At 47.0% G+C, this 72,089-nt stretch overlaps 1 protein-coding gene across 1 annotated transcript; it reads right to left on the reverse strand.

The window, feature by feature from the left end:
- Positions 1-213: 213 nt before the first annotated feature.
- LOC142304335 (nicotinamide N-methyltransferase-like) lies at positions 214-30,865 on the reverse strand. Its single transcript, XM_075346632.1, has 4 exons — positions 30,774-30,865; positions 17,677-17,852; positions 14,334-14,544; positions 214-8,527 (listed from the first exon to the last, which is right to left on the reverse strand). The coding sequence occupies exons 2-4, from the start codon at positions 17,834-17,836 to the stop codon at positions 8,107-8,109; spliced, it is 792 nt and encodes a 263-aa protein (XP_075202747.1). The 5' UTR covers positions 17,837-17,852; positions 30,774-30,865; the 3' UTR covers positions 214-8,106.
- Between the last annotated feature and the right edge of the window lie 41,224 nt (positions 30,866-72,089).

A 72,089-nucleotide genomic window follows, 5' to 3' on the forward strand; every position in this document is an offset into this window, starting at 1 on the left:
GTTGTAGTTCTCCTTTTCTACTTTTCCCACTTAGTATAATCCTTCCTTTGATTGTCTGACCTGTAGAGTCTCCCTTTTATTCACACCTGGTAAATTTCATGGGTAAAGTTGTATAACTTTGGAGCATTAGGTCTATACTGACTGTGGTCTATTTATACTAAGAAACAAAAAAGGGAAAAAAAAAAGCCTTACACCAATGAGTATATAACGCTCATATTGTTTATTATATCAGGTGAAAAAGAATAAGAAATGGTGTACAATACAAACACTAGAGTAGAACGTACAAAGCCAGTGTTATAGTGATTTGATGGGGACACGACTACTAAATCACACATTTTATACAAGGTGACTTATACATATATAGTATGTGTTTATACAATGTGCACTCACCAGGGTCAGACATGTGGTAATGGTGTCCAACTGGTACATACCAATATAAAATAAGGAAAATATTCTTGTATAGAGTATAATGTGACACTTAATAGTTGTATAATTGGAAATAAATCAAGCTTACATGTAGAATGGGTCTAGTGTGCATCCTCCTTGCCCCAACGCACGTTTCGCCACCTGGAGCTCAAAAATATTTCCAGAAATGTTCTGTTCCTGAACCCTGAATCTAGTAAAATATTCATGCCTTCATCATCTTGCACCTCCACTACTGCAATATCATTGTCTGTGGTCTCCCCGCTAACCCTCTTGCACTTCTCAAGTCCATCCTTATAACTGCTGCATGATGAAACCACTTCATCCATGCTGACTCCTCCAATTCACCGCTATACAAATTTCTTCATTGGTTTCCAATTTTTTTTAACTACTAACACTGACCTTAAAAGCCGTCCTTAACCGGTCTCCTTCATATATCTCTGAACTAATATCCTGATATCTTCCCACACTTAAAGAGGTGGTACACCCGTTTTCATTACTGGACACATCAATATTATGTTGAGAAACAAGGTTTCTCTCAAATACCTTGTGTTGCCAATAGTGCCTCTCAGCGGCGCTATTGCAGACCGCTCATCCCCATCGCGTGACTCCCCGGGCTCCATGACCTCTGATGTCCGGTAATATCACAGCAACTTCCCGTTGACCCGACATCACCGCAGCCGGCCCCAGTCTCTGTGAGTCAATGGGTGTTTTACTGCTCGTCACAACCCAGCATTGCTCCTGCTTGTGCACTTTGCAAGGGAACAGGGAGATGATGGGCTGTGACAAGCAGTGAAATGCCACCCACAGCCCAGTCTCTCAGAAAAACTGCGGCCTGCCTCAGTTGACGTGACATCACCACACATCAGAGGTAACAGAGGCTGGGGGTCACACGAAGGAGGTTAGTGGACCACAATAGCGCCGCTCATAGGCACTAATGGTAACACAAGGTATTTGAGAGAAACCTTGTGTCTCAATATAATATTGATGTGGCGAGTATTGAAAAGGTGTGAACCCCCTTTAGTTTCTGGACCTCACAAGACTTTATTCTCTCCCCAACTCTTGTATGTTCCCCATGCAATTACCTTCAAGACTTCTCTCGAGCATCCCACTTTCTCTGTAGTTCTGTTACCCAACAAGTCCGATTGTCTCCAACATTCAGAATCAGAACCTTCAGAAAAAAACTAAAAACCCATCACTTCAAGAAAACTACAGTCTGCAAAGACCCCCGCTGTCATTTAACCACCACTTAGCTTTTTCAAACCCCCACTCTAATATTTCCTCCCTTTTACCATGTAAGCTCAAGAGTGCAGGATCCCCTCCCCTGTATATCAGTTTTTCATTATTATTTTGTTCATTATTTTGCATGTAAGCTCTTTCCACATGTACAGCCTCATGGAATTGTGGCACCCTGGACAAGCCAGGACATCACAGGTACTGCAACAACACACCCCACACCACGGTCGGTTAGGCACATCAGTCACACACACAAATCCTTGTTGCCTCCCTCCAGGGGCTGATGTCCACACCAGGTGGGGCGGAGCCAGGTGGTTGGCCCCACCCACCGAGGAGTTCACAGTCCTGGAGGCGGGAAAGGAAGTGAGAGGAGTTGAGGAGTTGAATTTGGAGAGTTGGAGGGAGTGGCAGTGAAGCAGACTGGCCGTGTCCGGGTACGTGGCACGGGCACAAACAGCAAGGTTGGCAGACGGTGGTGACCGTCTGCAGGCAAGGCCGATTGACGCACAACCGTAAAGACTGGGGACGGGCGGTGGCCCACCGGTACCGGACCGGGGAGCGAAAAGAAGCCAGCACCATTCGGCAGGGCTTACGGACCCCGACAAGGCTTGGAGTCGCCGTTAAACCAGTCAAGTCCATCAGCGACGGGAACCTCCGGGGTTTCCGAGCAGCAAAGACCCGACTGAAGGCAACCGCTCAACCGTGAAGGGAAATACAGCTACCGCCACAGCTAGAGTTCCCAGGGTCAGAGCGTGCGGGCAAAAGGGGCTTCTCTGGCAAATACACCGCTGGGGAGCGGGTGACCAGTGGGAAGCCATCGGGGCCGAAAACACATCAAAGGTGCAGGGAGAGACAGTCACCGCCAACCTACCGGGAATGACCACTGCAGCCGTCTGTGGAACCCGTCCATCCAGCCGTTTGTTTTACCAGAGACTCCGTGTACGTTACTGGCTGAGTGAGTACCATTGTGCCGTCTGGCACCGTGCTGCCCTCCCACGACCCTGCACCTCACCAAACCCCGCCATCCACCTTCCAGTCACCATCACCGGGCCCCGGGACCACCAAACCCCCTACCCATGGAGGTGAGAGGAACATCTCAGCTGCTCCCTGTCATCGCTCCCGGGATCCCCGTCCAGAGCAGCGGTGGTGTCCCATTATCACCACAAACCGTGGGTGGCGTCACGGACTACATCCCCAAACCAAACCACCCCTTTCACTCACGGGCGAGGAGCATCTCTCGAGTCCCCGGATCCGGCCCACCGCTCGAGCCACCGAGCAGCAGCAGCAGCGCCGGACCCGAGCGTGGTGAGCGCAGAGCCCTCCCCGCCCGCGACAACTTGGCGTCACGAACAGGATCTTACCGTTCTACCGCCTGGTAGAAGTGCGCCTTGTGTCCCGCCGGAGGTGTCCGGCCGAAAATTTTCAGAAGCCGCCATCTTCGGCGCGAAAAGTTCCCTGCTCGAGCGTCTTCCCGAGCAGTGGAGGCGCGAAAGCCAAAGCTCTGCCCCTGAAGAGGAGGTACCGGAAAGAAACCAAGGGGGGACGGATGGCGTCTGGCCGCATGTAGACCGCGGCTATAAAAGCACGGACGCCAGGACTCTGCGGCCATCTTTTGGTTCCTGGAAGAGGCCGCCGCAGCAATGCACCGTCCGACCAGCAACACCGTAGCCCCCGCGCCCGGCACCGCGGCGTGGGTGGAGGTCCGGACCGTCCAGCTGAGTATCCGGCTGCAGGTCCGCGTGCAGCTCCTCTTGGAGGAGTGGGAGGCCAACATGGTGGATGTGGTGGCGGCCATACGGAGACGCGAGGTGGAGGAAGTTTTGGAAGAACGGGTAAGCAACCCACGCCCCTGTATCCCTATTGGGTCGGCCATCGCAGCTGAGGAGCCCGGTCTGCACCCGTTCGCCCTGCTGCCTCCCCCGCCGCCTGTGTTGGCTGCTGCTGCCCCGCCACTAGGCCCGCTACCACCGCAACCGGTAGCGGTACCCTGCCGATCCGCCCAAGCAGACCGACCTGCAGCTGAGGCCCGTGACCGTCCTGAACCGCTCCCATGGAAGATACTGAAGGCCGAGCCCGTCGGCGGAGATATAGAGGAGGCACATGTGACCGTGCCTGATCCCGTACCGACCCCGGCCGCCCGTCTCGTGCAGGAGGAGGCGGAGGTCAAGCGGGAGAGGACCCCTGTACCCGTCCCACACGCCTCGGCTGAGGCTGCGCCGGGTCATCGCTGTGAGGCAGCACCCCAGGCCATGACACCGCGGGACCTTCCGCCCAGAATGCCAGTAATGGGCAGCAAAAAGGAGGTCTCGCGGGGCCCGACCCACGCGCAGGGACTTGCAGCAGCCCCTTACTGGGACAGGGAGCCGACCCCGCTAGGCCAGGAGATTGCGGAGAGGGAGAAGAGGAAGGCGGAGCTGGTAGCCCGCACTATTAGAGAAAAGGAGAGCCTCCGCAGAGCCACATTCCGAGTACGGGGCCCGAGATATGAGGGACAAGTGAGGAGATTCAATGTCCGTAGAGGATACGGCTTCATCTTTGAACCGGGCTTGGAGGCCGAAGTTTTTGTGGCCCTAAGGGACGTGAATGACCACCTGCCGGAGGACCACCCGGGCCGCAATCTGCTCCCCGGTGACCTCGTCACCTATACCCGGCACTGCGGGGAGAGGGGCTGGTTTGCCCTGGACGCTAGGCTGAGAGAAGGCCAGGGGCCCCAAGCACTAGCCCAGCCCCCACCCCCGGTCGGTGGGGTGGACCTGAAGTGATGGCAGCAGTCCCCAGCCACAAGTTGTCCCCGTTGGGACCACCAGTACCGTTGATCAGTTGTATGTACGAATAAGAGTCTGAATGATAAGAAAAATAATCAGCCGAACTGTTTTCTGATTTTCACCGTGATTTAACCGGCCGTTGCCGGCAACTAGTCCCCATTGGGGCTTTCTGCACCATTTGCGTAAGAAACTGCTTACGGACAAGCCCGAGAACTTGCAGGGCAACCACAAACTAGGGGCATGTAAATAAAAATGTTGGCTTATACCGTTACCGCCTCTAGAGAGGCTGGTTTGGAGGATGGGCCTGGAGGAACTGGATGGCCCAGGTCCACCAGTACCGTAACCGGTAGCGATCCTCTGGGGGTCAGGGGTCCCCCATGGATGTGGGTCCCCTGAAAGAGACCGTACCAGCTCGGGCAATTTGGTTCTGGACTGCGGCAAGGGGTGCTGCCCACTTCTTAGGGGCAGCATCAGGGCCAGGTTGTTTGGGCGGGGGGAGAGCGGAAGCCATTTGTTTAATAAAATTGACTGCCGTTTAGTAATGTTAAAAGTATCGTGCCTCCCGTTATGGGAAGTTTACAGTAATGCTTGTGTTTGATGTTTTTATATGTTTTTACTTTTTCAGTTGTGAAAATAAAACCGGTGATGGACGGGCAGCCCGCGGACGGTCTGCATTTAACCAAGGGGGAATGTGGCGCCCTGGACAAGCCAGGACGTTACAGGTACTGAAACAACACACCCCACACCCCGGTTAGGCACATCAGTCACACACACAAATCCTTGTTGCCTCCCTCCAGGGGCTGATGTCCACACCAGGTGGGGCAGAGCCAGGCGGTTTGCCCCACCCACCGAGGAGTTCACAGTCCTGGAGGCGGGAAAGGAAGTGAGAGGAGTTGAGGAGTTGAGTTTGGAGAGTTGGAGGAAGTGGCAGTGGAGCAGACTGGCCATGTCCGGGTACGTGGCCCGGGCACAAACAGCAAGGTTGGCAGACGGTGGTGACCGTCTGCAGGCGAGGCCGATTGACGCACAACCGTAAGGACCGGGGACGGGCGGTGGCCCACCGGTACCGGACCGGGGAGCTAAGAGAAGCCAGCACCATTCGGCAGGGCTTACTGACCCCGACCAGACTTGGAGTCGCCGTTAAACCGGTCAAATCTGTCAGCGACGGGAACCTCCGGGGTTTCCCAGCAGCAAAGACCCGACTGAAGGCAACCGCTCAACCGTGAAGGGAAATACAGCTACCACCACAGCTAGAGTTCCCAGGGCCAGAGCCTGCGGGCAAAAGGGGCTCCTCTGGCAAATACACCGCTGGGGAGCCGGTCACCGGTGGGAAGCCATCGGGGCCGAAAACACATCAAAGGTGCAGGGAGAGACAGTCACCGCCAACCTACCGGGAGTGACCACCGCAGCCGTCTGTGGGACCCGTCCATCCAGCCGTTTGTTTTACCAGAGACTCTGTGTACGTTACTGGCTGAGTGAGTACTATCGTGCCGTCTGGCACCGTGCTGCCCTCACGCAACCCTGCACCTCACCAAGCCCCGCCATCCACCTTCCAGTCACCATCACCGGGCCCCGGGACCACCAAACCCCCTACCCATGGAGGGGAGAGGAACATCTCAGCTGCTCCCTGTCATCGCTCCCGGGATCCCCATCCAGAGCAGCGGTGGTGTCCCATTATCACCAAAAACCGTGGGTGGCGTCACGGACTACATCCCCAAACCAAACCACCCCTTTCACTCACGGGCGAGGAGCGCCGCTCGAGTCCCCGGATCCGGCCCACCGCTCGAGCCACCGAGCAGCAGCAGCATCGCAGGACCCGAGTGTGGTGAGCGCAGCGCCCTTCCCGCCCGCGACAGAATCATCGGTGTCCTATAAATAAATATGTATACCATCTAATGCTCTGGCTCATTCTTTTGGGGATTTTTTGGTGGCTGAAGTAAAGCATCGCTTGATACTGTGTCCTCTGCTGGAATCAAAATCTGGCAGAGTCTTGGAGTCCAAAAAGGAATATTATTTACAGACGGAATAAAAAACCCACAGCCAGAAAGGTCACCTGACGACACGCTGCTGGATGCTTATACCATAGACCAGGGGGTGATGTAGTAGTGATCGGCAGACCCTATGTGGGAGGTGAGCATATACCGTATGTACACGCTACGATATCGTTAATGTTTTGTCGTCGGGGTCAAGTTGTTAGTGACGCACATCCGGCGTCATTAACGATATTGCAGCGTGTGACACTTACCAGCGACCTTACGCAACCTCAAAAATGGTGAAAATCATTCACCATGGAGAGGTCGTCCCAAACTCAAAAATCGGTAAGGGTTGTTTATCCAGGTGGTTCATCGCTCATGCGGCAGCACACATCGCTATGTGTGACACCGCAGGAGCGAGGACCCTCTCCTTACCTGCCGCCGGCCACAATGCGGAAGGAAGGAGGTGGGCGGGATGTTACGTCTGCTCATCTCCGCCCCTCCGCTTTGATTGGCCGGCCGCTTAGTGACGTCGCTGTGATGCCGAACGTCCCTCTCCCTTGAAGGAAGGATTGTTCGGCAGTCACAGCGCCGACGCCGACCAGGTAAGTACGTGTGACGCTGCCGTAGCGATAATGTTCGCTACGGCAGCGATCACAAACAATCGCATCCGCAACGGGGGCGGGTGCTTACACGCTCGCTATCGCTACAAATTGCTAGTGATATCGCTACCGTGTAAAGCCCCCTTAACTTGTAAAATAGGGGATATCCCCTTTAAATGCAAGTACAGTGGAAAGTATTAAAGAGGTTGTCCAGGACATTTACATTGTTTGCCTATTCTTGGATAAGCATCGACTTCTGATCCGTGGGGCTGCGACACCAGCCAGTGCAGCAGATCAGCTATTCTTGATGCCAGCGGAACCTGAAAAGTGTTTAATTGCGGAGTTGTACTTTAGCTGTGACTATGGCGGAGTACTGCACTTTTGCCCCCTATTAATTCAAATAGGGGGCAGATGTGGAGAACCCAGTAACGGCCATGCTATGGTCACCGGAGCTGTGCAGCTTTGCAATGGAGCACTTCTCTCCGACACCAGGCACAGCTGGACTTCCGGGAGTTGCACCCCCACAGATCAAATATTGATAGGCCATCAATGGAAAACGTCTTGAAATTAATACTATCCAACATATTGTAAATTTTTTTACTACCCATATGTCATCTTTATCATGCAAATGATGAAATCTACCATGGCCGAGCTCTTCAGAATATTCTCTGCTGTAGTATACTTTTGCAGTATAACAGTATAATAAGTACCACATACTTTAGTAGATTTTGCATAAAGACTTGCGACCTTCACGTTAGATGTCCAGCACCTCCTTTACACTGCAGTCCCCAATATAACAAAGATAGAATAGAAGTAAAGTAATGTCACCTAAAGCTCTAACAAGATGATTAATGGATGATGTCTTTGGTTACACAAGTTTTGCCTTTTGGGAGAGTCTTGAGGATCAAGTTCTTGGATTGAAGCACAAATTCTTGGTGTTGAGTAATTGCACCTAGTAAATGGGTTAATGTACATAAAGAATTGTGTACCATTTCTTGGATGAAGCACATTTTGTATAATTATTACCATGGATTAGATCATAGTTTATAGCAGAAGCAGCAGATCCCGGTATAAGAGATACCTTCATGGCTATGATGTTCCCCAGGTCTAGGCCTCTTTGACTTTCTGGGCAATGATAAACACCACTCTGTCATGGTCTACATCGTCACAGATCATTGTTTTCTCCAGATCCTCATAATGCTTTATCTCAAACCCTTCCTCACTTATCACCTCTCTGTAGAAACTTTCATCACAGTGTAATAGGTGAAACTTTTCTTTTCCTATTTTAAAATAGGAGGAATTAATATTTGCATACATTAACAGATATCCCCCAATGTTGATTAAATTGTTGAGTTTCTTTAATTTTCTTCGGTAATCCTCGTGGTCCTTACTGATCATGTCCAGACCCCATATACTCGTGGCACAGTCAAATTTTGGCAGTGAATTCTGGTCATCTTTATTGAAGTCCCATTTTTCAATTCTCTTCATTTTTCCTCTTAGAATTTCTTCTACTTCTTCCCACCCATCGCTGTAAAATACAAATGTTTCACGACAATTCAATTACACCTGGAATCTTATGGAACAAACTCTCTTGTGAGAGCAGTGATTTGTGCAAGAGGGTAACAATGTTTTGAACTTATGAATTTAAGGCTCTATATCTCACCATCTGCTACAGCTTTGAGCGTGAAGCTACCTTCATTTTATAGATGATCATCCTGACTGTCTCATACATAAATTTGACTTTCAACTGTTCAGCACATGATTAGTTGTATTTTTGGCATGTCACTGCATTGTTACTGTTTTGCTTCTTGTGGTCGAACAATATTTTTCTTCCTCTATGCTGCAAATTACATCCTATTCTCTCATGCCCTAATAGCTCAGCGGGTTATTAGGTTGATTCCCAAGTGAACGGTAACTAGTTTGAGTAAAGGAGTAGCCATAAAGGTTTCTCAAGAAAAGAGAAACAACATCCTCCAACTCATTGATAGTGGTCTGTTGGCCAAGATCATTTCCAAACTGCATGACGTGAGCGCCATGAAAGTTGGAAGAATACGAAATGAAGACCATCCATTCATTCAAAAGCCAAGAGGAGGATGTCTAGGCAAATTATCGGAGTCAACAAATTGCTCATCACAAGGTCTATCAGTTCTGGTGCGACAAACACGGTGACTCGTATGCTTTGTAATAGTGAGATCACAGATGTCCATGCAAGCACTATGCGATGCACATTACACAAGTCTGGGATGGTGGCCCAAAAAGAGGTGAAGAAGCCTCAGTGGTCTCAGTTCGGTGCTTCCTCTCTTCCTCCCATTGCTGTCCTCCATTCCCGCCTCTGTGTGGGTGACATGTCCTACATCATCTACATGAAGGCTTCCATTGCGCTCCTGGACATGCACACTTTTCAGCAAAATACTGTCATGTGCAAGCTCGGGGAAAGGTCAAAAACCGCCCATGCCTGCATACTACAATACATTGATCTGCCCTCAGTGGAGTAGAGAGAAGTGCGTGTGCGTGTGCAGCACCCTGGGGTCAAGGGGTTAACCTTACTCGTCACCAGGCCGGTGATGCAGGCCTTCTCTGTCATCATGGGGTGGCCTTGCCTGGTTACGTGGCCCCAAGGCGTACTGGGATGGGAAGGTGGAGGGTGGTAGGAAGGATGGAGGTGGTGGAGGATGTGGTGATGGTGAGGAAAGTCTGTTTTCCTGTGCACAGGTGTAGGTCACTGTGGCCTGAAGCTGCACAGCGTCCCTTGTTGTGAATGTCATCCGAGGGGGTGATGGTTTGGAGCTCCCTCTGGTGGTCAAGACTGGGGTTGAAGCTGACTGTGACTCAACAGGTGTGGGAGTTAATTGGGAGTTTGGGAAGCCCAATTGCAGATCAGCCTGGGTTATATAGAAGAGCAGTGTCTGCTGGCTGGGGCCAGTGATAGATGTTTTTTCCTCAGTCTCTGAATTGGCTTGGAATCTTTCCTTCCATTTATCCAGCACCTGCTCCATTCCAGATAAAGTTGCAAGTTCTTTGCTTTATTGCCTGATCCATACTGAGCATGGGGGTTCCCCCTCTGAATGTCCTACTGCAAGAAAAGGGAGATTCTCCCTGTTCTACTTGATTATTTGTACTTTTGTATTTCTTGTGGTATTTTTGGGGGTATTTTGTTTCTCCCATTATTTACAAGAGTACCTGATATAGTGGGGTAGAGACCGTTTGGTCTCAGGGTTTTATATATCAGGAGATTGGTATTTTTCTGCAGGGTTTTGCACTGACCACAATCAGTTTTCTTTCTTTTTCTGTTGTATTTAGGAAGTCGGGCCTCGTCTTTGCTAATCTATATTTCCTATCTGTGTATTGTGTTTTCTTACATCACCTTTGCCTTTATATGTTGGGGGTTTGGGAGCTTGCTATTCCTTTGGGGACTACTCTGAGGCAAGATAGGTTTCCTCATTTCTATCTGTGAGGTGTAGTAAGTTTCGCCTGTGATGAGGCGTCTAGGTGTGTTAGGAACACTCCATGGCTACTTCTAGTGTGGTCTGATAGATAGGGGATTGCGGTCAGCTCAAGTTCCAACTACTCTTGTGCTTTTCTGCTGATGGGATTTTTTGTGATCATCCACGGTGACCAGATCATAACAGTCCCTCTTTCTATGTGTGTTTGTATCTTCCGTCTGACGGGTATCGCAAGCCGGTACTGAGGCTCACTCTGTAGCAGCGACCCCGGGCTCTTTCTTGCAATTTAACCTCTGGAATTCAGATGGGCCAAAAGAGGAAGAATCTTCTGCCCTTCGGCATTACTACTGGGCCACTAGCATCCAGTAGTCTGGGATGCCGGTATCCCGCTCTATGCTCTCGGTCCTGGAGAGCTGCATAGCAGCTCTCAGACAGCGACCATTCTCTTTGCTTCATACTACTGTTCTGAGGTCTGGCTTCCTGTTCCTCCCTAATCCCTCTTCTAAGTCAGTATGTCCAGAGAGGCTTACTTCAACACAAGTTATAAGCTCCCCCTACTGGTCCGGAGGAGGATGTGGTGTTGCATGTGAGTGTACATGGCAGAGATTTCCCCACTGTTTCTAAGCATGGCATTGCTCCCAGTGATGAAAACAATGCCACTGTGGCTCTCAGGACCATTGGGTTGCCACACGCTGGAGTGCAATGGAAGCCTTTGTGTGGATGACGTAGGACCCGTCATCTTCACGGTGCTGGGATGGAGGACAGCAATGAAAGAAAGATAGAAGGTGCCAGACCAAGATCAGTGATGCCCTTTAGACCCAACCACCCTGCAGTTGAGTATAATAAGCTATGATTTTTTTTCCATTCTACATAGTGGCCTGGGCTTCTATACACAGTATTCTATAATGCTGTATATATGGGCTTACTGGTGGTGGCCGACGCTTATAAGGGATAAATCTGGTGACAGGTTCCCTTTAGAATAATGTCATCAACATTGCTAAAAATGTGCAGGTTTTTTATTACAACTTTGGAAAATCATATCAAGTGCAATTTGGAAATATCGCTGCAAAAACGGTGCCATAGTTGCATTTCTTAATGTGGCTGCAGAATTTTTGTAATGAAGGCTGTAATTAAACATTTTTTGTTGCAGGTTTTAATGCAGATGACCAAACGTACTTTGAAAATACAGTCATATGAAAAAGTTTGGGCACCCCTATTAATGTTAACCTTTTTTCTTCATAACAATTTGGGTTTTTGCAACAGCTATTTCAGTTTCATATATCTAATAACTGATGAACTCAGTAATATTTCTGGATTGAAATGAGGTTTATTGTACTAACAGAAAATGTGCAATCCGCATTTAAACAAAATTTGTCCGGTGCAAAAGTATGGGCACCTCAACATAAAAGTGACATTAATATTTTGTAGATCCTCCTTTTGCAAAAATCACAGCCTCTAGTCGCTTTCTGTAGCTTTTAATGAGTTCCTGGATCCTGGATGAAGGTATATTTGACCATTCCTGTTTACAAAACAATTCCAGTTTAGTTAAGTTTGATGGTTGCCGAGCAAGAACAACATGCTTCAAATCATCCCACAGATTTTCAATGATATTCAGGTCTGGGGACTGGGATGGCCATTCCAGAACATTGTAATTGTTCCTCTGCATGAATGCCTGAGTAGATTTGGACCGGTGTTTTGGATCATTGTCTTTCTGAAATATCCATCCCCTGCGTAACTTCAACTTCGTCACTGATTCTTGTACATTATTGTCAAGAATCTGCTGATACTGAGTTGAATCCATGCGACCCTTAACTTTAACAAGATTCCCGATGCCGGCATTGGCCACACAGCCCCAAAGCATGATGGAACCTCCACCAAATTTTACTGTGGGTAGCAAGTGCTTTTCTTGGAATGCCGTGTTTTTTTGCCTCCACGCATAATGCCTTTATGTATGACCAAACAACTCAATCTTTGTTTCATCAGTCCAGATGACCTTCTTCCAAAATGTAACTGGATTGTCCAAATGTGCTTTTGCATACCTCAGGCGACTCTGTTTGTGGCGTGCTTGCAGAAACTGCTTGTTTCGCATCACTCTCCCATACAGCTTCTCCTTGTGCAAAGTGCGCTCTATTGTTGACCGATGCACATTGACACCATCTGCAGCAAGATGATGCTGCAGGTCTTTGGAGGTGGTCTGTGGATTGTCCTTGACTGTTCTCACCATTCTTCTTCTCTGCCTTTCTGATATTTTTCTTGGCCTTCCACTTCTGGGCTTAACAAGAACTTTACCTGTGTTCTTCCATTTCCTTACTATGTTCCTCACAGTGGAAACTGACAGTTTAAATCTCTGAGACAACTTTTTGTATCCTTCCCCTGAACAACTATGTTGAATAATATTTGTTTTCAGATAATATGAGAGTTGTTTTGTGGAGCCCATAATGCCACACTTCATAGGAGATTCAAATAGGAGAACAACTTGCAAGTGGCCACCTTAAATACCTTTTCTCATGATTGGATACACCTGCCTATGAAGTTCAAAGCTCAATGAGGTTACAAAACCAATTTAGTGCTTTAGCAAGGGTACCTTCACACTTTAGCGATGCAGCAGCGATCCGACCAGCGATCTGACCTGGTCAGGATCGCTGCTGCATTGCTACATGGTCGCTGGTGAGCTGTCAAACAGACAGATCTCACCAGCGACCAGTGACCAGCCCCCAGCCAGCAGCGACGTGCAAGCGACGCTGCGCTTGCACGGAGCCGGCGTCTGGAAGCTGCGGACACTGGTAACTAAGGTAAACATTGGGTATGGTTACCCGATGTTTACCTTAGTTACCAGCTCACACCGCTTAACTTAGCGTGTGCAGGGAGCAGGAGCCGGCACTGGCAGCGTGAGAGCTGCAGAGGCTGGTAACGAAGGTAAATATCGGGTAACCACCTTGGTTACCCGATGTTTACCTTGGTTACAGCTTACCGCAGGCTGTCAGACGCCGGCTCCTGCTCCCTTCACATTCAGGATTGTTGCTCTCTCGCTGTCACACACAGCGATGTGTGCTTATCAGCGGGAGAGCAACAATAAAAAAACGAACCAGCACTGTGTGTAATGAGCAGCGATCTCACAGCAGGGGCCAGATCGCTGCTCAGTGTCACACAGAGCGAGATTGCTAATGAGGTCACAAAAAACGTGACTCAGCAGCGATCTCAGTAGCGATCTCGCTGTGTGTGAAGTACCCCTTAGTCAGTAAAAAGTAGTTAGGAGTGTTCAAATCAAGAAATTGATAAGGGTGCCCATACTTTTGCACCGGTCAAATTTTGTTTAAATGCGGATTGCACATTTTCTGTTAGTACAATAAACCTCATTACAATCCAGAAATATTACTCAGTCCATCAGTTATTAGATATATGAAACTGAAATAGCTGTTGCAAAAACCCAAGTTGTTATAAAGAAAAAAGGTTAACATTAATAGGGGTGCCCAAACGTTTTCATATGACTGTAAATAGAAAACATATAGTAGGGAAAACGCACCAGTGGATGAAACAGTGAATGACTATGCAATGCATGAATTTAAATTTTCCTTTTGTGTCCAACATGAATTATGCACCAGTGACAGCTTATACAGTTGCACATGTTGGAGCTTTTTATCAGAAGTACGGATTAAACAATATTGGAGCTGCATTTCCTTTCTTCGTAGTTGCGAAACGTTTTTTGTACTTGATCTAAATGATAAATGATAGATGTTAAAGAATCCACCTTGCTCTCTCCCCCCGAGAAGCAAACCCAATATCGTGCTGAATGCTTCAAACTCCAGAACACCATCAGTAACCTAATCATCATCCATCATAAACTTGTCAAATATAAAACAACAGAGAAGGAAATTATATTTCATACTGAACCTGTTTAACTGTTTTATCTCCATAAAGATTTTTGAAGTCTGAGTCCAATCAAAAGCCTCTGGATCTTTGTTTCTCCACAGTTCAAGCTCTTTAATGGTGACCTCATTGAATTTGTAAATTGATATTTCTTCTAAGAACTCACAGACTGAAATAAGGTGCATGATAATGGGACCAATACTGATGTCTATGAGAGTTTTTCCACAAACCAAACCTGTGAAAATAAAATTCAAATATAAAATGTCACCAATTTTCTACTTTATTGTATAAAATCTCATCTATCTTAAGTAGTATATCTGTGATCAATTAATATCTTTGAATTTGTATTTCTTCATATTACCACTTTGGAGAGAAAAAAAAATTCATATTATCTGAAAACGTACAATGGTGATCAAAGTTACCTTTAAAGGTGGTGTCACACATAGTGACGCAGCAGTGATCACGACCAGCGATCTGACCTTATCAGGATCGCTGCTGCGTCGTTACATGGTCGCTGGTGAGTTGTCAAACAGGCAGATCTCACCAGCGACCAGTGACCAGCCCCCAGCTAGCAGCGACACGTGGAAGTGTAACTAAGGTAAATATTGGGTAACCAAGGAAAGCACTTCTCTTGGTTACCCGATATTTACCTTAGTTACTAGCGTCCGCCGCTCTCATGCTACCAGTGCCGGCTCCCTGTTCCCTGCACTCCTAGCCAGAGTACACATCGGGTTAATTACCCGATGTGTACTCCAGCTACGTATGCAGGGAGCAGGGAGCCAGCACTGGCAGCGTGAGAGCGGCGGACGCTAGTAACTAAGGTAAATATCGGGTAACCAAGGAAAAGGCTTCTTGGTTACCCGATGTTTACCGTGGTTACAGCTTACTGCAGGCTGCCAGACGCCGGCTCCCTGCTCCCTGCTCGCTTCAGTTTGTCGCTCTCTCGTTATCACACACAGCGATCTGTGCTTCACAGCGGGAGAGCAACGTCCAAAAAATGAAGCAGGACATTCAGCAACGACCGGCGACCTCACAGCAGGGGCCAGGTCGTTGCTGAATGTCACATACAGCGACAACGACGGGACGTCGCTGCTACGTCACAGAAAATGGTGACTTAGCAGCGACGTCGTTGTCGTCGTCGCTATGTGTGACACCACCTTTAGGCTTTGACTGTTATCAATGAAACTATAAAAGGTCTAACTATAGTGGAGCTTGTATCTAAACTGCTGCATATCAATTACAATTACACATTTTTTTCCTCATTCTTAAAGAACTAGAAAGCAGAAGTAAGACAGCACAATCGTTTTTAACAGAAATCTAAAATATCAAATGGCGTGCTTGTTTGTTACAAGTGATTGTACTGTTTTTTTTCTTATTTTCTTGTGTTACTTTTTTGTGAAAGGGGAATAATTGTTTTTTTCTTGTTAAGAAAATGCAAAAAAATCTTTAAAATCCAGACATTTAACTGTGAATGTCTATCTCACAAAGTACGCATGTTGCAAACAATCATTTTTTGCATATCTATTTTACTAGTCAAATTTTTAATCCGTAGACACCACAACAGTACAGCACTGTGTCACATAGCTACTTAAAGGGAACCTGTCAGGTCCAATATGCACCCAGAATCATGAGCAGTTCTGGGTGTATATTGCTAATCCCTACCTAACCGTCCCTGTATACACTAGCATAGATAAAGAGATCTTTAGAAAAGTATTTCTAAAGATCTTATATCGTATGCTAATGGACGAGGGGACTAGTTCCCTGGGCGTTAGTTCCCCTGGCTAGTTGGCTCCATTAGCATGTCCCAGTGGGTGTGCTAACATCCTAATGAATATGCAGCGTCAGAGGATGATCTCACTCACCTCTTTGCTGCCATCGCGCCAGACGCTGGATTTGGGCTCAGTATGTATGACCCCAGAGTTTTGGCTATACGCACTATGAAGCCATGTGTACACATCCCGGCTTCAAACTGAAGTAGTGCGCATCACCGAAACTCCGGGGTCATGCGCACTGAGCCAACTAGCCAGCGGAACTAACGTCCAAGCGGACTAGTCCCCTCGCTCATTAGCATACGATATAAGATCTTTAGAAATACGTTTTCTAAAGATCCCTTTATCTATGCTAATGTATACAGGGACCATTAGGCAGGGATTAGCAATATACACCCAGAAGCGCTAGTGGTTCTAAGTGCATATTGGACCTGACAGGTTTCGTTAACATTTCTTATTTTATAATTCTGGGAAAGACTGTTTTTGAAAAAAAAAAGGTAACAAATATGCAGACTTTAAGCTGCGCATGTCTGTTTTGCACATCTGATTTTTTTACTAATCTTATATGAAAACCTTTGTTTGTGATACCAAAACTGAGGACTGCTGCATGTTTTTGCTTATGAAACATGTAATTACAGGTTTAGCATTTCTTACTTCCATTTTGGTAAACATTAAGTAATTGGGGTTGAAAAGTTTGTCTAAAGTCATTTATAGTGTTGCACAAAATGTGTTGTAAAGGAAAAGGTGGCAAAGACAATGGGTGGGTTAGTGTTAAAGAAAAAACATACCACGGCTAGGAATGTGGAAGCCGTGAGCAGCAGAAGCTTCACCGCTGGCACCAGCCTTCCGGGCAGCAGTACTACCTACCAAAGGCCAGAATCGATTTCCTTTACCTCCAGCAAGTGCATTACTGGGGAGGAAGAGGAAGATATAGTGGAATATATGAGACATCGTTCATCTCAGTCACACCATGATGATGAAAACATACAAAAAGCAGCACCATGTAATCCCATCCAAACAATGGCAGTTAGGCAGTTAATGATCTGAAATGATGAGTGCATGCAAAATCTGGCTTAGACCCAAAAGCCCCAAACTCATGCATAGAAAAAAAGTGTATTCAGCACTCCAGTTGGCAAATAAATATTTTATTACATTTTAAAAAACAGCAGCGTTTGGACTCTAGAGGAGTCTCGAGCAGGATGATGTTCCCTCTGACAGTGACACCTTCAGTTTGAGTCGGTGTTCTGCAAAGAACAATGTTTATAACCACATATGACTAAGATAATTTTGGCCTTTTTTTTAATTTAAAAAATATGAAAAGTCCGTCATTACACTGTGTTACTAAATAAGCTGATAATTAATCCTGGTTACCATCCATTTGGACACTGTCATGACTAAGACTGTGTTGGCATTAAAGAGATTGAAGGGGGCTGGATACAGTCCTAGGCAACATGAGACTGTTATGCACATAATTTAGAGCAACTGGAATACCTACAGCTAAAACGCGTGGTAAAACCAAACCTGTCGAATTGAAATTTAAAATAACATGATCACATCCATTATATACATTTATATGTGAGATAGTTTTCTTCACCTACCTGATTTAAATGCTTTATAGAAACATCTCTGCATGTTAATCGTAGATTCCTTAAAGGTGGAATATGGAACATGTTTGGAGAAGTATTCTTCCAGGTACATCTTGGTATTGATCTCATGTGTAGGATAATACAGTACCAGGGCAGGATCCATTGTACTCATCTTCTTTGCAGATTTTCTAGAATAAAATACATTATGTTATTAGTACATGATGATAACTTCCCCATGATTAATACTCAAATTGTATAGATGGTTGCGTAGAAGTTATGAAGAATTGCAGACGAAGTAAAGCACAGTTTGGCACTCACTATAATAGATCACCAAGTGTTATTGTGACGCCCTGGACTAGCCAGGTAGTCAAAGATAGCCCCATGCACAACACCTTCCCCAAATAAGGTGTCATCAGCCACCCATTAAAACCCTGGTTACCTCCCTCTGGGTTTGATGTCCACACCATGGGGGCGGAACCTGGCTGTCGGCACGCCCCCCCAGGAGTTCACATGCCCAGAGGCAGGAAGTTCAAGAGCAGATCTGTTTAGGAGGAGGAGAGGAGTAGTTGAGAGAGGAGTCTGTCTGTGCCCTGGGTAGGAGCCCGGGCACTGTGACCAGGAGGCAGACGGTGGTGGCCATCTGCAGGAGCCGGGAAGACAGTCCTGGTGGAACCGTAGGTAGCCGGGACAGGGTAGTGGCCCGCTGGAACCGAACCGGGGAACCAGCTGGAAACCAGAGCACAAGTTGGGGGTACTCATACCCTGAAACGCGGTACCGAATCTACTGGACCCCATTAATTAACTGATTGAGGTCTGGACTTTAGGTCCTTTCCCACCCAAAGTCCCGAAAGAAGGCAACAGCCCACCGATTCTGGATAACGGCCACTGCCAAGGGCCAAACATCCACCGGGCCAGCGCCTGCAAGCAAAGGGCTCTCCCGACGTACACGCCGGGGAGCGGGACTCCCGTCGCTGAAGCGCGGTTGTCCAATCTTACAAAAAGGTGCAGGAGAAGACGGACACCACCAACCATTTGGGGACCAAAGCGACCGCCTGCGGGCACCGACTATCCACCATTTGGTTTTACCAGAGACTCCCATGTGTTTGTCCGAGTGAGTACTACTGGGCCCGTGGGCAGCGCACCGACACTGAACCACACCATCCGGGTTCCGGGGCCACCATCCCCTGCCCACAGAGGGGTTAACATCACAAGCTGCCCCCAACATCTCCCCCGGGGTGCCCGCCAACCGGCAGCGGTGGTGCCTACATTCACCACAACCCGTGGGTGGCGTCACGAACTCTAAATCTAATCCAAAAACCCCACTCGACACACCAGCCCCCTTTACAGAGCGACGTGACCCCCTGGTCTGGAGACACTTGAACCACCGACACTCAAGCCACCGAGACACGAGCCCGGATATGAGTGGCTCGGCTTCAGCCGAGCGCGTGGTGGTACATTATCTGTAGAGATGACTGAAAAGTAAATATATATACAGCGGGAATAAAAAGTATTTAGTCAGTCACCAATTATGCAAGTTCTCCCACTTAAAAAAATTAGATTTGCCTGTAATTCACATCATAGGTAGACCACAACTATGAGAGACAAAATGAGTAAACAAATGCAGAAAATCACCGCGTCTGATTTGGCAAAATGAAAAAATTATGGTGGAAAATAAGTATTTAGTCTCCTAAAAACATGCAAGATTTCTGGCTCTCACAGACCTGTAACTTCTTCTTTAAGAGGCTCCTTTGTCCTCCACTCATTACCTGTAGTAATGGCACCTGTTTGAACTTATCAGTAAAAAAGACACCTATCTACAACCTCAAACAGTCACAATCCAAACTCCACTATGGTGAAGACCAAAGAGCTGTTGAAGGACACCAGAAACAAAATAGTGCCCTGCACCTGACTGGGAAGACTGAATCTGTGATAGGCAAGCAGCTTGGTGTGATGAAATCAACTGTGGGAGCAATAATAAGAAAATGGAAGACATACAATACCATTGATAATCTCCCTCGATCTGGGGCTCCATGCAAGATCTCACCTCGTGGGATCAAAATGATCACAGAACCACACAGGGGGACCAAATGACATGCATAGAGCTGGGACCACCGTAACAAAGGCTACCATCAGTAACACATTACATTGTCAGGGACTCAGATCCTGCAGTACCAGACGTGTATCCCTGCTTAAGCCAGTACATGTCCGTGTCCATGTGAAGTTTGCTAGAGAAAATTTGGATTATCCAGAAGAGTATTGGGAGAATGTCATATGGTCTGATGAAACCAAAGTAGAATTGTTTGGTAGAAACACAACTCGTCATGTTTGGAGGAGACAGAATGCTGAGTTGCATCCAAATAACACCATACCTACTGTGAAGCATGGGGGTGGCAACATTATTCTTTGGAAGGAACATCCAGCTCTCTAGGCAAGGAAAGCCATGGTCTTTATTTTAGCATGCAGAAACAACGGATGACATGACCAGCACAGCACTACGTTTTTCAGGTGAAACAATCACCCTTGATCATGATGAAGGGTGATTGCTTCACCTGAAATGCATAGTGCTGTGCTGGTCATGTTATCCGTTGTTTCTGCATGCTAAAATAAAGACCATGGCTTTCTTCACCTGAAGAGCTGGATGTTCCTTCTTTCTTCTATTTGTAATATCGGGCTGTGGCAGCGCCTGTCCATGCTCCAGTGAGGCAAGGAGTGAGCTTGTACACAGTGAGCTGATATACTTAAATTGGATTATTCTTTGGGGCTGTTTTTCTGCAAAGGGACTAGGACGAATGATCTGTATACATGAAAGAATGAATGGGGCCATGTATCATAACATTTTCAATGCAAACCTCCTTCCATCAGCAAGGGCATTGAAGATGAAATATGTCTGGGTCTTTCTGCATGATAATGATCCCAAGCCCACTACCAGGGTAATGAAGGAGTAGCTTCATAAGAAGCATATGAAGGTCCTGGAGTGGCCTAGCCAGTCTCCAGATCTCAAACCCATAGAAAACCTTTGAAGGGAGTTGAAAGTCCATGTTGCCCAGGGACAGGCTTACAACATCACTGCTCTAGAAGAGATCTGCATGAAGGAATGGGCCAACATACTACCAACAATGTGTGTCAACCTTGTGAAGACTTACAGAAAATGTTTGACCTCTGTCATTGCCAACAAAGGATATATAACAAAATATTGAGATGAACTTTTTTTTTTTTACTACATACCTATTTCCACCATAATTTGCAAAATAAATCTTGCGAAATCAGACGCGGTGAATTTCTGGATTTGTTTTCTCATTTTGTCTATCATAGTTGTGGTCACTTATATCAATTACAGGCAATCTCATCTTCTTAAGTGGGAGAACTTGCAAGCACAATTGATGGCTGACTAAATACTTTTTTTCCCCACTGTATATACAGTGTGTGTGTGTGTGTGTGTGTGTGTGTGTGTGTGTGTGTGTGTGTGTCTTATCCGCCACTCTCGTCAGCATTCCTTGCACCTGTTTGGCTGCCTCTGGTGTGCTAATTAGATCTTCTATTTTCTATCCATTTTTGGGGTTTATCTTACATTTACTTGGCCCCACACAATGCATGGGCCATTTTTCTCAATGATGGACAATCCAGTGCATGTGGTCACTTAAGGTTCGATACACATCAATGACATGCGCTGCAATCCACCCAACAGAATGAGGCATAATTAATGAAAGAACGGCCAGAAAGGAAATAGAAGATGGGAGATAAAAGTTAGAACTGTAGAAAAAGAGATCAAATGATCTGAGCACTTTACAAAAGTGTGAAAATAATTGTTTATTAAACGATGCGGTGAATCCAGTTATGGTCTCAATTTAGACTTTCGTCAGTTCAACGTGCTGCTACATCTTACACTGCATAGATTGGTGACATTCCTGTCAGCAATGAGTACCGCTGTGACTCCTCCATGCCACCAATCTATGCAGTGTCAGATGTGGCAGCACGTTGAACTGACGAAGATCTAAATTGAGACCACAACATTTTCAACCATAACTGGATTCAACGCATTTTTTAATAAAAGCGATTATTTTCACAATTTTGTGAGTACTCAGATCATTTGATCTCTACATTACGGGATTGGAACCTACCGAAGCACCCTGCTCTACACCAGAAGTGCCACATTATACCTTATGAAGAACTGTAGAAAAAGACATGTACCATACATCCAAAAATCATCAGTTGATCTAATGTCATAGGCAAAAATTTATGTACCTAAAATGAGGTTCTTGGTTTAACATTTTGATCAGATTGTATGAAGCCACTGCCAAGTCATGGCGAAACTCTGGGTGGGTTAATAACTTGTCGCCTTGAAGATACGGCGCCACAAGCCAACCAAAGCCACAGCGACAGTGCACCAGCAGGACAGGTGACCTGGTGCCTCACAGCACCCTTGGTGCAAGGTTGAGTCCCCAAGACTCCAGGCCCCACTGACACAAAACCACCACAACAATGGCCGCCACACAGCACAAACACCATGTGAAAGGAGCTGTACACTCATCTTCCACAAACTCCCACTATGTGAAGTGACAGCAAAAAAAATGTGATCTGCCTTATTATAAAAAATCCTCCATTGGGGGTTCTGCCTGAATCATGTACTTATAATTCTTACATGGAAAACCGGTGTAAGTGCTTAGTATAGAAAGCAGGAGAATTGTGAGCTGCACCTTACTGCGATCTTTGAGAGGAAGAATAAACAAAATGACAGCAGCTCAAGAATTGGTTGTATTTATTTTTTACGCTGTTCACCCTGAGTTATAAGGGATTAGGCAGCTTCATTCCGCTGCTCAGTACAAATACAGCTATACCAGACTTACATAAATCTTTTTATGTTTTGCCGCTTTTACACAATTATAAACAATTTTATAGAAAAGAATAGCTTTTCCATCACTATATTCTGAGATCTATAGTGATGTTATTTTTCTGCTGATGGAGCCCTTTGTCGGCTTGTTTTTTTGCAGGAGAAGATGTTGTTTTCAGTGATACCATTTTTATTTACAAGTGACCTTTTTGATCGGGTTTTATTCCACTTTTCTTGGCTGAAGGCTGATGAAGCATAGATTTTTACCTCATTTTTTTTAATTTATTTTTTATGCAGCGATACCAAATATGTGTACTTTGTTTATACTTTGTTTATTTTTCCAAAAATAGATACATTTATAGGTATATTATTTTTCTTTTTTTTTTGTTCTCTATTCTGAGTTTTTTTAAATATTTGTATATTTTTTTCACTTTTTTACTTCCCTCTATATGACATTAACTTTTGTTGGTCTGATCGCTGGTATAATGCACTGAAATTTACCTGCAATCTATTACAGCGTCAATGTTAGACTGACAGAACGACTTTTAAATCATGTGTGGCACCCCTGTGGCTTCAGTCGCCACAGAGTTACTGCACCTCATACAGAGGTGTGGTATCCCATCCTGGGTAAGGAGGAGGTAATCCACCGGTATGCACACAAAACATACAACACTGATATTTAGCAGCTCACCACCAGGTCTGGGTTAGGGTTTGGTGCCATTAATGCTAGGAATAGCCGCCACTGGTGATGGCATCTTCTGCCCCCTAATCCAACCTACGCGAGGGTGGAGTGTAGCTGTAGCGCCCTGGCCTAGCCAGGTCATCACAGATAACACACAAACACCCCCACCCCTAGGACAGCAACATTAGTCAAACACAAAATCCTTGTTGCCTCCCTCCAGTGTCTGATGTCCACACCAGGTGGGGGTGGGGCCAAGGTGGTTGGCCCCACCCACCGAGGAGTTCACAGGCCTGGAGGTGGGAAAAGTGACAGTTTAGTCCAGGAGGTTGAAGTGAGAGGAGTAAACACTTTGGTGTCTGGGTTGGAGCCCAGGCACTGACAGCAAGGTTGGCAGACGGTGGTGGCCGTCTGCAGGAGTGGTGGAGCAATGCGGAACCGTAGGACCGGGGTCAGGCGACGGCCCGCCGGTACCGACCGAGGAGCGAAGTGAAGCCAGCACACACAGGCAGGGCCATCGGACCCCGACCAGACTTGGAGCCGCCGACAACAGTCAAATCCGAATGTGACTGGAACCCCAGGGGTTTCCTAACAGCAAAAGTCCCGATTGAAGGCAACCGTCCACACCGTGAGGGTATACAGCCACCGCCAATGGCTAGAGACCCAAGGGCCAGCGCCTGCGGGAAAACGGGCTCCTCCGGCACCTACACACCGGGGAGCGGACTACCATTGGGAATCAATCATAGTCAAACAAGAACACTAAGGTGCAGGGAGAGACAGCCACCATCACCTGTCCGGGGAGAGACACAGCAGCCGGCTGCGGGACTCGCCCATCCATTGGTTTACCGGAGACTTTGTGCCTCATTTGCTGAGTGAGTACATCTGTGCCATTCGGCACCGCGCTGTGCTGCCCCTGCAACCCTGCACTTCATCGTCCCCGCAGCCCCAACACCTCACCGGACCCCGGAACCACCCACCCCTACCCACGGAGGGGGAAAACAACATCCCAGCTGCTCCCCCCACCATCGCTCCTGGGATCCCCGTCACCAGCAGCGGCGGTGCCCATCTTCACCGCAACCCGTGGGTGGCGTCACGGACTAAATCCCTCAAATCAACCACCCCTTTCACTCACGGGCGAGGAGCATCTCTCGAGTCCCTGGATCCGGCCCACCGCTCGAGCCACCGAGCAGCAGCTGCAGCAGCGCCGGACCCGAGCGTTAGCGAGCGCGTTCCCTCCGCCCGCGACATAGCTAGTGGGTGCAGCCTGTGTTAGAAAGTGAGGAGTTGCAGACAGGCAATCGAGGAGTGAAGACCTGTGGTCTGGAGCTGGTGCAGCTTGACCCGGGCAATACAGAGGAAAGGTTCCTAGGGCCCACGGAAAGTGCGCCAGACACCTGTGGGACTCAATCCACAGACAACTAACTGGATTGTAGGGACACGGACGCATTCGGGGACTCGGTCCCTAGACTAAGGGAGAATAATATAGCTCCACTAGTAACACCGAAGACTAATGACACTGCATGGGCCGAAACTAACACCGCACATGAATCCGCTGGAAGGTGACCATAGACAGCCAAGGGACAGAGCTTCAAGCCACCCGACAGGGTCCACGAACATCGCCTCAGGGCACTGTGTGTGTAGGCATGGGACAGGCAGGTGAGAAGTCAGCGTGGGAAGTTGACCAGGGAAGGAACACAGCAGGGTGCACCGACCTTGACCTCTGAACTACCCAGGATTGGCTGGAGCCCATCACAGCAAAGTTCAGAACTCTGAGGGTGACATCTGACCGGTCATGTGTTGGGAAGAATACCTGAGTGAGTAAAGAACTTTGATTGCATCCCTGTGTTGCTCCATCATTGGCCCGCACCTTCAGCTCTGCATCCCAGTGTCACGAACAACTACTCCCTGCATCACTGGGGCCCAGCTCTACCTGTGCCCAGCGGACACCTCCCACAGCGGCGGCTCATAAATTGCCGCATACCAAAGGTGGCATCACGAATAACTATCACTCCCCTGTAAATACACCCCATTTGAACTGACACCGCCGGGATCACGGAACCGGGCCCTGTTGCCGTGACATCCTCCGAGCAGAACAGAGCCAGCCTGGTAACAAGTGCCCCAAGGCCCCGTTTCGGGCGTGTCACATGCTCTTTCCATGGTCTAACAGGCAATCAAATCTGGCACACCTGGAGGTCATTATTTCACTTCTGCTTGCCATGAGAATGATTGTAAGCCTACAATTATTTTGTAGGAATGCTGATCGCGTGGGAGAAGTACCCACTCCTTCTTCAAGCTTCCTAAATACTGTGATTGATATTGACAACAGCATTTAGAGGGCTAAACAGCCAGCGGTAGCATGAGCATCAGCCCTGGCAGTGACAGCTAGAACTTGGCTATCACTTAAGCTGAGCTTGTGGTCGCAATCGTGCAGGCACAACTTCCCCATCATGACATACTTTTATATCACATGTCGTTAAGGGATTAAAAAGGTTGTCTCAAGCTGTTTCATGATATACACCAAAAGAATAAACTACAGAGTAGGCCGGTAACCCTGATAATTAACCTACAAGGAAACACCTGCATCATTACCATTCCAGGTGCTTGTCAGCTTGAGTAGGAATGAAGATAAATGTAACTGAGGACAAAGTTTTTGTGCCTCAGGTCGTTCAGCTGGCTGCTTCCTCCTCCACGTCTAAGTGTGGAGAGGCGGCTAGTGTGCATGCGTGTTCCGATTTACCCCAGCCAGAGCCTAAGTCCAGTGTTTTGCCTGGTGAGCATGCTCAGCCTGATAGTGCCAATTCTGAGGCTAAGTTCTCGGTTCAGGCTACTGAGCATGCTCCCACACTTAGTGCGAAAAGCCTCTTTGCACAGGTACTTGGATATCGTGCCGTCAATTGCAGTTCAGGTGAAGGTCTGGAGTGCTGGGTTTCTTTTTATACACACCCCTTAATTAACCTATCATTTAGTGAGCACAGGTGAGGATGTAAACTAGGATTGGGTGTATTATATGACAAGGTGACAAAACTTTTGTTTTGCCAAAATCTGACCTTTCTGTGTTCATTAAATGATCAATATTTCAGCTTTGCAGCAACTTTATTTTCATAACCTAAACCAAATTTGGGAGGGTTTCAGCTTTCAAAAGAGTAATTTATAAAACCAATGGATGAATTTAAAGTCGGATTATGAGCTTTTATTTACATAACATGGATAATCGACAGAACTTCTGTCAGGGAGTGTTATGCTGGTGTCACACGGGATGATCTATCGTGCGATCGCATGAGCGATCATACCCGCCCCCGTCGTTTGTGCGTCATGGGCAATTAGTTAATTAGTTGCCCGTGGCGCACAAAGTCGTGAACCCCCGTCACACGTCCTTACTTCCCGAACGACCTCGCTGTGGAACATCCTCTTCCTGAAGGGGGAGGGACGTTCGGCGTCACAGCGACGTCACTCAGCGGCCGGCCAATAGAAGGGGGCGGAGATGAGCGGGACATAACATCCTGCCCACCTCTTTCCTTCTGCATTGCCGGCGGGACGCAGATAAGCTGTGTTTGTCATTCCCGTGGTGTCACACGGAGCGACGTGTGCTGCCACGGGAATGATGAACAACTGGAGCACAGAAGGAGGACCGACTTTTTAAAAATGAACGACGTGTCAACGAGCAACGATAAGGGGAGTATTTTTGTTTGTTCACAGTCGCTCCTAGGTGTCACACGCTACGATATGTCTAACGATGCCGGATGTGCGTCACATACAACGTGACCCCGACGACATATCGCCCAATATATTGTACAATGTGATGCCGGCATAAGTCCTGTGTTGTGCCTACTGAGCAAACTCAGGCAGATAGTCTGACTTCTGAGACTGTTGTTCAGGCTACTGAGCATGCTCAGGCACTTAGTGCATCAGAGGCTAGGTCCGGTAAGGACCTCACTGGGCATGTCCATGAGGTGGCAGGCCCCGATAGGCCAGCCCGGCATGCATCAGGTGTCCTGATGATGTGGCCACTATGGACTGGCTCGCGGAGGTCCACCCCTATGACACAGCATCTCACCATTGGTCGTCAGACGATAACTGGTGAGGTGTTTGGGGTGTGGCAGCCGTGAGGTCATCAGTGACGTGGCCGTTCCGGAAAGGCCGCTGGAGATGTCACTGATGACGTGGCACTCTGGTATTGGCTCCTGGAGGTGCCATTGTGGTCCACACTGGGTTTGGGGCGGACCTAGGTTATAAAAGGAGAAAGAAGAAATTGCATTTCCTTGTAGGGATAACAAGAGAAATAGGGGTGCTCTTCAGGTTCCAAAGTCGTACAATGTAATTAAACAAGGCACTCCCGAACTTGAAAGTGATGCAAGTTTATTAAATGTGCATAAAAAATAATGTTTTCGGTCCATTACGGACCTTCATTGCACATTAGTGGAGTGAGGTGGAGGCACAGGATGGCGTGAAGCGCGGTATCCACCGCTGCATGGGGGCTGCCAAATGATGGCAGCCCCCATGCAGCGGTGGATACTGCGCTTCACGCCATCCTGTGCCTCCAGCTCAATCCACTAATGTGCAACTGAGGAAGGTCCGTAGTGGACCGAAAACGTTATTTTTCATGCACATTTAATAAACTTGCATCACTTTCAAGTTTGGGAGTGCCTTGTTTAATTACTAGGTTATAAAAGGGGCTGGAGACAACATGGAGATGTGTCGTCTTCACCTATGCTCAGACAGAGCACACCTCCATGTTAGAGCCTAATTGCAGCATAAGCCTTAGATTTGAAGCGGTAGGCAGGGTTAGGTGTCCGGTGCTTGTCACGCCAAGACACCTGTGGCTCAGCATGTTAGGGTCAGGCGCTGGGCTTCCACCTCCTACCGTCCAGTCCTGCTAGTGCAGCCCAGTGGAGTCAACTGGACTGCGGCTGCTTCGCCACCTGTCCGGTTGTGCACCCTACGCACATGGACAGCTTTCCTGAGGACCACTGTGGCCTTAACAGGGAATTTCTGGGCTGGGTTAGTGGATCCTGTGATGCTACCAGGGTTCACAGTCTCCTGATTCAAGCGCTATTTAACTTGGATCAGGCCCCTATTATTTCAGAGCCACACAACTCTGTATTCTCCGCCTAACCTTTGGGTTGCCAGCAGCTCCTTTGTCATCTGGAGCACGGTGGGCCCCGACTGGCGATTGGGATATATACCACCTTATCCTAATCAGCCAGTCCCTCGTAACACAAAACATTTATGTGCGACCCTCCCTCTGTCTTTTCCCACCCTTCTGCGGCTTTATAAACCCAAAACTGTCAATCAAAAAAGAGGGGTAGGTAGTGGAAATAGAAGGAAAACATGTGGATGGGAAGGTGAATGTAATTGTTTGGCCATGCCAAGGGTTTGCCGAGCACCTGTGCTTGGTATGAACAGTCATTATATTCTGACAGATTCCCTTTAAACAGAAGTGCACTAAGCATTAATAGCTGATTAAAATCTCCCACTTTATCAGGTTCAAGTTATGTATATTTCACATGTATATTTATACCAATGCAAAAAGAAAAAACCCTAATACATAACTTTTATTACAAATGCATTAAAACCAAACCATCCCTCAAAAATCAAACCAACTAATTAAAAGGGTGCTAATCAGAATGGACAAATAATCAAAATAGGTCAACAAAAGGGAACTAAGTAACTCTAGATTGTCTCTACCTAGCCACGAAGGTTGGCATCCTAAATACGCAAAATGTCACGTAACCTCTCTACAAAGATATATACGAAACAGGGAACAGTCAGTTAGTGTATAATTGCAGCTCCAAATGAAAGCTTGGGTAGAATAAATAGCCAAAAGTTGAATTATTACACAGAAACCCAAAAATCACTGCTCTATGTACATCAGAAAGTGCTTTTCAGGATCTATAATTCATAACTCCATGTCCCATCTTTATGCCCCCAAAAAACAAGAATATAGATGAGAAAAGTGGCTCTATAAGCATTATGCTTAACTAAATTAGGTACTTCTTGGGATCCATAATGTAAAAAAACATGTCCCCATGCGTTTTCCCAATTGATTCTCTTGATTTATCAGGGAACCAACCTAGTCATGGAGTCAGGTAGAGAGGGAGAGGTACCAGCAATGTAGAATACAACTCCTGGGGCCGCGATAAGGTGAAATGGGAGAAATGTAGACTCCCGCAATAACTTCACCATGCAATACACTAATATAAGTATATATAAATAAATATTTCTAATATATAAAGCTGAGTGTGTGTGTGTGTGTGTGTGTATCTGTGTATGTGTGTATGTCCGCTAAAGGAATCCGCAACGTCGCATTTTTAATCACAAAATTTTGCACAGACGCCTCATGTGACCCAGGAAACGTCGTAGACTATATTTGACAGAAAAATGTAACCCCGTGCTTTACAGTTAGTCTCTAAAATCCTGCCGCTATTAAACTGAATGGAGGTGGGAGCTATAGGTTATTAATAGCAACTGTCAGTGGTTCCTATAGGAACAAAATAAACTGTTAGTTGAAGCTTATCCGTGAGGTTATATAATGTCGGTGGAGAGATGGATAGAGACAGACCGCCCTGGATAGAGACAGACCACCCTGGATAGAGACAGCCCTGGAAAGAGACAGCCCTGGAAAGAGACAGCCCTGGAAAGAGACAGACGGGGAAAGAGACAGACCTGGAAAGAGACAGACCTGGAAAGAGACAGACCTGGAAAAAGACAGACAAAGACAGACGGGAAAGAGACAGACAGACACGCACATAGAGACAGACACAGAGATATAGAGACAGACAGACACAGAGATGGAGACAGATAGACTGATACAAATACAGACAGATAGAAATAGACAGACAGAGACATAGACACAGACAGATGAGGAAAGAGACAGACAGACAGAGAGACAGACAGAGAGACAGACAGACAACAACACACAGACAGAGACTGGGAGAGAGACAGAGAGACAGTTACTATCCTGGGCAACGCCCGGGTACTACAGCTAGTATATATATATATATATATATATATATATATATATATATATATATCTATATCTTTATGCCAAGAGTGTAGATTATGTAGAAAAACTATAATTGAAAGACTGACACATGATGTTTTGTATTTTGGAGACCCTCCATGTTCTGACATACAAATACTGATGCAAAATACAGACATGTAGATGAGGCCTAAGATATAGAATGCTCCAAGGTTGAAGTAGCAGAACCAAGAGTCAGAGAATAATACAAAAATACACAAAGTCATTAAGACACAATATACAAATACTTAAAAGTATTAAAAAAAAAACAGCAGGATATCACACACCAAACTAACAAAAGTCCAGTATTATCTTTACAGGGCCAGTCCATTCCTTTGTTACTGTATAATTACTTTTTGAATTAAGTATATATGGGACTAGATCTGGAGTGACAGAGGCTTCAAATCTACAGCCTTATTTGCATATCAATTAAAGTACTGATTTCTCAGTAACGGAGGAGTGGACTGGCCACGTAAAGCTGTTCCTGGACTTGTCCTTAAAAGAGCTACATGCACATATACAGTAAGTTGTTTGATGTATAAAATCTTTCTGATAGATTCCCTTTAATACATAGATGTCATTACCTCAGTGGCTGTTCGATCTCAGAAGACGGCTGCTGATCTTGCAGGATAAACAAACAGAACGGCAACTGATCTCCAGAAAACTAATGTATTGGATATAAAGAGATGGTGAAGGAAATATTATGTCATTTGGCGAACAAAGAAGGGACGTGAATGATCCAAGTTATTGAGATAGCAGAGCAGAATGGTATGCAGAAGACAGGACACCGCCTGCCCGACAATCCATCATGCCCTCACTGAAAATGCTGGAATGTGCCAGGCAGGGATGTACATAGAAATCATGGGGCCCCATAGCAGAATTTCTAATTGACCCCTCCAAAAAAAATAATAAATATATCAGCTATAGTCATCGAGAGCATATCACACAACTTTGAAGACCTTACAAACTAATTTTCCTCCTATTGAAACCCTGGATTTCGCTTTCATGGCACCCAGAATGTATGATGCCAACAAAAGGGTCTAACAAACACTGTACAATACCCCCACAGTGATCTCCTCCACAGTACCCTCCACATGCACAGTATGATGGCCCTACTGTACTGCCCTTCAACTGCTCCAACACAGTATGATCCCCAACTGTGACCCCCCCCACACCTCTACACACTGTACAAAGAACCTTATATACAGTATAATGTACATACATAAAGTATAATGGCCTCCACATTGTATAATGGTCCCCACTAGCCCTCCACATTGTATATTGGTCCCCACTAGCCCTCCATATTGTATAATGCCCCCTGCATAGTCCTCCATACCGTATAATGCCGCCAGCTAAGTCCTCCATGCATTATAATGTCCCCCGCATAGTCCTCCATGCATTATAATGCCCCCCGCATAGTCCTTTATGCCTTATAATGCCCCCTGCATAAAGGACTCTCTGTGCATTATAATACCCTCCACATAGTCTTCTGTGCATTATAGTGCCCCCTGCATAGTTCTCCATGCATTATAATACCCCCTGCATAGTCCTTCATGCATTATAATAAACCCCTGCCTTTTCCTCCATGCATTATAATGCACCCCGTATTATTGATGGGATAGGGCATACATGTTACTGGGGGGTTGGTGACGCCCCCACGGGGCCTCTGGGGCTACTCGTTACTGGGCTGGTGGCGGTTGGGGATGTTACAGCGGCCTGGTCTTCCCAAGCCACCCGTGGTGGAGCGGGATCTGGCTGCTCGGTCAATGCCAGGGCTACAGCTGCTGGGTTGGAGGTGGGGGTTTTCTCAGCTGCCATGTCGGGAATGGAGTCGTCGGCTGCCTGATCATGGATGGAGTCGTCGGCTGCTGGGTCGTGGATGGAATCTTCAGCTGCTGGGTCGTGGATGGAATCTTTGACTGCCGGGTCGTGGATGGAATCTTTGGCTGCCAGGACCTGAACGGGAGAACGTGGATGAGCAGACGGTATCTGAAGGGTATCATGGGCCATCGGGGCAACAGGGCTGTCTGTTACCCCCGCACGGGTCTCTACCTCCTCCAAGGTTGGCGTCGCCCTATCCTCCAGAGCTCACATCGTCTGCACCATTCCCATCATGGATGCCTGCCATTGCTGGATGGCATCAAGTTGCATCCTCTCCAACCTTTGGCTCAACCGCTCCACTTCAGCCTGCAAGTAGTCGGTGCTGATCATCAGTGGGCGCACCGGTGTGCCTCCGAGACAGCCAGGATACGCCATCTCGGACATCCTACACTCCGGGTATCTCCAATTGCTGCTGCTACTCCAATGATCTCCTGCCGACTGCCCCGTTATTCCATCTCTTTTTGGTCTTTTTGGAGGCGGAACCCCTGGGTCTTCTCCAAAGTTTCGTTTCTCCTCTCCTGCTGTAGGGGGCAGGCCAAGGCTTTCACGACACACTGCCAGCCAGCCCACGAAGGGCGAATACACCCAGGCCACCTGCCTATACAATGGCCGCCAGATTTTTTTAGTAAAGAGTCTGTAGGCGCACAGTGCCTGCTTGAAATCTTGCTCGTGACGCAAAGTTAACGTGCCCACGGAGTCTCTGGAGCTACTCGTCCCTGGGCCGGTGTCAATTGGGGATGTCACAGCGGCCTGGCCCAGTTCCGTGACCCCATCGGTGTCAATAAAGATAGGGAGGATAAGAGTAGTTATTCGTGACACCACTTGTGGTGTGCGGCGAATAGGGAAGCCGCCGCCACGCTTGGACCCCGTGTCTTGTTAGCTTTTCCGTCCTGTATAGCAGGCAGCGCGAGGCCCCATAAAACAACTATACAGGATGATTATAAAGGACAAAGAAAAATCTGAGATATTAAAAGGACACTTTTCATCTGTGTTTACCAAGGAACTGACTGTTCCAGCAATGATTCAACGAGGAAAAAATCAAACTCCCCCTGATATAACTAATTTAACACAAGAAGAGGAACGCCTGTGTCTGAGTAAATTGACCATTAACAGATCCCCCGGACCAAATAGCATTCATCCACAGATATTGAGGGAATTGAACTCAGTAACTGACAGACCACTGTATCTTATCTTCTTAGACTCTCTTATAATAGGGTTGGTACCTCAAGACTGGAGAATGGCTGTTGTGGCACCAATATTTAAGAAATGTAAGAGGGCAAATCCAGACAACTACTCTCCGGTAAGCCTGACATCAGTGGTGTGCAAGGTTTTTGAGGGCATTTTGACAGATGAAATGCAACAATATATTAGAGAGAATAATATAATAATTGACAGCCAGCATGGATTCATGAAAGATAAATTGTGTCTAAACAACCTGTTGGGGTTCTATGAGGAGGTAAGTGCAAATCTGGATATTGGTAATGCAGCTGATGTGATTTATTTGGACTTTGCAAAGGCATTTGATACTGTGCCACATAATAGCCTTATACTAAAGCTCCAGAAGCAAGAACTAGGGGAAACTATATGCAACTGGGTACGGAATTGGCTAAAAGATAAGAAAACAAAGAGTAGTCATATATAGTACATTCTCTAATTGGGCTATAGTCAGCAGTGCAGACCACAGGGATCTGTGCTAGGACCGATTCCTTATAATCTTCTTATTAATGACCTTGTGGATGGGATTTAGAGTAAAGTGTCAGTCTTTGCTGATGACACCAAACTATGTAGGATATTAAAAGTTTACCTTGACAGTTCAATTTTACAAAACGATCTGGATAAGATGTCAGAATGGGCAGATAATTGGCAAATGAGATTTACCGTATATGCCGGCGTATAAGACGACTGGGCGTATAAGACGACCCCCAACTTCTGCCCTAAAAATATAGAATTTGGGATATCTTGTGATACATACGGTATTCAGTATGCTTCAGTATGCTAAGAGCAGGGGGCCGCACTGTGTGAGGAGGTGTTTTTTTTACTGTCCAGTATAACCAATAGAATTAGTGCAGGGGCGGGGGAGTCACCGAGCCGAGAAAGGGGGCGGGGTCGGCAGCAGCACTTATGGTACTGTAGCAATATGCACACTTACACCAGCATGTAAGCTCTTCATTAATGTCCCTGCATGGATGCGAGGGGAATCTGGCGTTACTGCACTAATCCTATTGGTTATACTGGACAGTGAAAAAAAAAACACCTCCTCACACAGTGCGGCCCCCTGCTATATATCCGCTATATATCCGCTGTATATGCTGTATGATATACCAGTACGGGGCCGGGCTGTGTATCGCGTTTCCATAACGACGAGGCAGGAACTTCCCTGCGAGAGCGCTGACGTCAAGGCAGAGCTGCTTGCCTCTGATTGGCCAGCGCTCTGCCATTCAGCAGCAGTGACAGGAAGTTCCTCCCTCGTCACTATGGAGGCAGAATCCAAGCGTGGAACGGAGTGGAGCGGCGCACTACAGCACCCAGGTGTATATCCGGCGTATAAGACGACCCCCCACTGTAGCCATTATTTTAAGGGGGTAAAAAGTCGTCTTATACGCCAGTATATACGGTAATGTTGATAACTATAAAGTAATGCACCTAGGACGGGAGTAATCCTATAGCTGCATATACATTAAATGGAAGCAAACTCTGGACTACAGAATAAGAGAAAGACTTGGGTATTCTGGTTACAAGTAGCGATGAGCAAACATTTCAAAGTTCGGATCGTCGATCTTTACCAAGCTACCCGGTGTTAGCCAAACATTTTGGAGAACATACCGAGCCCATTGAATTCAATGTGAGGTCAAACTTAAGTGTTGAAAAAATAGTGTAGGGGGGCTGTAAAATAAAGAAAATAAAGCAGGACATACTTACCGAGTCTCCGGTACCTTTATAACTGCTCCCAAAGCTGTACTTCCAGGGTCCGCTGATTAACCCTCATCCATATTCAGTGCTTTCACCACACCCTGTCTGCGTGTCTATAATGTGGTATAAAATAAATTAAATAAATGTCGTCACTGAGAAGCGGAGAACAGCACTGGACACCAGAGGGAGCAGCAGTAGATGAGTATATTAATACACTCACACTACATTACATGCATATGTGACACTCTGGCAAAACCAGGTAGTCACAGAGGTTGTACAAATCTCTCAGGTGCAAGACTCCATCCTCCTTGGCATACCAACACAAAACCCACACCCAGGTACACCACACAAGCCAGTAAAGCCTAGTCACTCCCCATGATAATAGGAACACACCAGTGGGCGGGATTAGGCGGATGGGAGCGCCCACCTAGGGGTCCTGAGGTGTCAGGGGAGGGAACACATCAGATTAGTCAGGACAGTAGAGGAGAGAAGAGTGTGGAGTGACAGCGGAGTCAGGGGTTGGGGCCCCTGGACTACCAGACTACTGACTAGGTGGCAGACGGCAAGCAGGACCAAAGGCGATGGAGATCCGGTCGCGGGAGACCTTAAGTGGACCGGGGCAGGGTTGTAGCCCGCCGGTACCGACAGTCCAGAAGCCGTGCACAGTCAGGGTGCCTGGACCCTAGGGCGAGGAAGGTTTCAAGCCCCTTGTCAATTGACCAGCCGGGGACAAGGTTTCAGGCCTTGTTCCACAGTAAGCCCAGAGAGCGAAACGGAAGCCCAACGCAGGGGATAGGGTGTCCGCCAGAACCCACTGAGATCCCAGGGGTCAGATTTTATGGGCCACAGCTTCCAACATACAAAGTACCAGGAGTGGACTTCCCCGTTTCAAGCAAAGTTGTCCCATTGAAAACACAAACAATGAGTGCAGGAGGAAGGGACCCCTGTTTGCTACATAAGGATGTGGGACCCGAATACACTCGCTGGAGGCAACCGGTCACTGGCAATTTGGTTTATCAGTGGACTCTGCATGCAATTCTTTGGAACTGTGAGTACACCATCCTTTCCCGGTCCAACCTTGCATGACACTCTCCGCGGCCATTACTCCCGTTCACCTGGGCCCCGGGACTACACCTCCCCTACCTGTGGTGGGGATTCCATCCTGCTGCCCTGCTCCATCAGCCCCGGGCGTCCCATCACCAGGCAGCAGCGGTGCTACCAACTCTCACCGCAATACACGGGTGGCATCACTAACAGACTTTTCCCCTGCAAATATCCCCTTTTATTAGTGTTGTGGGCAGTGGGCCGCTGCATAAGCCCCGGACGCCACTCGAGCCGCAGCCACGATCCCGGATCCGAGTGCCTCGAGTAGCCCCCGCCCGCGACACATATACACACATTTAATTAAAAATAATAGAGATGTGAGTGCTTTCTTCTCTCTGAAGAGACTATTTGCATATTTTAAGTCCCAGAGGAGCACTGAATGTAAAGGTTCACTCACTATGGCAGGGACTTGTAGGTACAAGCACATAGTTGCTTGATGCAAACATGTATTATGGTCCATAAAACCCCAACTAAAGGAAAAAAACAAATGTCCACCTATCTCTCAATTCCTGACAAGCAGTTCAACTCCAAAAGTTTTTTCATCTCTTAAGCGGGCTTTACACGCTACGATATCGTTAACGTATTATCGTCGCGGTCACGGTGTTTGTGATGCACATCCGGCGATGTTAACGACATCACAGCATGGGACATGTATGAGCGACCTTAGTCGATCGCAAAAGTGGCCAAAATCGTTCGCCACGGAGAGGTCGTCCTGAATAGAGTTGAGCGCGGTTCGTGGTTCGAGGTTCTCCAGTTCTAGGCTCGAGTGATTTTGGGGCCTGTTCTAGATCGAACTAGAACTCGAGCTTTTTGCAAAAGCTCGATAGTTCTAGAAATGTTCGAGAATGGTTCTAGCAGCAAAAAAACAGCTAAATCCTAGCTTGGTTTCCGCTGTAATAGTGTAAGTCACTCTGTGAATCACACTATTATGACATTTCAGTGTATAGTGTGCGTGAACAGCGCCTTCAGATCACTGCTGTTTCTATAATGGCGATCGCCATTTTTTTTTTTTTTCCTTGTCTTCCTTCCCTAAGCGCGCGCGTGTAGTGGGGCGGGCCAGCATGTCAGCCAATCCCAGACACACACACAGCTAAGTGGACTTTTAGCCAGAGAAGCAACGGCATGTGTGATAGGATGTCCATGTCACATGTCCCTGCATTATAAAACCGGACATTTTCTTCCAGGACGCCATTATCTCTTCTGCGTCTTTGGTGTCAGACATCACTGTCGCAGCTCCGTCCTCCTGAGTCCTATCGACGATACAGCTGTATGCGCTGCATACACAGCGTTAGACAGCTTAGGGAGAGCACTTTCTAGCAGTCCTTTTAAGGGCTCAAACCGGCAGGGTCAGAGTTAAGGTGACAGGTCCTGAAAACAGCGACAGCGTCTGTGTAGCTAAGGTCAGGGATTTCCTCCCTGCATTTCACCATTAGGAGGGAATAGAAAGGCAGGCTTCCATTCCTCTACCCATACCCACAATCCTGGCACTGTACCCTCCTGTCCTCTGCACACTCCAACTCATTATAACTAAGCCATTATACTAGCAAACACTCAGTGTACCTAGTGGCATCCTATCTGTGGCTATTGGACTTTGCTATAGTCCCACTAGAGCAAAGACATTTGCACAGCGCGTCTGCCTGCATTGCACACTCCAACTCATTATAACTAAGCCATTATACTAGCAAACACTCAGTGTACCTAGTGGCATCCTATCTGTGGCTATTGGACTTTGCTATAGTCCCACTAGTGCAAAGACATTTGCAGAGCGCGTCTGCCTGCATTGCACACTCCAACTCATTATAACTAAGCCATTATACTAGCAATTTTTGCTGCCAGTTTAAGGGCCGTAGTTGCATTGTCAGTGATATTTATTATTCTGCTGTTAATAAAGCTAGACCACCACTGCAATCTACACCACCTCTCAATTTTTACTACCACATTTTCAGTCCACAATCTTGTCGCAATCAACATGAGTGGCAAAATGACAGATGCTGGTGGAAAGGGGAAGAGGCGTGGTGGAAAAGGCAAAAAAGGTTTTGTCCGTGGGGAAGGTGGCAAAGCTCCATTATCATCTGCTGAAGATAGACCATCTACCAGCAAAAGTAAGATGTCTACTACTTACCATGGACAATCCGATGTGCTCCCTTTTTTACGGACACGAACAACAGGAAGAAAGCTAGATGATGGGCAAAAAAGGAAAATGCTTGAATGGATCTCAAGTGGTCCAACAAGTGCCCTCTCAGCCACTTCAAGTACCGCATCCAAAAAACACCAGTCCTCTGAGTTGTCATCCCAATCACACTTGATTTCTCCCAGCTCTGAAGTCTCCATCAGCCCTGCACAGTATGGTGGAACTGAGATGGCTGAGTCTGCAGAGCTGTTCAGTCACACTATAGCCTGGGAATCAGAGGTCTGCTCCCAAGCTACAGTGAGTACAGAACAGGAAATGGTCTGCAGTGATGCCCAGAACCTTTGTGACTCGGATTCAGGCCGTGAGGAACAAGTTTCTGAGCATAATGTTGACCCTTTGTCACAAACTGTAACACCTGTGGTTATAGACAATGAGGAACATTCTGATGAAGATGAGACGCAGATACCCGATTGGGATGACAACTTAAATATTCGGTCAGGGCAAGAAGAGGCTCGGTCTGAGGGGGAGGGGAGTGCAAACACAACAATTGATGATGAAGTTCTAGATCCCACCTACTGTCAACCCCCAGTCAGGCACTCGAGGAGGTCAACAGAGGCGGTGGAGGAGGATGCAACCGACGACGAAGTTACCTTGCGCCTTCCTGGACAGAGTCGGAGCACTGGTAGCACGTCTACAACTGCATCCTCAGCCACCACTCTGCCTCTGAGCATTATTCGGGGTGGATCAACAGGTCGCATGGCCTCTAAGCCTTGCCTAGCCTGGTCCTTTTTTGACATAGAAAAAGATCGCCCAAATTATGTGATCTGTAAAATTTGTCATGGTTTTCTTAGTAGAGGTCAAAACCTCAGCAGTTTGACAACTTCTTCCATGAATCGTCACATGAATAAATATCATATGGCCCGGTGGGAAGCTCACCGTGCTGCAATGCGGCCTAGCGGAGCGAACCATCCACCGCCTGCCCCTTCCAGTGCATCCGCGCGCTCGTCATCTTCTAGGACTGTGGGGACAGCTGTCACACCTGTTTTTCCACCCACAACTTCCACCACTGTAACCGCAACAGGCAGTTTGCTTGGTAGGTCGTCAGTTGTTTTGGAAGGGGAAACAAGTGAGTGTGTACAGCTCTCTCAGACATCGATAGCACCAACGTTGGATGAAGGCAACATCATGTCTCCGCCTGCACTTTCCTCACAAACCTGCATTTTTCCAGGGACACCCTACTCAACACCGTCTACACACAGCAGCCAGATCTCTGTCCCTCAGATGTGGTCAAATAAAAGGCCACTTCCTGCGACCCATGACAAAGCTAAGAGGTTGACTTTATCCCTCTGTAAGCTGTTGGCTACCGAAATGCTGCCTTTCCGCCTAGTGGACACACAGGATTTTAGAGACCTTATGTCTGTCGCTGTGCCCCAGTACCAGATGCCTAGTCGCCACTACTTCTCTAAGAAAGGTGTGCCCGCGCTACACCAGCATGTCGCACACAACATCACCGCTTCATTGAGAAACTCTGTGTGTGAACGGGTGCATTTCACCACCGATACTTGGACCAGTAAGCATGGACAGGGACGTTACATGTCGCTGACTGGGCACTGGGTAACTATGGTGATAGATGGTGAAGGGTCTGCTGCACAAGTTTTGCCGTCCCCACGACTTGTGTGTCAATCCTCTGTCTGTCCAAGTTCCGCCACTGCTTCTGCATCCTCCACCTCATCTGGGTCCTCCACCTCCGCCCCAAGCCTGCCTGGTCAGGCCACCAGCGTTCTCACTGCGCAGAAGGAATCACGCACCCCTCATTACTATGCTGGCAGCAGAGCGCAACGGCATCAGGCGGTCTTTAGCTTGACATGTCTTGGGAATAAGAGTCACACAGCTGAGGAGTTGTGGTCAGCTCTGCGGTCCGAGTTTAATAAATGGTTGTCTCCACTCAACCTGCAGCCTGGTAAGGCCGTGTGCGACAATGCTGCAAACCTGGGTGCGGCCCTTTGCCTGGGCAAGGTGACACACGTACCTTGTATGGCTCACGTGTTGAACCTTGTCGTGCAGCAATTTTTAACACAGTATCCCGGGCTAGATGGCCTTCTGAACAGGGCACGAAAACTGTCTGCTCACTTCCGCCGTTCAAGCGCCGCAGCTGAGCGACTTGCATCGCTCCAGAAGTCTTTCGGCCTGCCGGTTCATTGCCTGAAATGCGATGTGCCGACACGCTGGAATTCAACTCTCCACATGTTACAGCGACTGTGGCAGCACCGCCGAGCCCTGGTGCAATACGTCATGACGTATAGCCTGGGCCAACGAGATGCAGAGGTGGGTCAGATCACCCTGATGGAGTGGTCTCAGATCAAGGACCTATGCACCCTTCTGCACAGTTTCGACATGGCGACGAATATGTTTAGCGCTGACAATGCCATAATCAGCATGACGATTCCAGTCATTTACATGCTGGAACACACGCTAAACACTATTCGGAGTCAGGGGGTGGGACAACAGGAAGGGGATGAACTACAGGAGGATTCATATGCGCAAGGGACAACAACATCACCAAGGTCCAGACGTTCATCATCACCAAGGCGCCAGGCATGGGAGCATGGGGGACAGGGATCAACAAGGGCGCATGGTAGCAGGCGAGATGTTGAGGAAGGTGCAGGAGGACATGAAGAAATGGAGGACGAACTGTCCATGGACATGGAAGACTCAGCAGATGAGGGAGACCTTGGTCAAATTTCAGTTGAAAGAGGTTGGGGGGAGATGTCAGAGGACGAAAGAACGGTTAGCACCTCTATGCCACAAACACAGCGTGGACTTGGTCCGCATGGCTGCGCAAGACACATGAGTGCCTTCTTGTTGCACTACCTCCAACATGACCCTCGTATTGTCAAAATTAGAAGTGATGATGACTACTGGCTTGCCACACTATTAGATCCCCGGTACAAGTCCAAATTTTGTGACATAATTCCAGCCATAGAAAGGGACGCACGTATGCAGGAGTATCAGCAGAAGCTATTACTCGATCTTAGATCCGCTTTTCCACCAAACAACCGTGCAGGTGCAGGGAGTGAATCTCCCAGTTGTAACTTGCCAAACATGGGACGGTCTCGTCATCTTCAACAGTCTACACGTACCAGTAGGACCGTATCTGGTGCTGGTAACAGCAATTTTATGGAATCTTTTCATAATTTTTTTAGACCCTCCTTTGCAAGGCCACCAGAGACAACAAGTCTGACACATAGTCAACGGCTGGAGAGGATGATACATGAGTATCTCCAAATGAACATCGATGCCATGACTGTGCAACTGGAGCCTTGCTCCTTTTGGGCTTCAAACCTAGAAAAATGGCCAGAGCTATCAACTTACGCCTTGGAGATTTTGTCGTGTCCAGCTGCCAGCGTTGTCTCTGAACGTGTCTTCAGTGCTGCTGGGTGTGTGCTGACAGATAAGCGCACGCGTCTGTCCAGTGACAATGTGGACAGACTGACGTTCATCAAAATGAACAAGTCATGGATCCAGAAGGAATTTACAACCCCTGTGTCATCCTGGGGAGAGTAAATGCTTGTGGATTTGGAATGTGCTTGATGCAAATCTAGCTGTGAAGTGTACAACTGTGGCACAACTGCTGCCACTTAAGGGGTGGGTGTGTGTGGGGCACAATTTTTGGAAAAAAGGGAGACTCCGCTTGGAGTAACCCTTGCTTACATTGTTTTTAAAAGAAGCCAAGATGAACAAGTCATGGGTCAGCAAAGACTTTGCTACCTACTCCGGTGTCCTCCTGGGGACGGTTAATTATGGCGTATTTTTGAATGTGCTTGATGCAAATCTAGCTGTGAAGTGTACAACTGGGGCACAACTGCTGCCACTGAAGGGGTGGGTGTGTGTGGGGCCCAATTTTTGGAAAAAAGGGAGACTCCGCTTGGAGTAACCCTTGCTTACATTGTTTTTAAAAGAAGCCAAGATGAACAAGTCATGGTTCAGCAAAGACTTTATCTACCTACCCCGGTGTCATGCTGGGGACGGTTAATTATGGCGTATTTTTGAATGTGCTTGATGCAAATCAAAACATCCTGTTTGCAACTAGGGCCCAAGTGCTGCCACTGAATGGGTGGGTGTGTGTGGGGCACAATTTTTGGAAAAAAAGGGAGACTCCGCTTGGAGTAACCCTTGCTTGCTGTGTTTTTAAAAGAAGCCAAGATGAACAGAGCTGGGGTCAGGAAAGACTTTGCTACCTACTCCGGTGTCCTCCTGGGGACGGTTAATTATGGCGTATTTTTGAATGTGCTTGATGCAAATCTAGCTGTGAAGTGTACAACTGTGGCACAACTGCTGCCACTGAAGGGGTGGGTGTGTGTGGGGAACAATTTTTGGAAAAAAGGGAGACTCCGCTTGGAGTAACCCTTGCTTACATTGTTTTTAAAAGAAGCCAAGATGAACAGAGCTGGGGTCAGGAAAGACTTTGCTACCTACCCCAGTGTCATCCTGGGGACGGATAAGAATGGCGTATTTTTGAATGTGCTTGATGCAAATCTAGCTGTGAAGTGTACAACTGGGGCACAACTGCTGCCACTGAAGGGGTGGGTGTGTGTGGGGCACAATTTTTGGAAAAAAAGGGAGACTCCGCTTGGAGTAACCCTTGCTTACATTGTTTTTAAAAGAAGCCAAGATGAACAAGTCATGGGTCAGCAAAGACTTTGCTACCTACTCCGGTGTCCTCCTGGGGACGGTTAATTATGGCGTATTTTGGAATGTGCTTGATGCAAATCTAGCTGTGAAGTGTACAACTGGGGCACAACTGCTGCCACTGAAGGGGTGGGTGTGTGTGGGGCCCAATTTTTGGAAAAAAGGGAGACTCCGCTTGGAGTAACCCTTGCTTACATTGTTTTTAAAAGAAGCCAAGATGAACAAGTCATGGTTCAGCAAAGACTTTATCTACCTACCCCGGTGTCATGCTGGGGACGGTTAATTATGGCGTATTTTTGAATGTGCTTGATGCAAATCAAAACATCCTGTTTGCAACTAGGGCCCAAGTGCTGCCACTGATGGGGTGGGTGTCTGTGTGGCCCAATTTTTGGAAAAAAGGGAGACTCCGCTTGGAGTAACCCTTGCTTGCTGTGTTTTTAAAAGAAGCCAAGATGAACAGAGCTGGGATCAGGAAAGACTTTGCTACCTACCCCGGTGTCATCCTGGGGACGGATAAAAACGGCGTATTTTGGAATGTGCTTGATGCAAATCTAGCTGTGAAGTGTACAACTAGGGCACAAGTGCTGCCACTGAATGGGTGGGTGTGTGTGGGGCACAATTTTTGGAAAAAAGGGAGACTCCGCTTGGAGTAACCCTTGCTTACATTGTTTTTAAAAGAAGCCAAGATGAACAGAGCTGGGATCAGGAAAGACTTTGCTACCTACCCTGGTGTCATCCTGGGGACGGTTAATTATGGCGTATTTTTGAATGTGCTTGATGCAAATCTAGCTGTGAAGTGTACAACTGTGGCACAACTGCTGCCACTTAAGGGGTGGGTGTGTGTGGGGCACAATTTTTGGAAAAAAGGGAGACTCCGCTTGGAGTAACCCTTGCTTACATTGTTTTTAAAAGAAGCCAAGATGAACAAGTCATGGGTCAGCAAAGACTTTGCTACCTACTCCGGTGTCATCCTGGGGACGGTTAATTATGGCGTATTTTGGAATGTGCTTGATGCAAATCTAGCTGTGAAGTGTACAACTGGGGCACAACTGCTGCCACTGAAGGGGTGGGTGTGTGTGGGGCACAATTTTTGGAAAAAAGGGAGGCTCCGCTTGGAGTCACCTTGCGGTGTTTTACATGAGTTTATAAGGGCGTGCCATGTGTCTCCTCCTCTTTTTCTTTGTCCAGCTCTTTTGTTTTTGCAGAAGTATATGTCCTTGTCACTTTCCCATGTGTTTGTGTTGTGTTGTGAGTTGTTTGTCACCTTTTGGACACCTCTGAGGGTGTTTTCTAGGTGTTTTTCTGTGTTTGTGATTGCCTGGCATTGTTTCCTATGCAGTTCGAGTTCGGTTCGTCGAACGTTCGACGAGCCGAACTCGAACGGGACCTCCGTTCGGCGAACCGGCCTCGAGCCGAACCGGGACCGGTTCGCTCATCTCTAGTCCTGAATCAAAAAATCGTTAATTGCTTATTAGCGATGTTGTTCGTCGTTCCTGCGGCAGCACACATCGCTGTGTGTGACACCGCAGGAGCGACGAACATCTCCTTACCTCCATCCACCAGCAATGCAGAAGGAAGAGGGTGGGCGGGATATTACGTCCCGCTCATCTCCGCCCCTCCACTTCTATTGGCCGGCCGCTTAGTGACGCTCCAGTGACGTCCCTATGACGCCAAACGCACCACCCCCTTGCGACGTCGCTGCACAGGTATGTGCGTGAGATGCTGCCGTAGCGATAATGTTCGCTACAGCAGCGATCACACAATATCACACGTACGACAGGGGCGGGTGCTATCGCGCTCAACATCGCTAGCCGATGCTAGCGATGTTGCAGCGTGTAAAGCCCGCTTTACTCTCAGACAAAATTAGCAGAGTGTGTTTTCCTCTCCACTCCCAGGCAGCCAATGAAACAGGTGAGCTGACATATCCCTGGTCCAAATCCTGGAACTGGTGGTAAGTGAATGGCCAGATACACCCCGCTCTAGTGGCCAAACATCTGGGGTAAAAAAAGGGAACCCATTGATCCTTTCGGATCTGTTAAGCAGAGTGGCTTGTAGTAATTCTTTCAGACACAGAATGAACAGTATATGCAGTTGATCTAACAATCTAGTAGACATAAAAAATAAATTAAAGTTCTACCTGAAGCTATTCAGAAACCAGAATTCCAAAGCCTACAACACCTAAGAATTAGTAAGCCTTAGGCTGCAACCTTGTTTAACCTTTCAAAGTTTTGAAGAGTCATTAAAGTATATACATGCGGCTTCTACAGCCAAGATAATACATCTGATATATTTTTAGCTAAAGACCTTATATAATGATAACATAAATAATTAAATGTGGAATTAATCCAAAACAGGAAAAACATAAACCAAAGACACACCTAAAAAATGTAAAATGACGCATTATATAATGTAAGAAGAGATCCAGACACTCTTCTTCTAGCTTACCATTTACCATTTGTAAACTTCTCTTCATTTCCGCAGAGAAGCTTTCTACCTTCTATGCACAGGTCTCCGAAATGCAGATCTCTAAAGCCATGAAATCTCTCCCCTTCACAAAGGAAACTGCTTTTCCAATAACTTTTCTAAAAATGTTTTTCCACTATTAGTCCCATATAGTATTACTTTTCCAAAGATCCCCATCTTTAGTGACTGAAAAAAGCTGTAAATCATGCAGGGCTGAGAATCGAGCCTGGCTCCAGAATACTAGAATACTCGATTGAGTCTTGTACACCCCAAGTAGTGCCTTATGAATATTATCATCCCTATCATCATTGTCATCTACTGTTTTCCATACTCTTCCTCCTCATCTACACTGCTTATTGAGTTAGCCTATTATGTGTCAAACAAACCTGCATCCAGTCCTTTATTTGAGTGGAAACTGAACTCCCACGTGTCCATGTTCACAATATTAAATACCAATCTACTTAAATTGGACTGCTTTTTGCAAAAGAATTACTGGAAGGTACTCAGTTACCATTATTTTATGAAAAAAAAATGTTGTGTTTTCTAGGTATTGGCGCAAAATACTGAAATTTATCCCAAATGAATTTCTCAGGTTTCCAGTAATTAAATGTTCAATATGGCTCATGACTCTCACCTTTGTATTTTGGGTGAATATAAATAATATTGCACTTTCATCTGAGGTTAATTTTAAGAGTAGCTGTCACGCAAGGTACAGGAAAGTATCAGGGAATGGCAAAAGGAAAGAGAAGGGAAGGAAGACCCTGTGTCTAAGGAAATGGGAGATGGTGATGTGACGCCCTGGCCGGGCCAGGTAGTCACAGATAGGGCCCCGCATTACAACAGTCCCCTAACAAGGTGACAGCAGCCAAACATTTAAACCCTATTCACCTCCCTTAGAGCTGGATGGACACAAGGGGGTGGAGCCAGGCGGTTGGACACGCCCACCTAGGAGTTCAGACAGCCTGAAGCAGGAAAACACAAGTCAGTCTAGTCCTGAAGTTCAAGTCTAGAGGTCGGGCCTGTGTGTCGGGCCTGAGGCAAACTGAACCAGTGCAAGGGTAGGAGCCCTGGTACTGCTGGCTAGGAGGCAGATGGAGGCCTGTGTCTGCAGGAGCCGGGAAGACAGCTCGGTGGAACCGAGGTGGACCGGGACAGGGTAGTGGCCCGCCGGTACTGACCCGGGGAACCGACTCGGAAACCGGAGCACAAGGGGGGGTACTCAGACCCTGAAACTAGGTCCAGAAGCTACTGGGGGCTAGGTAATTAACTGATTGCAGCCAGGACTATAGGTCCTATCCCACCAAAAGTCCCGACTGAAGGCAACAGCCCAACGAGGGGGATAGAAAGCCACCGCCACGGCAGAGAAATCCCAGCCAGCGTCTGCGGGCAAAGGGCTCCTCAGGCAACCACAAGCCGGGGAGCGGACTCCTGAAGTTGCAAGCGCAGGTAGTCCACCATCACAAAAAAGGTGTGGGAGAAAGACAGACCACCAACCGGGTGGGGGACCAGACTGCAGCCAGCTGCGCGACCACCATCACCTTGGTTTACCAGAGACTCGTGTGTTTACTAATAGTGAGTACATCAGTGCCCTTCGGCCGCCCATCTCCCTGCACCGCCCAACTCCTCCAACAGGTCCCGGGGCCCCCATCCCTACCCACGGAGGGGTTAACAACTTGCTGCGCAACATCTCTGCCGTGTCCACCTTCATCACATGTCCACCTTCATCACAACCCGTGGGTGGCATCACGAACTTAAACATGGCTCCGGCCATACACCTACGTCCCCAAACCGCCAACCCCCTTTTGATCGGAGTGACCACAGGACCCCCGGGTCCGGAGACCCTCGAACCACCCACTGAAGGTCCGGACCTGAGCAACTCGGCTGCCGAGCTTGGGGCGGCACACCCCAATTTTCTGGCATCATGAACAGGATACTTACCCATCCACTTACCTTGTGGAAGTACGCCTTGAAGTGAAGTCAGCGATTATCCGTTGTAGAATTTTCAAAATCCGCCATCTTACCGCCATCTTTTGGCGCGAAGATTCCCGCAAGAGTCTTCTTCTCCGTGAAAAGAGCGCGAAAGCTGAAGCCTCGCCCACTGGGAACACGGCCGTAAAGCAAAGCCGGAAGTCGCAAAACGAAACTTACCGGCCGGCTAGAGGAGTGCCACGAAAAGACCAAGGGGGACGGGTGAAGATTCTGCGACATGTGACCAAGCAGATAAAGGGCAGGGACTCCAGGAACATGCCACCCTTCTGGTTCCTGGACCCCGAAAGAGCGACATGGCTGACCCGTCCAGCAAGCCCGGAGCACCGGAGCCTGCGCCTGGAACAGCGGCGTGGGTGGAAGCCCGGATAGCGCTGATGTGCGGCCGCATAAAGGCCCAGGCGCGCTTCCTGATGGAGCGGTGGATTGCCGAGATGGAAGAGCTGGCTGCGGCCGTGCGGGCACGCGAAGTGGAGGCAACCTTAGAGGAGCAGGTAAGCGACCCACGCCCCTATGTCCCCGAGGGACCAGCCGATACGGCTGAGGGACCCGGTCTGCCCCTGCTCTCTATATTGCCTCCCTCGCCACCCATACCGGTTGCTGCTGCTCCCCATCTCGGTCCGCTGCCACTAACACCAGCAGTGGAGCCCAATCCACCAGCCCGCGAGGACCCGCCTGCAGAAGCCGCCGGCGGACAGCCCGTCGCCACACTGGCCCCGACACCGGCCCCGAGGAAGATTAATCTCCGGAGGATGCCTTGCCCCGGTGTGGACCCGCCAGTCCCAGAAGTGACTGCGTCCCAGTTGACCCAGGGCCTGGCAGTCCGCCCGGCCCAGATGGAGGTGGCCATTGACCGGAAGTCGGCTCAGTGGGCAAAGCTGGCTGCTCCCAGCATTCAGGCCTCGGCTGAGGCACCGCGGGGTTGCCGCTGCCAAGCAGCAGAGCCGGCCGCGACACAGCGTGGTTCCCCAAGGAGGGTGTCGGTCGTGGCCGACACGGGGGAGCTCCGGCTGAGCCCGACCCCAGCGCAAATTGAGCAGGAGCAGGCAGACGCTCCGTACTGGGAGCAGCAGCAGCGCCAGCTGGGCCGGGAGATTGCAGCCCGGGAGAAGAGGAAAGCGGAGGTGCTGTCCCGGGTCATCCAAGAAAAGGACAACCTCTTCAATGCCACCTTCTGGGTAAGGGGCCTGACGCACGAAGGCCAGGTCCGGCACTTCCACCCCCAACGTAGATGGGGTTTTATCTTCGAGCCGGACTTGGGCGCAGAAATATTCGTGTCCCGGAGGGACGTCTACCACCACCTGCCAATTGGCCACCCGGACCGGGACTTGGAACCTGGTGAGCTCATCACGTCCACCCGACATTGCAGGGAGAGTGGATGGTTCGCCCTCAATGTAAAGAGGAGGGTGAGATACAGTGCCCGGAGGCACACCCATTCCCCTCCCCCGCCATACAGTCCCGTTGATGATGATGAAGACTGCTGAGTAGGTAGCGGTTCCCGGCTACCATCCTGACCGTCCCCGTTGGGACCCTGTTGATCTCCCGTTGTTTTACCAACATTCCAACAAAGACAAGGCCGAGAACTAGCAGGCCACCCAAAAATTTTTGGGCCTTGTAAATAGTCCCTGATCACCCTTTTCATTGTCCTGCAGTCTCCGGAAAGGCTGGTTGGGGGAAGGGCCTGCGGGAAATTGTAGGCCGAGGTCCCGTCACCAAGGAAACCGGTGACTAACCTCCGGGTCAGGTGTCCCCTGGACGTGGGGCCTCTGAGAGAGACTGCCGGGTAAGTAACTTATTACCCGGCCCATGTCGGCAACACGCAGACCCGAACCCGTTTCCTGGACTGAAGAAAAGGGATGCGCACTAGTGCTTAGCGGTGGCACCAGGGTTTAGGTTTGCTTGGGTGGGAAAAATGGAAAGGACCCAGTCCCGTCCTGTTCCCGCTTAATAAAAATGTTATGCAACGTTTAAGTAAAATGCCTCCCGTAAGGGAAGAAAACCACAAACATGCTTGAAAATTGTACAAATGTTATTATACTTGTAAATTGTTATTTTTATCTTTTTCCAGTTAAAGAAAATAAACGGTGGTGGTCGGACAGCCCGCGGATGGTCTGTAGTTAACCAAGAGGGAGTCTGACGCCCTGGCCGGGCCAGGTAGTCACAGATAGGGCCCCGCATTACACCTTACACCAGTCCCCTAACAAGGTGACAGCAGCCAAACATTTAAACCATAGTAACCTCCCTCAGAACTGGGTGGACACACCAGGGGACGGAGCCAGGCGGTTGGACACCCCCACCTAGGAGTTCAGACAGCCTGCGGCAGGAAAACACAAGTCAGTCTAGTCCTGAACTTCAAGTCTAGAGGTTGAGCCTGTGTGTCGGGCCTGAGGTAAACTGAACCAGTGCCAGGGTAGGAGCCCTGGTACTGCTGGCTAGGAGGCAGACGGAGGCCTCTGTCTGCAGGAGCCGGGAACACGGCTCGGTGGAACCGAGGTGGACCGGGACAGGGTAGTGGCCCACTGGTAACGACCCGGGGAACCGACTCGGAAACCGGAGCACAAAGGGGGGGTACTCAGACCCTGAAGCTAGGTCCAGAAGCTACTGGGGGCTAGCTAATTAACTGATTGCGGCCAGGACTATAGGTCCTGTCCCACCCAAAGTCCCAACTGAAGGCAACAGCCCAACGAGAGGGATAGAAAGCCTCCGCCATGGTAGAGAGCTCCCACGGGCCTCGTGTGTTTACTAATAGTGAGTACATCAGTGCCCTCCGGCCGCCCATCTCCCTGCACCGCCCAACTCCCCCAACGGGTCCCAGGGCCACCATCCCTATCCATGGAAAGGTTAAAAACTTGCTGCGCAACATCTCCCCCAGGTGCCTCGTAACTGCAGCGGTGGTGTCCAACTTCACCACAACCCGTGATTGGCGTCACAAACTTAAACACGGTTCTGGCCGTACACCTACGTCCGCCAACCCTCTTTTGATCGGAGTGACCGCAGGACCCCTGGGTCCGGAGACCCTCGAGCCACCCACTGAAGGTCCGGACCCGAGCGGCTCGGCTGCCGAGCACGAGGCGGCACAATGACTCCTGACCAAGCCTATCACTGGGCCCTGGGTTTCCTCACCGCCCTAGATAGGTTCCAGACCTATGCACCAAGCTGGATAACTGACTCTGATTTGAACCCTAGGTACAGAGAGGATGGGATGACCTCTTCATCAACCCTACTAGACACTAAAGGGCACACAAGGATAACAAAACAAGGTAAAACAACAAACAACTTATCTTTAGTTGTCTCAGGAAGAGAACCTGCAACAACCGCCAAGATTCCCCTCATGTATGCAAGCCGCTTGCTTGCACTGAAGACTTGATAAAGATGTATTAAATATCATCAGCACCGAATAATAGGAAGTGAAGGTATATAAAGACAAGGGAAGTACTAATGAACAGCAGCTGATAGGCTGAATAATACCACATGGTTCTAAAGAGAAAGGCATGAAAGCAAAGCAGGAATGATAGAATGTCAGGGAGCTATTTGTGCAGCCAAACACTGTGACTTTCTGCAGCCAGATACCTGTGACATACCAGTGACAGTACCCCCCATTCTACGAGTGGTATCCGGACACTCAGGACCAGGCTTATCTGGATAGGCAGTGTGAAATGAAGTAACCAAACTTGTGGTATTCACATTCGATGCTGGGACCGACATCCTCTCTTCCGGTCCGTAATCCCTCCAATGCACTAAGTATTGAAGGGAACAACATTAAAAACGAGAATGAACAATCTTAGCTATTTGAAAGTCCAAGTTGCCATCAATCATGATTGGGGCCACTGGCAAGGAGGATGACTCCAAAAGGTACCCCATACTTTTTGAGCAGTGCCCTGTGGAAAACATTGTGGAGCCTAAGAGACTGAGGGAACTACAGATGAAGGAATCTGCGAGCCTGAGCCGAGCGTCATGCAACTGTGACCCAATCTTGCTGCTGTTGGTGGCTCTATTCTGCTAGACATTTCCTTGCCTGCCCCTTCCTAATTCTCTATTGTGCAGTGTGGGCTGATGTCACTGTGCACAGGAAAACCAACCCCATATTTCCTGGCTGCTCACTGTGTTTCTAGTAATAGATTGTGCTGCTGATGAAAAACTTAGGCGGGCTTTGCACACTACGACATCGCAGGTGCGATGTCGGTGGGGTCAAATTGAAAATGACGCACTTCTGGCATCGCATGCGACATCGTAGTGTGTAAAGGCTCGATGATACGATTAACGAGCGCAAAAGCGTCGTAATCGTATCATCGGTGCAGCGTCGGCGTAATCCATAATCACGCTGACGCGACAGTCCGATGTTGTTCCTCGCTTCTGTGGCAGCACACATCGCTGTGTGTGAAGTCGCAGGAGCGAGGAACATCTCCTACCGGCGTCACCGCGGCTTCCGTAGGATATGCGGAAGGAAGGAGGTGGGCGGGATGTTTACATCCTGCTCATCTCCGCCCCTACGCTCCTACTGGCCGCCTGCCGTGTGACGTCGCAGTGACGCCGCACGACCCGCCCCCTTAACAAGGAGGCGGGTTGCCGGCCAGAGCGATGGTCGCAGGACAGGTGAGTCCATGTGAAGCTGCCGTAGCGATAATGTTCGCTACGGCAGCTATCACAAGGATATCGCTGCTGCGACGGTCGCGGGGACTATCGCGCTCGGCATCGCAGCATCGGCCTGCGATGTCACAGCGTGCAAAGTACCCCTTACTCTTTTGTGGATAGACAAACATCTCACAAAATAATGCAATTGATTTTAAAGACTTGTTGACCACAAGCCATTGTTTTTTCATTTTGAAACAGCTAGACTGTGGCTACTCACTAAAAAAGGGACAATATTTGGAAGACTTTGTAATACTAATTCATTTTGAGAATAGAAAACCTATTACGGTTCCCAAAAATTGGATAATTTTTTCACTACTAGATGAGAATTGGATAGGAGTAATATAGGATAGGAATAATTTTTAGACACCTTGTGAAAAGGTCTCTGCTTCTTCATTTAGCAAACATAAAATCTCTTGATGTTCCCCAAACAGGGATAATTTATGCATCACCCACATGTGAAAGATCCACGGTTTCTTCTGTTTGCATCTACATTTTATAACAACAAGCAAGGCATGCATCAGCCACAGAAATAAGATAATTTTTGGACCATTTCTGCAATTTAAGCAACCTAACAAGTCTGATACTGCAAGTTGTTGTATAAAGTAGCAGTTATTTATCATATGTTACCAACTTTTTTTACGTAACCAAATAGATTGAAGTTATTTGGATTTTAAAGATTTTATGTTTGCATTAACGAGCTCATGACTTCCATGAGAACAGGTTTTTTTAGATTCAGAAGCAGCAAAGAAGGGCAGTAGATGTACATTGCCCAGGCCAAAAACTAGTACTCTAGCAGGATGCTAGTACTCTATGCAAGCCATCAGTGTGCAGTTTTATCATCCAGCAATAGTGACTCGCCCACCCCAGGGCTATGGGACACCCGGTGCCGGGCCGGACTAGTCCGGAGGTAGTCAGTGGTGGCTGGGCCCGGTTCCGTGGCCCTGGTGGGTGTCAGTAGAATATGTGGCTTGATGAATAAAGTTTGTGTTCGTGACGCCACCTGTGGTCTGCGGCTATTAAGCCGCCGCTGCTGTGTGAGGCCTCCGGGGTGATGTTATGGCAGCAAGGGTGGTACTGCTCCCCACAGGTGGAGCAATGCCCCGGGGCACAGTTGGTGCTCGTGAGAGTCTATGATGTAGTGGAAGTTAAGCAGCTAAAATAACAGAGACCACTCCAAGGGTGCAGTTCAAGTTCTTTACTCACAATTCTTGTCTGGGCCCAGGGACCCTTGGACTGCTGGGACCACCGTCAGGGACCTCCGCCGTTTCTGGGTGATTCTGAGAGTAAAAGCCGGTACCCTTCACTTTAGTGTCTCTATCTTCTGCTGTCTTCCTTAGCCTTGCCTTTGATAGGATAAACCTGGCTTGGCCTCCACTACAGCCTCCAGGCTGGGGGGTCACCTGTCGGCTGATTACCCCTTTTCTGGAAGGTCTGCTATGGGTTCTGGCCCGGGGAGTTTACAACATTCCCTGGGCCTCGGTTTTTACTGTTTGGAGATGATCTTTGCACTCCTCCAGTCTCTAGGGACCGTCCCCTGTTGCAGCTTGATCCCTCCACCGATGTTCTTGTGGAACAGGCCACCGCAGCTCTAAACTGCCCTGGACAGCTCTACAGACTACCCGTGGCCCTGCGACTCCTTCTGTTCTCTGCTTGGTGTCACCTGGACCCTCTGAGTCCCAGGATCTTCACCAGGAAGCGTCTCTTTCCTTTCTTTCAGCTCCTGACTGACTTGGAGCTTTCTTTCCTTTCTCTTCTCCTCCTTGCCTGCCTCCAGCAGGCCTCCTCCTCCTTCCCCACTCTCTCTCGTTCTCCTTCTTCAACTACATGCTGGCTCCTCACTCTCTCACTCCCTGAGGTAGACTGACTAAACTTGACCTTCCTCTCTGTGTCTGCTCTCAGATGGCTCCTCCCACTTCCCCACTTGCCCTGTTCTACCCTATAGGAGCAGGGATGGGTCTTACGACCCCTCCCAGCATGCAGCATGGGAGGGCTGTCTGCCACTTTCCCTGGTCCCAGTGTGTTCCTAGCAATGGGTGTAGTGTGGATTTACCAGGGGACCGGAGTTCACTCTCTTCCTCTCCCAGAATGGGCATCACACCGCTGGATGGGGTGCAATGACCTGTGGCGACGGAAGCCTCAGGGGCGCCACAATCGCCCCCTCCATTTTTTGGTAGTGTGTGATTTGCTCCTCCTGCACCTGTGATGCCTCCACTTAGTGGGGGCTTAGCTGCATCCTGCTAGAGTACTAGTTTTTGGCCTGGTCGATATACAACTACTGCCCTTCTTTGCTGTAAGTAATGCTTAACTTTTAGAGGATATTTATACCTCTTTTTCTTGCTATTTTTATAGATTCAGAAGCAGAATAATTTTTACTTTTAGCAAATATGAAATCTACAAAGATGATGCAGTAAAACATTACTATGAGCAGAACTGTCATTACCTGTCACACAGTGATATAGACCTGCACAAAAACCTCCTTCACATTCTTAGATTTATATATAGCAAACAGGAAAAAGTCATATTCTCACATGTTATAAATAGAGATGAGCAAATCAAATCCATTCAGTGCAAATCTTTTTTTGTTTTGGATTTCTAGGAATTTGCAAAAAGTTGGAGAATCTAAATAAATTGTTACTCACTTATCACAAATTGCCTAAAATGGCCATAAACATTTTACATGTTGCAGAAAATGATATCAGCCATAGAAGGATCATAGACAGGCTTCACCATAAAGCCTTGCAGCTATAACAGGGGGAGGTACAGACACAGAGAAAGAGAGAGTAAGAGCGACATGATAGTCGGCAGCTGCTGTGTGATCAGTGTAATTATAGTTCGGCTGTATTACATGTTTTTGCATTCATGCAGAAGCAGACTACCAATATTGCTGAAAAAAAGAAACAATATTTAACTCAATGACTGTCTCACATAGTGTGGATGTCACTTACTACAGATTTTTTTTGCATACCTGATATATTGGTATATTGTTATCTCTGACAGTGACACCATCAGTATGAGTCAATAGAATTCAGGAATAACCAGTAATAGGATTCGGGTGACACCAACATCTCAGGTACGGTGCAACTTCATAAGTTAAGTATTAAGTGTTTTCCATTTTTGATGGTCACAAAAGCAAATAATAATTAATATTTTATCTCTGTAGTGCTGATATATTCTGGTGCACTTTACAATTAGGCATGGACATCTACAGACAATTAACACAATACAAAGTAATGACAATACCATGGGATTGTGAAGTAATGGAAAACTCCTTAAGACCAGTTAAAAAGATTTCTAATTCACTCATTCATCTGTGCAATGTTGAACAAAACACAAACCTAAACCACTAGACCTTGAGGACCAAGGGCTAAATCTGCATGATGTTGCATGTTCTCCCTGTGTTAGTTTGGATTTCCCCACACACTCCGAAAACACACTCATAGTTACATGGGTTGAAAAAAAGACCCAGGTCCATCAGATTCATCCTTCCTCCATCAACTGTATATTTGTGTCACTAAATCATTTATAACCCACAATGTTATATGCACTGAAGAAATTATTCAACCCTTTTTTAAAAGGTGTTATAGTTTCTGCCATTACTATCTGTTGTATTAGGTCATTCCATAGTCTGACTGCTCTAACTGTAAATAATCCTTTCCTATTTATCTGCTGTTATCGCCTTTCTTCCAACCGAAGTGAGTGCCCCCTGGTCCTTACTATTGTCTTTGGAAGGAATACATCATATGCCCAGCCTTTTTTATTGACCACACATGTATTTCTACATGTAAATGACATTTCCTCTGATATTTGTCAATGTTTAATTTGCTCAGATGCAGCCGTAATTCTTCTTGTGTTAAATTAGTTATATCAGGTGGTGAACTTTGATTTTTGACTTGATAAATGATCCCTGGAACAGCAGTTTCTTGATGAACATGGATGAAAAGTGCCTGTTTAATGTCTTAGCCTTTTCTGTGTCCTCTATAATAATTCTGTTATCTTTTAAGGGGCAGATAGCATTCTTTGGGGGTTTTTTTGGCATTGATGTATAAAAAAATTTGGGGGATTTATTGTAATATTGTTGGTGATTTGTGTTTCAGTAGCTAATTTTGCTAACTTGATTTCCTGTTTTACATTTCCTGTTCAGAGTTTTATACACCTGAAATGCTATTTCTGTATTCTCAATTTTCAAGGTTTTGAATGCCCTTTGTTTTTGCCTAATTATAGTTTCAAAGAGAACTAATTCAAATGTGACTGACTCAAATGTGCACATTTCTCAGAGTGTGAAATTAGATTGTGATCTTCAATAAATACTGTATAAATATGTATAGTGCTGTAGAATATGTTGTTTATTTATAAGCGATGGAAATAAATGCTGTTCTTGTAAATTAAGGTCTGTAGGGAAACCATTTAAAACTCTTGCAACCATCTGTTTTGCATAAGCAAAGTTTTGATTATTTCTTTGTCGATGTCTTGTTATATCAGCAGATCTCCTTACCCCACTGATCGCTGCATTTCACAAAGATGTCGTTCCTGCTGTTCTCCCTGTGGGTCTTCTCCCTCTATATTCCAGGTGATGTGATGTTCTGTGCTATCTGCTCTACTGTGCTCTGCAGTCTGATGGTTACAGGGCTCTGCCCTGTATGATCTGTGTATTAATCTTCTGATTTTTGTATCAATAGCCAGAAGTCAAGAGATTGTGATGACTCAGACGCCAGGTTATATCTCCGCTTTCCCAGGAGATACAGTCACCATCTCATGTACATCCAGTTCCAGTACTTATTATGATAGAATTAAAAGTTATGAAGTGAACTGGTACCAGATAAAAGAAGGACAGCCAAAGCTTCTCCTCTATTATGCCACCACCAGCGCAACCGACATCCCAGAGAGGTTCAGTGGGACGGGGTCTGGAAATGATTTCACTCTAACAATAACGGGAATAATGGAGGACGATGAAGCAGATTATTACTGTCAGAATGATTATGGCTTTCCACTCACACAGTGATACAGAGCCGCACAAAAACCTCCTTCCTCTTTTAATTACCGTATGTTATTGACTTTTATATCAAAAAATATTCAGTTTTTGCCTTTGTCAGTGACTGCTCAGCTGTAACTTCCTCTTGGCTTTAATAACTGTTTCTGCTGGGTGAAGCCATGGACAAGTGGCCTGAATAGCCAGAATAGTTAGTTATCGGGGCAGCATTGACTTAAGGCAAATTTAATCCCTTAAAGACCACCGATGCGCCTTTTAATGGTGGTCATTACGGGGACTTATTCCTCAATGCCACTTTTAATGGAGCTGAGAAATAAGTGAGCATCTTTCCCTCTCTGGCAAAATTCGGGTACTCAGTATTAGCCCATACCAGTTTTGAAACTGATTGTGACCAATTAACCCCTTAAATACCACTGTCAATCACTACAGTGGTATTTATGAGGTTAAAAGGCACCCTTTAACAGGTTAGTCCCCTCAGTGATCATAAATGAGGGTGTCAATCGTTACCATGGTACCGTGAGGTCATCTGATGACCCCAGGGTATAATGGCCTATTAGAGCCTGCTACGAGCAGGGTCTAACAGGCAGCATCAGTGAGATACTGACAAGTCTCTAGCACTGCATGACAGGAGTACAGGAGTGTATGAGACCAGTGATCAAAGGAAAAAAAATATTTGACGACAGAAAACAGCACCTAGCATATGAAAATAGCACTCACTCCAGGCAGTAATAAAAAATACTCAATTTTTGGTAATGCAAATAAAAAAACCCACATGGAGACAAACACATATATATAAAAACAGATGATCCCAAATTCATCCCTATAAAGTGCAAATCATCCAAGATAAAAAAGAGGAGAATAATACAAACTATATTTAAATAAGATTATAAAGATGCCAAAGCCACACACGTAGAACTACGGTGGAATCTACATATACAAAATCATCAAATAGAATATGGCATATAGGAAATCACCCATAAACAATCCCAACATTCTAGTAATGAAGGATTACTCAAAGAACACAATAATGGCATGGCAAAGTGTATGACACAAGGACAGATGGGGCACCATATCACCTGAACCACCCATCTGTCCCTGTGTCATACACTTTGCCATGCCATTATTGTGTTCATTGAGTAATCCTTCATTACTAGAATATTGGGATTACAAGGAGCTATGCATTCTTTTCTTGTTTTGTGATACTGACGTGTCCACGGGGTTGGCTGTTACTCGTCGATGGGCCACGGTGCTTCTCCTTGGGACGCCTTGGTGGCCTCGCCCAGTTCCATGACCCCGGGTTGTCAATAAAATGGCTGACGGGGGTTAGATGGGGATGTTGGGGGAAGTAGTGGATGTTCGTGACACCACCTGTGGTGTGCAGCTATGAGGGAAGCCGCCGCTGCAGATGCTGTCCTCTGGGGCGGATGGTAACGCAGTTCGGATGATTCAGTTCCCCACAGGTGAAACTAGGCCCCAGGGAAGATGATGAAAGGGGTAGTAGTTCCCTCGAACACCGATGGCGCTGGAAGCTCGATGGCGGGTGCTTCCGGTAGTAACAGGACGACACAGGTGGTGCAGTTAAAGGTCTCTTTATTCACTGCACACGTAGGCAGCCCTCTGGAAGTGCCGATCCTCACCGTGATGGGTTTCAGCCAATCCCGGATACTTCAGAGGTCGTGCCTGGCGGTCCCGTCTGTTAGTGTCCTATCCAGTGGTTTTCCCTCCACCCCAGCTCCTAGGCCATGGAGCGGTTCACAGGTGCTTTCCGCACTCCCCGCGAACCCTGGGATACCCCTTCTGTTTTCAAGAGCCCGGGTTCAGCACTCTTGCTCCAAACCACGGGTCCCCTGTTCTTTTCTGCGTCTGCCTTAAAGTGACACCTCACACAGACACTGTCCGGTGCTGACTGCCCTGTCTGCTGGGTCCAGACTTACTATCTAACTGAGTTGTATCTCCTTGCTCCCTGGTGTGGAAGCCAAGCCTCCTGTGTTCCTCACTAATGGACATGAGGTCCCATACCTCTTGATGATGGACCCAAGCTTCTACCCTAGCCCGCTTCCGGTGACACAGCCCCAGTGTTATGTAGTGGTTGTGTATGTTACCGGGGATGACCTCTCCAGTATCCAAGATGAGTACTGCACCTTAAGTGAGGTTCAGTACCCTGTGGCACCTGAAGCCACAGGGGCGCCACCATACATAGGATAGAAATATTTAGGATACATGGTGGTACTAAGGGAAAATAATAAAAAAGTAAAGTGAAATAAAATATGTAAAAAAAATCACATAAAAAAGCACACAGAAACCTGTTTTGCCACTGAAAACAGCACATTTGCTTAAAAATAAACAAAAAAAAATTATCTTGTTATTTATTCCATACTGCTAAACTTTACAATAAAAAAAATATAAAATAACACTTAAAAATGTCATTTTTGATAATATACACACATAAGAAAGGGAATAAAAAGCGATCAAAAGCCATTTGTAAAATAAAATAATTAAGATGAAAATACCAAACCATCCTGCAAAAAACAGGCCCTGACATGGCTCATGCGACACAAATTGTTACCAGCCCTGACAAAGCGCCCGGCCACCACAGTCCCCATCATTGGCATACAGCAGACATTGCCCAGCAAACTCTATTCTGTCTTCCTAGCCATAGTCCCCATTAATCGGGTGCATATATTGCTGAAAGAAACAATAATTAATTCAATGAATTCAATGTCTCCCTCACAAAGTGTGGATGTCACTTACTACTGATTTTTTGCATACCTGATATATTAGTCTATTGTTACCTCTGACAGTGACACCATCAGTATGATGCAATAAAATTCAGGAATAGCCAGAATAGGATTCGGGTGACACCAACATCTCAGGTACGGTGCCTCTTCAGATGTTAAGTATCAAATGTTATCCTTTTTTGATGGTCAGAAAACCAAATAATAATTATTTAATTTCTATAGCGCTGACATATTCTGGAGCACTTTACAATTAAGCAGGGACATGTACAGACAATAAACACAATACAAAGTAATGACAATACCATGGGATTGTCAAGTAATGGAAAACGCCTAAGACCAGTTAAAAAGATTTCTAATTCACTCATTCATCTGTGCAATGTTGAACAAAACACAAACTTAAACCACTAGACTCTGAGGAGCAAGGGCTATATCTGCATGATGTTGAATGTTCTCCCTGTGTTAGTTTGGATTTTCCCACACACTCCAAAAACACTCTCATAGTTACATAGGTTGAAAAAAAGACCCAGGTCCATCAATTGTACATTTTTGTCACTAAATCATTTATAATCCACAATGTTATGTGCACTGAAGAAATTATTCAACCCTTTTTTGAAAGCTGTTCTAGTGTCTGCCATTACTTCCTCTTGTGGTAGGGCATTCCATAGTCTGACTGCTCTAACTGTAAAGAATCCTTTCCTATTTATCTGCTGGTATCACCTTTCTTCCAACCAAAGTGAGTGCCCCCTGGTCCTTACTATTGTCTTTGGAAGGAATAAGTCATCTGCCCATCCTTTGTATTGACCACACATGTATTTATACATGTAAAATACATATCCTCTGAGATTTGTCAATGTTTATTTTGCTCAGATGCAGCTGTACTTCTTCTTGTGTTAAATTAGTTATATCAGGTGGTAAACTTTGATTTTTGATTTGCAGAATGATCCCTGGAACAGCAGTTTCTTGGTGAACATGGATGAAAAGTGCCTGTTTAATGTCTCAGCCTTTTCTGTGTCCTCTATAATAATCCTGTTATTATCTTTTAAGGCGCCGATAGCATCCTTTATTTTCCTTTTGGCATAGATGTATTTATAGAAATTTTGGGGGATTTATTGTAATATTGTTGGTGATTTGTGTTTCAGTAGCTAATTTTTCTAACTTGATTTCCTTTTTTTACATTTCCTGTTGAGATATTTATACACCTGAAATGTGATTTCTGTATTCTCAATCTTCAAGGTTTTGAATACCCTTTGTTTTTACCTAATTATAGTTTCATAGAGAGCTAATTCAAATGTGACTGACTCAAATGTACACGTATCTCAGAGTGTGAAATTAGATTGTGAGCTTCAATAAATACTTTATAAATATGTAGAGTGCTGTATAATATGTTGCTTTTATATAAGCGACAGAAATAAATGCTGTACTTGTAAATTAAGGTCTGTAGGGAAACTATTTGAAACTCCTGCAACCATCTGTTTTGGATAAACAAAATTTTGGTTATTTGTTTGATCGATGTCTTGTTATATCAGCAGATCACCTTACCCCACTGATCTCTACATTTCTCAAAGATGTCGTCCTTGCTGTTCTCCCTGTGTGTCCTCTACCTCTATATTCCAGGTGATGTGATGTTCTGCACTGTCTGTTCTACTGTGCTCCGCAGTCTGATGATTACAGGGCGCCGTCCTGTGTGATCTCTGTATTATTAATCTGCTGATTTTTGTATCAATAGCCAGAAGTGGAAAGATTGTGATGACTCAGACGCCAGGTTATATCTCCGCTTTCCCGGGAGATACAGTCACCATCTCATGTATATCCAGTTCCAGTACTTATTATGCTTCTGAGTATGAAGTGAACTGGTACCAGATAAAAGAAGGACAGCCAAAGCTTCTCCTCTACAGTCATGGCCAAACATTTTGAGAATGACACCAAAATTATATTTTCACATGATCTGTTGCCCTCTGGCTTTTAATTGTGTTTGTCTGATGTTTACATCACATACAGAAATATAATTGCAATCCTATTATGAGTACCAAAAGGTTATATTGACAGTTAGAATAAGTTAATGCAGCAAGTCAATATTTGCAGTGTTGACCGTTCTTCTTCAGGACCTCTGCAATTCTCCCTGGCATGCTCTCAATCAACTTCTGGACCAAATCCTGACTCATAGCTGTCCATTCTTGCATAAGCAATGCTTGCATTTTGCTAGAATTTGTTGTTTTTTGTTTGTCCACCCGTCTCTTGATGATTGCCCACAAGTTCTCAATGGGATTAAGATCTGGGGAGTTTCCAGGCCATGGACCCAAAATCTCTATGTTTTGTTCCATGAGCCATTTAGTGATCACCTTTGCTTTATGGCAAGGTGCTCCATCATGCTGGAAAAGGCATTGTTGGGCACCAAACTGCTCTTGGACAGTTGGGAGAAGTTGCTCTTGGAGGACATTCTGGTACCATTCTTTATTCATGCCTGTGTTTTTAGGCAAGACTGTGAGTGAGCCGATTCCCTTGGCTGAGAAGCAACCCCACACATGAATCAGTTCAGGATGCTTAACAGTTGGCATGAGACAAGACTGGTGGTAGCGCTCACCTCTTCTTCTCCTAATAATCTGTTTTCCAGATGTCCCAAACAATTGAAAAGGGGATTCATCTGAGAAAATGACTTTACCCCAGTCCTCAGCAGTCCACTCCCTGTACCTTTTGCAGAATATCAGTCGGTCTGTGATGTTTTTTCTGGAGAGAAGTGGCTTCTTTGCTGCCCTCCTTGAAAACAGGCAATGCTCAAGCAGTCTCCGCCTCACAGTGCGTGCAGAAGCACTCACACCAGCCTGCTGCCATTGCTGAGCTAGCTCGGCACTGCTGGTAGTCCGATCCCGCAGCTGAAACAGTTTTAAGATACGGTTCTGGTGTTTGCTGGTCCTTCTTGGGTGCCCTTGAGCCTTTTTGGCAACAATGGAAGCTCTCTCCTTGAAGTTCTTGATGATGCATTAGATTGTTGACTGAGGTGCAATCTTTGTAGCTGCGATACTCTTCCCTGTTAGGCCATTTTTGTGCAGAGCAATGATGGCTGCACGTGTTTCTTTAGAGATAACCATGATTAACTGAAGAGAAACAATGATACCAAGCAGCAGCCTCCTTTTAAAGTGTCCAGTGGTGTCATTCTTACTTAATCATGACTGATTGATCGACAGCCCTGTCCTCATCAACACCCACACCTGTGTTAATGGATCAATCACTAAAACAATGTTAGCTGCTCCTTTTAAGGCAGGAATGCAATGATGTTGAAATGTGTTTTGGGGGTTGAAGTTCATTTTCTTAGCCAATATTGACTTTGCAAGTAATTGCTGTTAAGCTGATCACTCTTTATGACCTTCTGGAGTATATGCAAATTGTCATTAGAAAAACTTAAGCAGTAGACTTTGTAAAAATTAATATTTGTAGCATTCTCAAAACTTTTGGCCATGACTGTACTATGCCACCACCCGCGCAACCAAGATCCAAGAGAGGTTCAGTAGGACGGGATCTGGAAATTATTTCACTCTTACAATCAAGGGCGTAATGAAAGAACGATGCAGCAGATTATTACTGTCAGAATGATCATGGCCATCCCCTCACTCACTGATACACAGCCACACAAAAACCTCCTTCCTCTATTAGTTATATTGTTATTGACTTTTATATAAAAAAAAGTTCAGATTTTGCCTTGGTCAGTAACTGCTCAGCTATAACTTCCTCTTGGCTTTAATAACTGTTTCTGCTGGGTGAAGCCATGGACGAGTGGACTGAATAGCCAGAATGGTCGGTTATCGGAGGTGCCTTTTAATTGCGGTTATTCAGGGGCCTTATTCCTCAATGCCTCTTTTAATGGTGCTGAGAAATAAGTGAGAATCTTTCCCTTTCTGGCAAAATTCAAGTATTGGCCCACACCAGTTTTGGAACTTACCGGGACCGATTAACCCCTTAAATACCACTGTCAATCACTACAGCGGTATTTAAGAGGTTAAAAGGCACCCTTTAACAGAATAGCACCCTCTGTGATCATAAAGCAGAGTGCCAATCATTGCCATGGTACCGTGAGGTCATCTGATGTCCCAAGGGTATGGTGGCCTATAAGAGCCTGCTATGAGCAGGGTCTAACAGGCAGCGTCAGTGAGATACTGACAAGTTTCTGGCACTGTATGACAGGAGTACAGCAATGTATGAGACCAATGATCAAAGAAAAAAAAATATTTATGACACATGGTGGAAATAATAAAAAAGTAAAGTGAAATAAAATATGTAAAGAAACACACAAAAAAAGCACAGACAAACCCTTTTTGCTAGTGAAAATGCCGCATTTGCTTAAAAATAAACAAAAAATATAAAACTATCTTGTTATTTATTCCATACTGCAATACTGTACAATAAAAAACTATAAAATAACACTTCAAAAATGTCATTTTTGATAATATAGACACGCATACTCTATGTTTCTCAAAGACTCCTACCCTGACACAGCCCCCGGCCACCACAGTCCCCATCATCTGCAATCAGGCAGCAGCCATCACCTGGCAACCTTCGCTTTGTCTTCCCAGCCGCCATAGTCCACATCATCATTTCCATCATCCAAGCACAGCTGGCATTACCCGGCAACTTCCGTTCCATGTGCCCTATCCAATTGTTCTTCTACTGTCACTAAAAGTGCTATGCGGTTAGTTGTGCTCCAGTCCCCGTTACAAAAATAAATCTCTTTTCTCCAGAACAGAAAGTTGAGTGGACCTCACCACATAGTTTCTTTGGCTAGGAGGAACACTTCAGGGTGATTATAATGTTCTCTCTCTTATCTTCAGAACCACATATAGGACAAAGACAATTAGTGCAGGTGTCAATCAGTGTTCGACCCTCGCCAAGGGTAGGCTCAGGACAAATGGTTCGTAAGGGAGAATAGGGTTCAGAGGTTTATTAGATAGGTATCAGGATCCCATCCTGGACATGGGAGAGTCTAAGGGGGTCCATAAGCTAAGTGGACCTCTTGACTCTTACCTAACAGTTCTATACTTATGCAAGGGAAACCATGTCCCAATGAAAAACCTTGACAACTAACGCATGATTTGTTTATGTTGTTTGTTAAATTGTGGTTCTGTCCTGCACTACACGTTATCACTTTCTGGTGATGGTCACCCCCGCTATAGGTTACTAGGATAGTGAGGGTTAGCCTACTATAGGAACAGAGGTTGAGGACCCTGGGATAATGCACAGGAGGAAAAACTTAGGTATCAGGATGATCCTGAGTCACATATATCCTATCTAATAAACCTCTGAACCCTGTTCTCCCTTACGAACCATTTGTCCTGAGCCTACCCTTGGCGAGGGTCGAACACTGATTGACACCTGCACTAATTGTCTTTCTCCTATATGTGGTTCTGAGGATAAGAGAGAGAACATTATAATCACCCTGAAGTGTTCCTCCTAGCCAAAGAAACTATGTGGTGAGGTCCACTCAACTTTCTGTTCTGGAGAAAAGAGATTTATTTTTGTAACGGGGACTGGAGCACAACTAACCGCATAGCACTTTTAGTGACAGTAGAAGAACAATTGGATAGGGCACATGGAACGGAAGTTGCCGGGTAATGCCAGCTGTGCTTGGATGATGGAAATGATGATGTGGACTATGGCGGCTGGGAAGACAAAGCGAAGGTTGCCAGGTGATGGCTGCTGCCTGATTGCAGATGATGGGGACTGTGGTGGCCGGGGGCTGTGTCAGGGTAGGAGTCTTTGAGAAACATAGAGTATGCTCGAGTAACCCATTGATTCCCATCGTACTCAGTACTTGAGTCAAGGATTTCCGAGCATCCAATGTACTCAATTCAAGTACCAAGCACCCAAGCACTTTTGTGCTCACTCATCACTAATTCAGTAAAGCAAGGACTTAAAATTTAACTTTTAATATCAAAAATCTAAAATCATCATAGAATAAAGTGCAGTCCAGTGCAAAACAAGGTGAAATAATATATATTAGATAGATCTCACCCAGTTCTTCTCCTGAGGAGATCCAACACCACCGGAGCAAAATCATCCAAGGCAGAAGCAGATCAAATTGGACATAAGGGGAAACCGGGCAAATGACACAATTGTGGTTCCCCATAGTTTTTATGATTTTATTAGTTTTCTTTGATTGAATTCTTATCATTTAATAAATATTTATTACATTTTTACATGACTGTTAGTGTACACTTATTTCATTTAGGATTTCATTCATTTTTGTGTATCGATTTTTCATTTGGAATGTCTTTATTATTATATTTCAGTGCGTTTTCAATAAGTTTGTTGTACTGCGACTGTCTATATGTACAGTATATGTAGTTGATCTGACAACCTAGTAGACATCCAAAGATAAACAAAAGTTCTACCTGAAGATATTCAGAAACCAGAATCCCAAAGCCAACGACACATAACAATTAGTAAGCCTTAAGGCCGCTTTACACGCTGTGACATCGCTAGCGATGTCGCTAGCGATCGCACCCGCCTCTGTTGTGCGTGCGTCACGGGCAAATCGCTGCCCGTGGCGAACAATATTGCAGATACGTGTCACACGAACTTAGCTTCCTAACCACGTCGCTGTGGCCGGCGAACAACCTCTTTTTTAAGGGGGAGGTTCGTGCGGCATCACAGTGACGTCACACAGCAGGCCACCAATAGAAGCGGAGGGGTGGAGAGCAGCCGCATAAATGTCACTCCCACCTCGTTGCCAGAGGACGCAGGTACGGTGTTGTTCGTCATTCCCGGGGTGTCACACGTAGCGATGTGTGCTGCCTCAGGAACGATGAACAACCTGCATCAAGAATGGACAACAATATTTGGAAAATGAACGATGTGTCAACAATCAACGATTTTGTGAGTATTTGGGATCGTTAGCGGTTGCTCATAAGTGTCACACACAACAACGTTGCTAACAAGGCCGGACATGCGTCACGAATTCCGTGACCCCAGAGATATCTCGTTAGCGATGTCGCTGCGTTTAAAGCGGCCTTTAGGCTGTAACTGTGTTTAATCCTTCAAAGTATGAAGAGTCATTAAAGTATATACAGTCGGCTTCTAAAGCCAATAAATCTGATATGTTTTTAGCTAAAGGCCTTATGTAATGATAACACAAATAATTATAAGTGGTCATATATGTGGCAGACAGAATATAATGTAAAGGATTATATAACCTAAAGGCCGCTTTACACAATACTATTTATCTGATGATATGCCGCTGGGGTCACGGAATTCGTGACGCACATCTGGCCTCGTTAGCGACGTTGTTGCGTGTGACACCTACAAGCGACCGCTAACGATCCAAAAAGCGGCACAAATTGTTGATTGTTGACACGTCTTTCATTTTCAAAATATTGTTGCTCGTTTTGAACGCATGTTGTTCGTCGTTCCTGAGACAGCACACATCGCTACGTGTGACACCCCGGGAACGACGAACAACAGCGTTCCTGCGTCCTCCGGCAACGAGGTGAGAGTGATGTTAATGTGGCTGCTCTCCGCCCCTCCGCTTCTATTGGTGGCCTGCTGTGTAATGTCGCTGTGACGCCGTACGAACCTCCCCCTTAAACAAGAGATTGTTCACCGGCCACAGCGACGTCGTTAGGAAGGTATATTGGTGTGACGCGTACCAGCGATATTGTTCACCACGGGCAGCGTTTTGCCCGTGACGCACACACGACGGGGGCGGGTGAGATCGCTAGCGATGTCGCAGCGTGTAAAGTGGCCTTAAGAGATCCAGCCACTCTTTTTACAGCTAGAGATTGGGGAACCTTTATCAGACAAGTTTGCTAATCTCTTATTACAGCTAATAAGCATTTACCATTTGTAAACTTCTCGTAATTTCCGCAGAGAAGCTTTCTACCTTTTATGCACATTTCTCAGAAACGGAGATCTCTAAAGCCATGAAATCTCTTCCCCTTCCCAAAGGAAACTGCTTTTCTAACAGCTTTATTTTACCACTTTTTCCACCATTAGTCCCACATCATTGTTACTATTCTTGAGATCCTTATCAAAGGGATCAAAGTAATAGCAGAAATGTATGTAACTTCTATTAGTTCTCCAAGCCAACTTTCACCCAATATCAACCGCTTACGGTCAAGCAAATTTTCACTTTTGCACTTTAGTTTTTTTCTCCCTTTCTTCTAAGAGCAATAACTTATTTAGTCCTACTGTGATGGGTTTATGAGGGCTGGGAAATTTGTGGGGTGAGATAGTGTTTGGAATAACACCATTCAATGTATCATAAGTAGGGATGAGCGAGTAGTGAAACACTTGCACTCACTATACTCGTAACGATTAGGTCCTAATACTCGGGTACTCATTATGAGTAGCGAGTCTAATGCAAGTCAATGATAAATGCGAGTAATTGTCTGCTGGACCCTACAAAGTGGTCTTGGGGCTGAGTTAAAGGCTGAAATGGATGCATGATTGTTTAAAAGTCAGGCGGTAAAAAGCAGCCGGCTTTTTTAAGAAATCAGCTGATGCACACTCTCCTCCTGGGTCCTTTTCTCCCTGGTGCTGCGCTCCTGTGATGCCCTGGACTAGCCAGGTAGTCACAGACATAACACCACACACACCCTCCCCTGGATAGTTCACACCAGTCAGACAAAAACCCTTGTTGCCTCCCTCCAGGGTCTGATGTCCACACCAGGTGGGGCGGAGCCAGGCAGTTGGCCCCACCCACCGAGGAGTTCACAGGTCTGGAGGCGGGAAAAGTGACAGATTGAGTTTGGAGGTGAAAGTGAGAGGTCAGAAACTGTCGGTGTCTGGGTAGGGGCCCAGACACAAACAGCAAGGTTGGCAGATGGTGGTGGCCATATGCAGGAGTTAGTGGATCTCTGTGGAACCGTAGGACCGGGGTCGGGCGGTGGCCCGCTGGTACCGGGGAGTGGAGTGAAGCTAAGCACAAAGGCAGGGCCATCGGACCCCGACTAGGCTTGGAGCCGCCTACAACGGTCAAATCTGAAAGTGACCGGAACCCCAGGGGTTTCCCAACAACCAAGACCCGACAGAAGGCAACAGTCCACACTGGGAGGATACACAGCCACCACCATAGGCTAGAGATCCAAGGGCCAGCGCCTGCGGACAAAACGGGCTCCTTCGGTACCTATACACCGGGGAGCGGACTACCGGTGGGCAACCACAGGAGTCAGAACATTCTAACAAGGTGCAGGGAAAGACAGCCACCATCACACTGTCCGGGGAGAGCACAAACACTGCAGCCGGCTGCGGGACCCATCCATCCAGCAGTTTGGTTTACCAGAGACTCTGTGCATCTGTGTCTGAGTGAGTACCACAGTGCCATCTGGCACCACGCCACGCTGCCCCTGCAACCCTGCACCCCGGCCATCCAGCCTCCCCGTTCCACAACCGGGCCCCGGGATCACCAACCCCTACCCACGGAGGTCACAACATCCTAGCTGCTCCCTGCCATCGCTCCCGGGATCCCCATCACAAGCAGCGGTGGTGCCAACTATCACTACGACCCGTGGGTGGCGTCACAAACTATCTCCCAAAACAAACCACCCCCTTTTCACTCGTGGGCGAGGAGCGCTGCTCGAGTCCCCGGGTCCGGCCCACCACTCGAGCCACCGAGCAACAGCAGCAGCCGCGGACCCGAGCGTAGCGAGCGCGGCCCCTCCGCCCGTGACACTCCCCGCTGCCCGGTGCTTCGCTCCCCCACCGTCTCCCCACTGCCTCGCTCCCCCACCTGGTGCTTCCCTCCCCGCTGCCCGATGCTTTGCTTCCCCGCCATTTCCCCGCCCGATCCTAAGTTAGGAAGTGGGAAGAGCAGCACCAGGGAGTGGGGAGCGAAGCAAAGGGCAGCAAGGAGCGCAACACCAGGGAGCGAAGGACTCGGGTGGGGAGTGTGCTTAAGCTGATTGCTTGAAAAAGCCGGCGGCTTTTTACCGCCCGGCTTATAAACAATCATGCATCCATTTCAGCCTTTTACTCAGCCCCCAGGCAGCTTTGTAGGGTCCAGCAGACAATTACTCACATTTCCCTTTGACTTAAATTGGACTCGCTACTCCTAACGAGTAATTACAAGGATACTCACAGAGTAACGAGTAGCCCAAATACCATACTTCTCGGTGAGTACCAAGAAGTAACGAGTATAATTGCTCATCCCTAATCATAAGGTATTGAAAAAGAGAAAGAATTCAAAGTGCGGTGAAATGGGGAAAGAATAATTAATTTCCACTATTGTTGTGGGCAAGATACAAGAAAGAAAAAAGTCAGCTCACCAATGCTTTAAGTATGGACAACACGGAAAGTATTTGTGTGCAAACCAGGAAAATGAAAAAGATTACTGTGTAAATCCAGAGTCCAAAAACTTCATAAAAGTAGATTACTTTATCCCAATTCCAATAAAAACATCACAAGTAAAAATAACATCCGATAAAACACCTTGAGATATATCTCAAATGTCAGCAACAGACATGTTTTGGACAATACGTCCTTACTCACTGCATAAACATTGCACAAGGTTACTTCATATCCTGCACTGCCCCTTAAGCCTGCTTTACATGTGTCGATATGTCGTGCGATCGCACCCGCCCCCACCGTTTGTGCGGCACACGTACTTACCTTCCAAACGACCTCGCTGTGGGCGGCAAATATCCACTTTCTGAAGGGGGAGGGACGTTCAGCGTCACAGCGACGTCACACAGCAGCCGGCCAATAGAAGTAGAGGGACGGAGATTAGCGGGATGTAAACATCCCACCCACCTCCTTCCTTCCGCATTGCCGGCGTACGCAGGTAAGCTGCAGTTCATTGTTCCCGGGGTGTCACATGGAGCGATGTCTGCTGCCTCGGGAACGATGCACAACCGGAGCACAGAAAGACGTTCGATTTTTTGAAAATAAGCGACGTGTCAACAAGCAACGATAAGGTGAGTTTTTTTGCTCGTTCACAGTCGCTCATTTGTGTTACACGCTACGATATGTCAAACGAGGCCGGATGTGTGTCACTAACGACGTGACCCCGACGACATATCGTTAGATATATCGTAGCGTGTAAAGCGGCCTTTAGACCAGAAATCAAATTACATAACCAATTAATACAACCTGATACAATTACCATATAGGAGTAATGAATTTAAATAAGCAATAAATAGATATGAATAATCAAAAATATATAAATTAATAAAACACATACAAGCTTTGTCACACACAAGTGAGCCAGATTGCATCAAAACCTTACGATTGTAAAAATAGATCAGCCTTGGACTAGTCCTGATTTTCATTCACCTTTGACTGATGCTAATGATTACAAGGGCCAGACCTTCTGCCTCCCTTACAATCCATTGTCTGTCTATTACACCGTTCTGCTGCTTCCAGTTCCTGTGACTTGAGCTTAGATGGGCATCTACATTCTGTCCATCATGTAATCTATATTGATCTCTTTTTGCTTTTGGGCTGCTGTTGCTGGCTCTACACTATCAGACATTTCCTTGCCTGCCTCTTCCTAATTCCCTACTGTGCAGTGTCAGCAGATGTCACTGAGCACAGGGTCATCAGCACCACATCTCCTGGCTGCTCACTGTGAAACTTAAGGCCACTTTACACACAGCGAAATCGCTAGCGATGTCGCTGGTGAAAGCACCCGCCCCGTCGGTTGTGCGTTACAGGCAAATCGCTGCCCGCGGCGCACAACATCATTAGTCCCCATCACATATACTTACCTGCCTAGCAACATCACTGTGGCCGACGAACTGCCTCCTTTCTAAAGGGGAGGTTCCTCCGGCATCACAGCGGCGTCACTAAGTGGCCGCCCAATAGAAGTGGAGGGGCAGTGATGAGCACCCGGAACGGAACATCCCGCCCACCTCCTTTCTTCCTCATTGCCGGCGGCCTCAGGTGCGATGTTGTCCTTCAATCCTGCAGTGTCACACATAGAGATGTGTGCTGCCGCAGTAACGACGAACAACCTGCGTCCTTCTACAGCAACGATATTTGAGCTTAGAACGACGAGTCAATGATCAACGATATGGTGAGTAATTTTGATCGTTAGCGGTCGTTCGTGCGTTTCACACGCAATGACGTCGCTAACGAGGCCGGATGTGCGTCACGAATTCCGTGACCCCAACTACATCTCGTTAGCAATCTCATTGCGTGTAAAGCCCCCTTTACTCTATTAAGGGTAGAAAAACATCTCACAAAAAAAAGGCAATTTATTTTTAAACACTTGTTGACTAGAGACCATTGGTTTTTTTCCACTTTAAAAACAGCTATATTGTGGCTGCTCACTAAAAAAGGGACAATATTTGGAAAGCTTTGTGAGTACTAATTCATTCTGACAATATAAAACCTGTTACGATTCCCATAAATGGGATAGTTTTTTCACTATTAGATGAGAAACCATTATATAGGG

Source organism: Anomaloglossus baeobatrachus, chromosome 1, assembly GCF_048569485.1.
Source record: "Anomaloglossus baeobatrachus isolate aAnoBae1 chromosome 1, aAnoBae1.hap1, whole genome shotgun sequence".
In the NCBI taxonomy this organism is placed as follows: Eukaryota; Metazoa; Chordata; class Amphibia; order Anura; family Aromobatidae; genus Anomaloglossus; species Anomaloglossus baeobatrachus.

Excerpts from the sequence above, each read along its gene's own strand:
- LOC142304335 (XM_075346632.1), bottom strand. The coding sequence starts at position 17,836 with ATGAGTACAATGGATCCTGCCCTGGTACTGTATTATCCTACACATGAG. Across the intron at positions 14,545-17,676 it reads CTATAAAGCATTTAAATCAG|GTTTGGTTTGTGGAAAAACT; the intron begins GTAGGTGAAGAA and ends TTATTTTCACAG. Across the intron at positions 8,528-14,333 it reads GAGATAAAACAGTTAAACAG|CGATGGGTGGGAAGAAGTAG; the intron begins GTTCAGTATGAA and ends TGTATTTTACAG.